Raw genomic sequence first — 60,948 nt, 5'->3', positions numbered from 1 at the left:
ACAGACGTGAACCACCCCTAGATCTACTTCTAGTACATTTCAGAGAATTGTTGAAGTTGGTAGCTCCAAGGACCATATATAACTTCTGCTTTATGACTTTATGCTTGAGAAAGGTGTGAAACCAATGTTGGAACTCACATACACTACTAAGATCTCAAAATCCCAAAATTTGCACATCTATTAAATTGTATTATTTCTGGTTTTTTGACATTGCAAAATACTCCCACCAAGATAAGCATATTTGCCACCGCTGCCAATTGTGTCATTGAGCTAGACACCAAGTAGCACGAACCCTAAACTAGGGTAGGAATTTCCTCATAGAGAAGGGCGTTGTTTCCAATTGCTTGAATGCAAAAAATAGAGTAGGGTGATGTGACATCCCCAGAAGGAGGGCAAGAGACGACATGGGTCCCCCCTGGAGACATCCCCGACCTCCTATGCACAGGTCTTAGCTCCAAAGGATGCAAATCTGCCACTCTCGATGTCTTTTCCTCTCTAAGACAATGTGTGCAGTTGTGGTACTTGCAAATCAATGATAGAGTGTGTGAGATATAAAATGTTTTGATCCCTTCCCTTTTATAGCTTCGTCTATAACTATGAGATTTTATTTTGTTTTCTTATTTATATTAGCAACAAATACATCAATTAAAAAACTTAGTTGATGATCGAGCGAGTAACCATGATATTTGTCAATAATTAGTTGTTTAACTATGCTTAATGAAAATTTACTAAAATGAAATTAGGGGCATACAAACTTACTACAATTACTTGATCCATAGTAAGTGATAAATTAGTAGATGAAACACCCTTTGCTATATAGGAGTTTATAAACTACCAGATGAGGGTGCCAAAGAGTTAGCTACTATATAGGAGTTCATAACTTACTAGATGAACTTACTAGATAAGGACGTTCAAGAACGGGTTTCTATATAGGAGTTTATGACTTACTAAATGAACTTACTAGATCAACACGTCCAAGAGCAAGTTACTATATAGGAGTTTGTGATTTGCAAGATGAATTAGAAAATTGCTAGCTTACTTGCTAGATTAAATGTGAAAACTCCTACTTGTAACTAGGAATTATTGAGCATGTACTCTAACTTGCTATCTAGAAATGCGTCCAAAGTTCCTTGTGTGTTCTTGTACACGTTCTTTCTTGCACATACATAGCTATTGGAAGCTCCCTCTTCGGCAGAACGAGCACACCTCTCCCTTCACATTCGTTCTTGTGCTAGAGATATTGAGCTGCAACAGTTGGCACATTCTCTCCACCATAGCCAGAACCGAGCCGTAGCAAAAACGTGGCCTTTCGAACCTGCGCTTGCAGAGGGCTTGATCCTGCTCCGATCAAGGTGCTCTCTAGTAGGAAACACAACCCCAAGGTTGTCAAGAATACTTTCAAAACGTCACACAAGGAGAAGGATTTAAGAAATTCCTTCCAGAAAGGCAAAACTCTTTGAAGATGCTTTTCGCTAGAGCTTCATCAGCCGTTCAGATTTTCTCCTGACGTTGGCCTTCATAAGCTGCATAGATTTGTTTTCTTGCTCTTCTCACACCCAACTGGAGAACCTGCCAGAGATCTTGCCGTAACTGCAACGTCACCCCTTGCTATCAGTTTTCCTTGCTACCCACCACCCTATGTTCTACGTGTTGTTTGACGTGGTCAACAAGGGAGACAACCGACCAAGAGGCCATACGCATGATCACCTCAGCGGCACGTCTTCTTCAGATTTTGTCCAGGTTTGCTGCTGTCAATGTGGCAGTTGATCTTCCTAAATCAAATTTTTGTAGTGAATTGACAATGACAGAGAAGATACCGTTCAGGGGCGCAATTCATTGTCATCATGGAGCAGAAGTGGAAGAAGGTCGAGGCGAGAGCAAGTGTTGTCTGTCTAATTGTGTGCACACTACAGAGGCTACGGTTCATAGTGACTTCATGTGGCGTAGGAGTTTTAGGCATACTTTTGTAGTGTGGAATGGTTTCTTTGTCATTGCATTAGCTTTTACACATTTTAGCTTGGGTTGTTTTGTCGAGCATGTAGTTAGTTTTATGCATTTTAGTCCCGTTCCTTATGGTTAAGTATGAAGCTCTTTTCAATAAGCTAGACCTCCCACAACAGAGACACGGGGTTCGAGATGAGGCTAAATGCGATGACCGCCGTGAGGAGGAGAGCGTAGTTAACTCTGAAGTAGCCCCAATTCTTGCGTATGCGGCTTGTTGCCTCAGAAAAGGATTCAGGGCGAGCAAAGGCGCTTCTGTCGACAAGCTCTATCCATGGGCGCCGTTGCGAGACAGCCTGCTTCGCGCCTTCTGATAAACGCGCTAAGAAGGCTCTTGCTGCTGGTGTGGACGCAAGAGCCATGGGAGCTCCCCCACCTACCTTGTCCGGGGTCGTCATATCTCTCTCTCTCTCTCTCTCTCTCTCTCTCTCTCTCTCTCTCTCTCTCTCTCTCTCTCTCTCTCTCTCTCTCTCTACGCAAAACGCTCTCGACCTTGATCTACAATACTGAGCGAGGATCGGCGAGCTGAGGAGAGAAAGGAAGATGGTCGCTACCTGCGTGTGAGGTGATCAAAGGGGAGAACAGAGGTTGGATCTTGTGCTTTGTCCCCAGCCATGCAAGTGACATACAACTCGAGAGCAATGCAACAAAGGCCTACCCGGGCTCATAGATTATGTTCGCCATAGCTACCTAAGTGCTACAGCCAAGAAAAACCAAACTGTAACGAGCCAAGAAACCCTTTACTTTCCCCCCGCCTCCACCAATGTGGCATACCCAAATGTAGAGACCAAATGAGCGTGCCTTGCTTGGAGCAAGCACCTCCTTATTTATGCTAGAGAGTTGGTTACTAGGTGGTCGGACACTTCTGCTGTTCTTTTCATGTAGCCTTTCCAGTGCTCAATATAAGGAGCTGCCTCACTCGTTGAGGGCAAGCTTAGTTTGGTCCAGTCTCTCTCTCAGGTGTCTTGTAGTGAGCACACCACAATATATACGATAATTATTGTGCACACAATATGCAGAGTTTTAAAGGTGTTGATGATGGTGTGTGTGTGTGTGTGTGTGTGTGTGTGTGTGTGTGTGTGTGTGTGTGTGTGTGTGAGAGAGAGAGAGAGAGAGAGAGAGAGAGAGTGTGAGGGCGTTCGCATGATTTTTGGTGTGGGGATTTTAATAATGCACCTGCAAACACAGACAATACATCTGGTCATTCATATATGTTGAGTGTTGCGCGTTCTTCTTGGGATGCTATGGTCAGTAGTACCAGTGCTTTGGATGTGTGGATCTTTACCCACCTTTCAGAGCGGGGTTATGCTTTTACTCATGATGCTCACTCTGGATATAGGGCTCGATCGGATCGTTGGTATGCGTTGGGCACTCTGCAATATGATATGTTTGCATGTGATATGAGGATTGATTGTTCATTTAGCTTATCTGATCATTTCTCTCTTTGGCTCTTGGTCCATTTTGAGGCATTGGCCGCAGATTCCCCGCTTCCCCGCAACCGGTTGTTGCATATTAATAATGCATATCTTTCACACAGAATTTCAAAGCTTGATTGAAGTGGTGATTCCCCCTCCTGACTCTCATATGTTTATTGATGTGGATGTGGCTTGGTATAGTTTTGTCATGCGGATCCAAGGAGTCATCAAGAATTCTGGCTCGTGGTATATGTATCAAATAAGAGCATGAAGATAAGGCGACTTGTGAAGCTTTGGAAAGTCTTGCAGATACTAGACCGCTTATTGATTCCGAACAAGAGGAGTTATGTGCGGTTAAAGCCTCATTGATGCATAAGAACAAGAGAAAAGTTAAAAAATGGAAGGTTAGATCGAGACAGTATGCTTTCATGGATAAAGGTTGTTCGTCAAAGGAGTCCTTTAAGCATTTGCATCACTTGCGGCAATCTGTGGCTATTAAAACAGTTAAGGACGATAGTGGGCATTGGACGGCCAATAACTATCAGTTGGCAAATTTTATGGTGGATCATTTTCAACAGATTTTTGCCGCCTCTAAGTCTCCCTCAAGTGAGGTTTTGCAAGCTAGACAGTTGTTGTTGTCACATCTGCTTCCCATATTGACAATAGGTGATGCACATACTCTTGAGGCCAACTTCACTAAATCCGAACTGCACAATAGTTTGTCACATCTTGGTCATTGGAAATCACCTGGATGAGATGGTCTTACGGTTGAATTTTTCCTTCGTTTTTGGGAGTCCCTTAAGCAGCCTCTACTTTTCATGATAAATCATGCATGGACTACACAATCTTTGCCGCAATCGTGGAAAGGACTGGTGAAATTGTTACCCAAGCAGTCACTGTGTAAATCCTTTTCACATTGGCATCACATTACATTTATGCCGGTAATTTACAAATTGTTGGTGAAAATGATAGCGACACATATTAAGGATCACTTATTCTCTGGCATACATCCGGCTCATTATGGATTCATTCCTTACCAACAAATTATGGATAATATTATGCTTTCATTGGAATTGAGTATGCAGAATATACAGGACAAGATGTACTTGTTATGCAAGTTCATATAGAGAAAGAGTTTGACATTGTTCATTGGGAACTCATTGCACACAATGGCGGCATTGGGCTTTGGATCCAGAATGCGTTGTGTGGTCTATTTTCTTTATGAGCATAGTCAATCTGTCGAAATAATTGATGGTGAGCTCACTCAATTATGGGATCTTGGTTGTTTGGTCATGCAAGGATGTCCTTTGAGTTCTATGTTGTATACTATTGCTACACATCCTCTATTATTGTATTTGGAATCCATAACAACATTTGGCCATTTGCATGGATTCAAATTGCCATGGATTGGAATTTCCATTCTCATTTTGTGGTGCAAGCGTATGTAGATGACTCCATGTTTTGGCTTCAAAATCAACCTGAGGATATTGGATGTATCATGGAAGCTCTGCACGTTTATGGAGTGGCTGCAGGTTTGCATGTGAACTTTCAAAAATCTATCGTTGCATGAAATGGATTGGCACTCTGTATGATGGCCAGGTGATCAGATCATGAAGCCTAATCAATTTGTGAGACACCTGGATACCCGCTGGCTTGGTCAGTGAACAATGCCAAGTTATTGGATTGGGTTGAGAATAAACTTAAATCTAAAATGCACTATTGGAAATTGTCTACTTGGTCGTTGCATGTAAGACTCAAAATAGTGCTGTCTATTTTGGTGGCATATATACAAATTTTCATCCCATTTTTGTATTGGCCACCACTTCGTCTTCAAGCCTTTATGTCTCGAATTTTAGAGCACTTTTGGTCTACTTGCTCTCAAAAAAAAGCTCTACGATTTCTCACGATGGATAAATTGTGTACTCCCAGGCATTGTGGTGGTCTCAATATTCTACATTTGTGTTCTCATGTTACAGCAAGGAAGGCCACTTTGCTAATGGTATGATAGAGCAAAAACAGCCCTGGACAAAAATGATGGCATTTATCTGTTCTAGTGCGGCTTTTACACCAGCTTTTGGCCATTCGCAGCCTTCATAGTGGGATGTGGTCTTTGGTAAATTTGAAGCCAAAGTACCTGGATGCCCCCTTGCTTCCAGTCTTTGTGGCTGATTGGAAAATAGTTACACCAAGACTTGTTGTGGCATGGTAGAGATGATGTGAGTGGCAATTCGCTTCGATTGGAGAGTCTACATTGGAGTTGGGTTTTTTATCAACTCTTGTTCACCTGTATCCTAGACAATCTTACTTTCTCTCCCAAAAAGGTATTGAAAGGATATTAGATGTGCTTGATGCAAATGGACAGATGCTTTTGTTCAGACAAACTGCTGTTAATTTTGGCCTTGGAATGCACTACATACACATGTCACTATGAAAATCTCTAAGTGTTTACCGCGCTGTTTTATCGCGTTTTGTAGAGCGAAGGTGCAAATTCAATGAGAGAAACAAGACAGAAGAGAGCAGGGTTTTTTTTCTGTGTTCAAAGTATTACCACAACTTTCTCCGTTGTTATTACAGCGGTTATTAGCGTTGTTATTACCGCGCTTATTACCGTCGTTATATCCGTTGCAAAATTAGCGCCTAAACTTTCAAATTATGACTTAACCCCTCTCCCTCCCCCCCCCCCCCCCCCCCCCCCCCCCCCCGAATTCAAATTTTGTTGTTTCCCTCCTCTCAATAAAAGTTAAATAATATTGTATATAATTTTCAAATATAAAAAGAAGAGAGAGAGAGAGAGAAAGAGAACGAGAAAGAGGGGGGAGAAGGAGGCGGGGAATATAAGATTACACTTGGTTACAATTAAAATAATCATTGTTAATTGATTAACATAATTGAGCATATTCTCAAATCTAAAGAGAGGAAGAGGAGGGAGAGAGAGGTGAATGGATTACACGACCAAAAAACTTTATAACTGCAAAATATTTATGAATCATCTTTCAAAATATCTCTACATGAAGCATCATCCAATTCTAAGCCCAGGGCTCCTAAATCAATAAAGAGAGAAACGGAATTGTCGTTTGTGGATGCATTGCTAGCTTTATCATCTTCGAGTTCGTCATCCTCCATCTCATCATCTTCATCATCATGACAATCATCCTCGCTAAGACTTGCTGCCGCCAGACTTTATTCATCGACCTCCCTTTCCTTTGTTTCCACATCATCCAAAGTCAGAGGTAGAAGAGGGTCGAGGATAGTCTCCACTTCATTAGTGGAAAAAATGGTTCTCCCCCGAGATGTTAAGGGAATTACAAACCAAAGTTTTGGTTGGTGGATTGTTGGGATATAGATGACCTGTAAATAGAAGCTCAAAGTGAGTAACATTGGTATAACTAACGCTACAAGCAAATAAGAGTAACAAAGTTACATGTCACTCACCTGCTCACAATTGCGCGGTGAAACTAAATTGTCATACCTGATGCACACTAGAGTCCACCATGTAGAGGCCATTCTTAAGTCGTCTAGACACATTTGCAAACCACTTGAACTCGAAGATGAAGGTATGAAAGGTTCTAAAATTAACCTTTAGTATCCTTTCAATAGTTCCACAGTACCTTGCTTCATCACCGTCTGTGTCAAAGTTGCCCATGATGGCACAATCCATGGTGGTTCTACACTCGTCAATGTGGCGCGTACGAAATTGACGACCCTTTGACCACATAGAGTTAAAGAAAAGGCACTACAAAATAGAAAAATATATTAATTTATCAAATACATACTATAGATAATTTCAAGAGATAGTGAGACAATACGATTTAGGTATATAAGTACTCTATCTTTGGTACGAAGCCTCGTGCTATACTCCCATTCTTTGTTGGTGATGTCTTCTCCATGCGCTTTTGCCTCAGTCATTCTCTCATGAATCCACTCTACACTAATGAGATCTGGGAAACATGCAAGGTGTCTAGGCACTGGGGGTGTCCTCCTTCCTCCATGTACTTGTTTCATGCTTCCCTCTCTTGCAAATGCCTTGCCTTTTCCATTGTCCACAAGTCCACCCACTTCATCATAATCTTTGCATTGAGAATGCAAAAGTTATCGACCACTCGGGATAGATTCATATCCACGTTAAGTTTCCCCTTTCCACTTGTCAAGTGTGAAGTCATCCTTGCATCTTCCTCGTATGACCACATGCGAGGCATTGAAGAATCAACTTGTGCCAAATATTCTGATATGTAAACAAATGCCTCCTGAACAATCCACCCTTCGGCTGTACATGCCTCTGGTTGAGACTGTAGCCCCACAAAATCTTTGAGAGTCTTTAAGAACCTCTCTAAGAAAAACATCCATCGTGTGTGTACTATTCCACATATAGCTATCTCCTCCACCACGTGAACCAAGAGGTGAATTTGACTAAGAAGGACCAATCGAGGAAATGCATCTTCAATGGCACACACAGTTTCTGTTGCAAGTGTTTGAGGAAAAGGGATAGCATATATTTTGATTTCCTCGATCGCACAAAAATCTACAAGAAAACACACAAGGATACACTAAGTGCTATTTGGAATTATTGTGTACATAAAAAAGGTGTAGTTGAGTGGAGTCTTGTGGTGTACCTTACTAGCTCTCCTTGTTTGAAAATAGCTTCCCTGAATTTCTTGTCCCGACATATACACATACTGACCAGTAGAATGAACTACAATGTAAATCAGGGAAAGGGAAAGTGAGTGATAGTCATACACACAAACTATAGATAGAATAGGGAGTATGAAGATTACCTGAAGCATCTTGTGCCAATCATGGGATTTCAACCCATACAATCAAACGCTTCCACCCTTCTTCTCTTTTGTGAAAGCTCTCTTTAGCAACCTCATGTATCTTGTTGGTGTGCGAATAGAGGCGAGGGTACCCTTCACCTTGTCTAATTCTTCTTTTGCTAGCATCCATGGTGCTTTAGGAAGCACAATCTTTTCATTTGGGGCACGCCTTGGAGTAGAAGAGGTGGGGAGACGTTTTAAAAGCCTCACATCCTCCCTCACACCCAAAGAGTCCTGGTTGCCAATAATGTGGCCCCATAGTGTTTGGGCTACATTCTTGAAAATGTGCATGGGATCCAACAGGTGTTGTATTTTTACGTCCTTCCCATATGGAAACCTTAAAAATATGGAATACGTTGACATACCTTTTGGTGGAGGACATGGAGCCGGATTGTTGTTGTGGTGTTCCTCCCAAATGGTTGTCCAATCTGCCATCGTGAGCGTTAGAGGAGTCTTCCCATTTGTTGCAGCCTTGTGCTTGTTATGCCCTTGGGGTAAGAAACGATGGTTGTTTGGATAGATTACCTTGCACAAGGAGTCGGGCCTCTCCGTCACCAACGACGGCCTGCAAGTAGGACATGCATTGTGCCCCGATGTGGACAACCCTGCATACATATCATATGGTTAGAGAGATGAGTGAGCTAAAGGGAGAGATGGAAAGAGGGAAAGAGAGATAGAGGACAGGGGGTTACCAGAAATCTCTCCAAGCCCAGGATAGTCCTACATAGTCCACATAAGGATTCCCCTCACTTGGGCCTCTCTCCCCCCCTTTCCAAGTGAGACATCGACAACAAGAATGCCTCTCCATAACTCCTCCAACTCCTCGATGAGGGGCTCGAGGTAAATGTCAATATTTGACACTTTGTACTTACCTGGCACAAGCAAGGAAAGAACTATATTGCCCTTCTTGGTTGTCTCCCATGGTGGAATATTGTAGTTGACGATCACCATAGGCCAAGTGCTCCATGAAGTAGACTTAGTGCCGAAGGGGTTGACACCATCACTTTCTAACCCAAGCCTCAAGTGTCGAGGCTCCAACCTGAACTCTGGCCATTGAGTTTTGATGTGCCTCCATGCAGGTGAATGATCAACAGGGACACGAATCATTCCGTCATTTGAGCGATGGTTTGCGTGCCACACAAGAAGCTCCACGATAGACCTGCTTTTAAACATTTGTTGGATGCGAGGAATTAATGAAAAATGTCTCAATAGCTTGCGGGGTAGGTGTGTCCCGCTCACTCCTGTCTTGTGTCGTGCATCCCTGCACACGGGACATGAGGTAGCATGTGCATGCTCATTGCGGTATACCATGCAATCCTTGACGCACGCATGGATGCGCTCATACTCCATTCCAAGTGCAGTGGCATACGATCTAGCTCGTCAACGATCTGGAGGCATGTGATGATCTTCTGGAAACATTTTGCCCATCAAAATACAACAAACATGCGTATTTCCTAGAAGACGACACCATAAAGAGAGAGGGAGAGAGTATATAAAAGCCACATTCCATACTAACATAAGTAGTGCATCGACACTTGCATTACTCCAATCAAATTTTGCTTGCAAGTTGAGTACTTCCAACGATGCTCGGAGCACCGAGTACCATGCACCGTTGTAAAGAAGTGCTTGGGCACTCGTCATCAATCTATCCTCCGTTTTGGTAGCCCGTTTAGTGCAGGGCTGGCAATCCTCCTTGCACACGTCGCGCTCATGAGCTAGTAACGTATCACACATGTCGCACATGTGCTCATCCTCGGGTCATCCTCTCCCTCAAAGTGCGACGAAGACGCCATAGGAGCTGCCGACGTAGAGCCAACGGGAGGATCACCATGTGGTGCACCCAAATCGCCCAGTCACTCTTGCCTGTGCCGTTTGGCCTTGCGCATCGGTGCACCACCACCGAACATAGACCAATGGGACACCTCCTCAAGCGACGGGTGAGTCGCGCTATCATCTCTCCGAGCGCTTTTTTGAGGATGCCAAAGCCCTTCGTTCTCCAAGTGCTCCAAAGCAATGCGCCCCAAGCAACGAATTGCCCTTTTGCACTTGGCTGAAGGACAAGGTAGTTTTTTCTTGAGCCAACGATCTCGCTCTGAGCCTCCAGGAGGACCACGATCATCCCAGTCGATGTCTTGCACACGCGAAAGGTTGTTTATTTAGTCATGTGTCCTAAAAATAAATAATTAAAAAAGTAGTTAATTCCATTAGAAAAACTACATATAGTTAAAGTCAAAGGTAATAAATGACAATGAGTGTTAAAATTATTTTTTAACTAAAAGAGATTTCAAAAAATTCAGTTAATACACATTTCAAAGTACTACAAAATAAAGTATCCATAAAAAATTAAAAATCTTCATCCAAAAACTCAAAAGGCTAAAAAATGAAATAATGTATAGCTAAGGGTAGAGGGGGTGGTTTGTACCCCCCCCCCCCGCCCCCCCCGCGGCAACCTCAGATTCGCATGTATGCATTTGAAATGACCAACCGCGGTAATAGATGCGGTAATATCCACGGTAATAAGTGGCGCTTAAAAAAGGAAAGAAGGTAGAGTATGCCGCGTTTCTGCAGCATACCCTGTGTTCTTGCTCTCCGCCATCGCTCCGAAGCTTCGCCCCTTCCCCTCCCCCATTCCCCATCTCCCTATCCTCTCTCTCCTTCAACAAGCCTCCCCCTCCCCCCTGCCCCCCACCTCTCCCTTCCCCCTCTCTCCTTCTCCAAGATTCTCAAGTTTCGTCGAAGAGGGTTTCGTCCAAGTTTTGGCAAGGGGGTATTCCGCCACGCCTTTGAAAGCTCAACCTAATCAAATCTCAACCGCGCTACAAAGAAAGAGGTAAACACAAAAGCACATCCCCCCTCTTCTCTTTTTGTTTTCTACCACACAGACACACACACATACACACGCATAAATCCAAAAAAAAAAAAGAGAACATAGAACACCCATAACATACCTCGTTCATTAGGAAATGGTTGCTTTAATGCTAAGCATGTTTGAAAATGGTTCCTTTGCTACACACGTTTGGAAATGATTGATTTGTTAGGCACGTTTTGGAAATGATTGTTTGGATAGTATTAGATAGAAATAGAGAGAGAGAGAGAGAGAGAGAGAGAGAGAGAGAGAGAAATAGATAAAGAGAGTGAGAGAGAAAGAGCAATAGAGAGAGATAATTAATGAGAGAAAGAGAGAGAGAGAGAGAGAGAGAGAGAGAGAGAGAGAGAGAGAGAGAGAGAGAGAGAGAATTAATGAGAGGGAAAGAGAGGGGTAGAGAGAGAGAGAGAGAAAGAGAGATGAATGTTAGATAGAGAGAGAGAAATAGATAAAGAGAGTGAGAGAGAAAGAGCAATAGAGGTAGATAAATAGAGAGAGATAATTAATGAGAGGGAGAGAAATGTTGAGAGAGAGAGAGAGAGAGAGAGAGAGATAAAGAGAGAATGAGAGAAAGAGGGAGAGAATTAATGAGAGGGAAAGAGAGGGGTAGAGAGAGAGAGAGAGAGAGATAGATAGATAGTTCTATTATCGCCCTGGGAGGTCAAATATGACCTATGGGACCAAATGAACATGTCACGTGGTGTGAGTGGAGTTCATAAGTGACTCTCGATGCTCAAAAATGGCTGAAATGAGCGTCGCAATAGAGAGTCCACATCGTGGTTGGGAGAGGAAGGTATGTAGGGAGAGATCATGGCTGAATATATGGGGAAAAGAGGACCTAATGTGGTCAAAAGCTGAGCACTCAAGTAGTATGTGGTACTCACTCTCTCGCACTTGACGAGGGCATAAGGTGTAAAGTCGATGACACTCCTCGCCAGTGCCCCAACGTCCTGTCTCGTAGCGTAGAGAATGGGAGCTAAGACGAATGGAGGCAATGGTGCGGATCGCACTCAACGGGATGGGCTCAAGGATGTAGGAATGGGTTCGGTTACCTCGTTCCAAGAAGAAGAGAGATTTGTAGTTTGGGGCAACATGTGTGGTGTAATGGCTGAAGCGAGAACCTCCGGATTTCTCCCAAGCCATGATACATTGGCGTTGTAAGAAGGCCTCATTAACTTGGGAGTCGATCGACGCATCCTTGACCAAGTGACATGCATCCCATCTTCCAAACCATTTCTTGATATCAAGCATCCACCCCGAACTTAGTATTTTGCTCTTGCATGTCTTTTGAACCATTTGACTTGCTTCATATGCGATTCTAGGAAGTCGATGCAAAGGGCTACGTTGTGTCTTACGCATGTACTCCACAACCCTTTGCATGCCCAAGACCTCAATGGAAAGCAATCCGGACTCAAGAAGTAAGAGCATGTAGGGTGTTTGTGTCTTGACTTGGAGAAAGTTGGTAAGAAAACGCTTTTGGACATTCTCAAACTCTTTCCAAGTAGACTTCCCGATGCTTCCACCCCACACCTCCACTCCATAAAGAAGCACCGGTGTCACCAATGTGTCAAAGAGGTACTTTTTGAGAGCCCAACACTTGATCTCTCCTGCATTGCACATGTTCTCAAATGCATAATAGGCCCTCTTTCCGGCTTCCAAGCGACGCATTGCACAATCCTTCCATTTATGATTTGATGGAACCTCAAGGCCAAGGTACTTGAAGTGATCTACCACTTCAAGTTTCTCATTGTTGTATACAATGCATGGATTTTCATCATTGAGGGTCTTTACAAGCATAACCTTGGTTTTGGATCCATTCACGATCAGCCCGCTATGTAGGCAAAAGCGTTCCAAGACACTCATAAGCTTTTGTGAATCTTCTAAGGTATGTGCCAAGAGCACTACATCATCGGCATAAAACAAAAGCATGATCACCGCATTTCCGATCTTAACCTCTTCTATGCCTTCTTGCTGCATAAAGTCAAGAACCATGCATTCCAATTCATCAATGAGTAGCCCAAAGAGGGTTGGAGAAAGTGGGCATCGTTGTTTGACACCAATAGTGCTTGCAAAAAATTCTGAAATTCCATCTCCCATACGTAATCGACATATCACTTTTTGGTAGATGCGAAAGACTGCATGCATAAATTCTCTCGGCACTTGAAGGCTTTGCATACGTCTCCAAAGATTTCCTTGCGGTACCATGTCAAAAGCTTTCTTGAAATCCACAAAGCAACAATACAACTTTTTTCCTTTCAATCGAGACGCTTCCATAAGAACTCGAAGAGTGACAAGGTGATCAATAGTGCTATGATGCTTTCGAAAACCTGCTTGGCCAAGTGCACGTTTGCCATTATTTTCAGCCCATTCACTTATCTTCATCTCCATGATACATCCAAATAACTTTGCCATCAAAGAACAAACCATTATAGTGCGATAGTTGTTCACATTGTTTACATCTCCTCCTTTGTGCAAAGGTTTGATCCAATTTGCACTCCAATCATGAGGCATGCCATACTGAAGTGCAAGGTTAAACATATCGCATATCCAATATCGTGTTTTCTTGCTTGTCCATTTAATCATTTCAGCCTTGACACCTTGAAGGTCACCTGCCTTGCGAGTAGCAAGTTTCTCAAGCGCGCGGCATACATCTTCAATGGTAAAGAAGGGAGACATAAACGGAAGGGAGCTACAACACTCCATCTTATCAACATTGGGTTGCTCATAGAGGTTCTTACAATGCATATACATATCCTCAAGAGTCAAGTCACCAAAGCTCTCAACGCACTTGCCTTTTAGATTTTGCCAAAACTTGCCACATGCATGTGCTTTCTCTTGTGCTAAAAGAAGTTGTTTTTCAACTTCCCACCTTCTCCTCTTCTTTTGAACAAGTGCTTTGTATGTGTGTGAACATTCCAAGTAAACTTCCTTGTCTTTGATTGCATCTAATCTTAGCAAGTGTTTTCGGGCTTGACTACATTCCATGTCAAACCATTTCTTCTTGGTGCTACCCTTCTTAGACCTTTTGCAAGACATGTGTTTCACCGAAAAGCATTCCTTCGCACAAGAGAAAATTACTTCTAATTTGAAAACTTTCCACTTGCATTCTAATGTTGGGCTCTCTTGATGCTCTATCATGCTTAACATTTGGTCCACCATATCAGCATATATAAGTGCTCGTTTGAGGTCTAGACGTAGGTACAAATGATTCACATCATGATTGGAGGCTACATGCTCGGGCTGTTTACCACACTTGAGGTCAATACACAACATCCTATGATCCGATTCCGGATTCCATTCACCAAGTGTAAAGATTTGTATGCATTCTAGAGTGGCTTCCGAGAACAACATATAGTCAATCACGCTAGCACCGTTGTGCTTTCTACATGTAAAGTCATTGGTGCCTTGCCATAGAGATACACCATTTGCAATGAGCATTCCGGTACTATTGCACATATGTAGAAGTGACTTTCCATAGTGATCCACTTCTTTTGCATCATTAGAACTTCGATTATACATGTATGAGTCATCCATTCTTCTTGAGACATGCGGCATGTCTACTTGTTGTGTGTCGTGTTGTAACATATTTGTGCGAGCATTCATGTCTCCAAAAACAATGACTTCACCTTGATCCTTGTAATGAGCAATGTCTTCCTCTAGTTCAACAAAGGGCTGATCTCTATCCATATTCAAGCAAGCATAAAAGTTGGAGTCATAGTGAGGAATGTAGCAACCGGCCACAAACATGACTTGACCATTTGGTGGGCTGATTTTCAGCCATAAGTAGCGTTTATACTTATCTTCTTTGACAATGGAAACATCTTTCAAACCCTTTTTGGTCATACATGCTACGCCTCCTTGGCCTCTTCGTTGCTTTGCATTTTTGGCCCACATCAAAGAATGCACATCGTATTTGTCAAATCCAAGAATTCGTTGCACATCATGTTCCCATGTTTCGACAAGAAGTATCACATCGGAGTCATTGGTAAGCTCATCAATGCCAATTCCCGCATTCCATGGATACTCGTTACAATTCCAAAAGCTTATTCGCAAGCGTGAGTTGGTCTCATAGATCATGTGTCCCTATTTGTTGGGTGGACTTGCATCCTGCTTAAGTGGCTTTTCTTCTTGAGGTGATACCTTAACCTTCTTGCTTCTTTCCTCATATGCTTTGCGACGTACATTTTGTTGCATAAGAGTGCGATCCTCATATACATTACAACATGTTCCTTTGAGGTAGATCCAACCATTGTCAAGGATGATCTTTCTCTTTACCTCATCAGCCATGGTACATACAATAGGTCTTTCTCTCGAGCGAGGGACTCCTTGTTTTCCAACTCGATGTGCACCATAAGCCATGATTCCTGACATGCCAAAGTGTGTAGCAAAAAACTCTTCAATAGCAACTGCAAGAGATTGGGGTGTTTCCATGCTTTCCTCCTTGATTCCACGAATGACGATGTTCTTTGAGCATTTTTGTCATTCGTGCAATTCTTGAGTGTCCACATTCTCTACATTCTTTGCTTGGACAACGGCTTGCATGATAGGAGATGTAGAAACCACATTATCCTTACATATATCAGCCCATGATTTGGATGCATTTCTCATCTCACATACATCATGTCGTATTGTATCTATTGTTTCCTCTTTCAATACATGATCACTCTCAACTTTGCTCAAGCGCTCTTTCAATACATTCATGTCAACAAGAGAGCGTTTACATTCTTGAACTTCATTCTCAAGATGCATCAAGCGTGTTGTCTGCATTTCAAAAACCTTCTTGAGGTGCTCATTCTCCACAACGAGAACTCTTAAAGTACCATTCTCCATTGCAAGTGCGCGCAACTCCTCACCTTGTTTGTTGACAGTTTCTTGTAACGAGATCAAGTAAGCCATGATCATTGCTTCCGTTGTTGTAGATGATGTGGTTGGATTAGCATCTAAATTCCTTGGAGATTTTGCATCATTCTCCATGGCGAGTGTGGCTTTTCTACCCTTGCGAGTTTTGTCTGACATTGCCTTCAAGTCGGCAACAAAAACGCAAAGTTTTGACATTTTTTTCAGTTCTGAGATGCTGTTACAGCAAAGCCTTCCATTACACAAAAAAATTATGTCTTTACATCAATGCGTAGAGGGCTTTGTGCTCTTCGATTGAGGCTATAGATCACTTAAATCGGAGTTCGGATGAGCAAGTTATGGTCAAAAGAGTGAATTGCTATCTACTAGGTCAAAAAACGGCTCAAAGAGAGAGAGAGAGAGAGAGAGAGAGAGAGAGAGAGAGAGAGAGAGAGAGAGAGAGAGAGAGAGAGAGGAAAGAGAGAGATAGGGATAGAGAGAGAGAGAGAGATAGGGATAGATAGATAGATAGAGATACACACACACACACACACACAGGGATAGAGGGGGAGAGAGAGAGGGGGGGGGGGGGGGGGAAGAGAGAGAGAGAGAGAGAGAGAGAGAGAGAGAGAGAGAGAGAGAGAGAGAGAGAGAGAGAGAGAGAGAGAGAGAGAGAAAGCGAGAAAGAGGGAGAGAGATAGCGGGAGAGAGAGAGAGAGAGAGTGTGTGTGTGTTGAGAGAGAAAGAGAGAGCACAGAAATAGAACCCCAAAGTATGTAGAATACACACATGAGATGATGTATATATAGAGAGGACTTGGGTGCCATATATAGAGAAGCCATATATTGAGTAGCTTCACATATAAGCTCAACACCCCTGCTCAAATAAGGGTCCCTAACTGTGGATGAAAAAACCCTTGGGGGGTCAAGGGAAAAACCCATAGCTCTATATACACCCACCATTATATTATCAAAATCATTAAATGTACAAATGTTCCTGAGGAGCTACATCACTCCTTTTATAATGAATATTTTATGAGGAGCTACATCACTCCTTTTACAATGAATGTTTTATGAGGAGTTACATTACTCCTATCCTATCAAATACAATAATGAATACAAAGGTTCAATAAAGAGGTGTAAAGGCTATTGATTAGCTCATAATCAGAAGTGTCTCCTTGAATCTGCTATGTAGCTTGTCATCAATATGGCATCACCAAACATGTCTTCATAAGTCTTTTATTGTCACCAAGTTTGTCTTCATGAAATCAATTATTTGATCAATCCTACATAGATCATAAACTCAAAAAACATAGTCATGAAAATTATTAGCATTGTTAGTGAAATAATTACGTTCACAATGCCATAAGAGATGGTTCACGACGCCACTCTTTTGACAATATATATACGCACGACAACATATGGTACATAAAGTATGAACGTAAAAGTACAAGATGCGTGATTACGTGATGCAAATGACATGTGTATATACTACATAAAACGACATTTATCAACGTAGTGATACCAATGAATATCATCAAAGTATTAACAAAACATCATCATTGCATCAATAAAAATGAATAAATCATCATAGTATCAACGAAAAGCATCATGATATCACCGAGAATAATCATTATATCAATGAAACAACATCATGGTATCACCGAGAATAACCATGGTATCAACGAAACAACATCATGACATCACCGAGAATAACCATGGTATCAACAAAAACACATCATGGTATCATCGAGAATAACCATGGTATCAAAGAAACAACATCATGATATCATTGAGAATAACCATGGTATCAATGAAACAACATCATGGTATCACCGAAAATAACCATGGCATCAACGAAATATCATCATGGTATCACCGAGAATAACCATGGTATCAACGAAACAACATCATGGTATCACCGAGAATAACCATGGTATCAAAGAAACAACATCATGGTATCACCGAGAATAACCATGGAATTAACGAAATATTATTATGACATCACTGATAATAACCATAGTATCAACGAAATATCATCATGATATCACCGAAAATCACCATGACCAAAGTACTAACAAAACATCATCATGATACCATCAAAATCACTATGGTATCAACGAGAGATTATCAATAAAACGACGTAAAACTATATCTATAGAAGAATAATTATATGAGAATCAATGAACGAGTATATCATATAGCAAAGGATCATGTACCAACAGTAGCTCGATAGAATTTGGACGATCATCAACGGCTCGATAGAATCGGAACGATATGTAACTAGTTTCTGCTACAAAGTTACGTCAGTAACAAGTATATGATCGATGAAGAGAAAATAGAATTGAGAAGTTTTCAATTATAAGAAAAATCAAAATCAAAAAGTAAAATTTTGCTTCTCAAACATACTCGCAGTCCGAGAATGATAATCCAAAATCGGTGCAGAATTTATAGAAACTTTCTTCTGCAAAGTTGTAGACCACATCAATTCCGATGGCTCAAATGAATAGTTTCTGCAAAATCATTTTCAATTAGGAGAAAAAAAAAAGCTGCTTTTCAAACATATTCGCAGTCCGAGAACGATAACCCAAAATCGGTGCAGAATTTGGAGAAACTTTCTTCTGCAAAGTTATCGTTTTGAATCAGGAGAAAATTCATAAAACAAAAAAAAAAGGAAAGTTGTTTTTCAGGCATGTACGCAGTCCGCCAACAATGACTCATAATCGGTGCAGAATTTGAAAAAACTTTCTTCTACAAAGTTGCTTTTTCAGGTATGTACTTTTCTCATAAGCAGTAGAAAAATCAAAAACAAAAAACAAAGTTGCTTTTCAGGTATGTACGCAGTTCGCGAACGATAAAATCGACGCAAAATTTGAAAATACTTTCTTCTGCAAAGTTGTAGACCGCATCGATTCCAATCACGTCGACAGGTCGTTTCTGCAAAATCGTTTTCAATCGGTAGAAAAATCAAAAACAAAAAGCGAAGTTGCTTTTCAGGCATGTACGCAGTCCGCGAACAATAACTCATAATCAATGCAGAATTTGAAAAAACTTTCTTCTGTAAAGTTTTAGACCACATCGATTCCGCTGCCTCCCACGGGTAGTTTCTGCAAAATGGTTTTGAATCAGTAGAAAAATCAAAAACAAAAAGTGAAATTGCTTTTCAGGCATGTACGCAGTCCGCGAGCAATAACTCAAAATCGATGCAGAATTTGAAAATACTTTCTTCTGCAAAGTTATAGATCGTATCAATTCCAGTTACTCCAATGGGTAGTTTTCGTAAATTCATTTTCAATCGGTAGACAAATCAAAAACAAAAAGCGAAGTTGCTTTTCAGGCATATACGCAGTTCGCGAACGATAACTCATAATCAATGCAGAATTTGAAAAAACTTTCTTCTGCAAAGTTGTAGACCACATCAATTTTGTTGCCTCACGCTAGTAGTTTCTACAAAATCATTTTGAATTAATAGAAAAATCAAAAACAAGAAGCGAAATTGCTTTTTAGACATGTACGCAGTCCGCGAGCAATAACTCAAAATCGATGCAGAATTTAAAAAAACTTTCTTTTGCAAAGTTGTAAACCACATCGATTTCGTTGCCTTTGGCAAGTAGTTTCTCCAAAATCATTTTGAATCAGTAGAAAAATTAAAAACAAAAAGCGAAATTGCTTTTCATGCATGTACGCAGTCCGCGAGCAATAACTCAAAATTGGTGCAGAATTTGAAAAAACTTTCTTCTGCAAAGTTGTAGACTACATCGATTCTGGACTCTCAGTGGAGTAGTTTCTACAAAATCGTTTTAAATCAGGAGAAAAATCGAAAACAAAAACGTACTTCTCTGATACCATGTTGAGAGAGAAAGGGAGAGCACAGAAATAGAGCCCCAAAGTATGTAGAATACACACATGAGATGATGTATATATAGAGGGGACATGGGTGCCATATATAGAGAAGCCATATATTGAGTAGCTTCACATATAAGCTCAACAGAGAGAGAGAGAGAGAGAGAGAGAGAGAGAGAGAGAGAGAGAGAGAGAGAGAGAGAGAGAGAGAGAAACAGAAAGAGAAAGAGAAAGAGGGAGAAAGAGAGAGAGAGAGAGAGAGAGAGAGAGAGATAGAGAAAAAGAGAAAGAGTGAGAGAGATAGGGAGATAGGAAAGAGAGAGAGATAGGGATAGATAGAAATAGGAGGAGAGAGAGAGAGAGAGAGAGAGAGAGAGATAGAAGTAGAGAGAGAGAGAGATATATATATATGTTCGAATTAGGGTTGCAGAGAAACACACACAGCTTAGAGAAGACGAAGGAAGATCAAGCCACACAATAGAGAGTGTGTTACTTAGTGTGCAATGGAAAGATAGATAGTCCTAGAGTGATGGGCATATATACAATGCTCGGGGGAAAAAACCTCCTAAAGAGGAAAAAATGCCCCGACGGTCCTAGTGTGTTCACCCACATCACTACCACATGTATATGGTAACAAATCCCCCCTAGAGTGATGCGGTGAACGAGAGCTGGCACATGAGTAAAGGAAAGTGCCATGCCCTAAGGACATGATCAGTCCACAAAGGGGAGTAAGCCCAAAGCTTTGCGGAAAGCTTCAAGCTTCTCACGAGACAATGCCTTTGTGAAAAGATCTGCAAAGTTGTCATGTGTTGACACATAAGCCAAGTTGATCTCTCCTGCTGAGAGCCTCTCTCTGATATAGTGGTAATGCACCTCAATGTGCTTTGTGGGAGCATGAAAAATTGTGTTCCTCGCAACTGCTAATGCGCTCTGACTGTCATTGTAGATAGTGTTGGCAGTGTCCTGTCCAACACCCAAATCAGCCATAAGGCGTGTGAGCCATACACACTCAACCGTAGCTGTGAAGACTGCCTTGTACTCATCCTCACAACTCGAAGTGGCCACAGTAGGTTGCTTCTTGCTCAACATGATATACATGAACTGCCAAGCATGAAACAAAAACAACTTGTGGACACTCTCGTGTCAAAACAACCAGCCCAATCTGAGTCTGAAAAAGCATGTAAGTCTGGTGGCAATGATTCCCCCTTGGGATAAAACAAGCCAAGATGTAAAATGCCACTAAGGTAGCGGAAAATCCTCTTGACAGCCTACCAATGCTTAGACCCTGGGCTATGCATAAATTTGTTGACCTGTGAGACTGCAAACTGAATATCCGGCCTCGTGTTGCATACATAAATGAGGCAGCCAATAGCAGTTTCATAAAGAGTGACATCAGCAGGATCACCAGCATCATGTAGACTCAATTTCAAACTTGTTTCCATGGGAGTGGTAATAGGTTTGCAATCCTCAAGTCCAAACTTACATAGCAATGTCTCTATGTAACTTTTCTGACACAAGGCAATACCACCATCACACTACTTAAACTGTATACCCAAGTAATGATGCAACAGCCCCAAATCTTTCATCTTGAAAGTAGCATTCAAATCAGCCTTAAATTCAGCAATATGTCTCTCATTTGGTGCAGTGATCAACAAATCATCCACATAAAGAACCACAATGAGAAGTACATCACCCTCACGCTTTACATACAATGTGCTTTCTATTGGACTCTTATGAAAGCCTTGTTTGACCAAATGAGTGTCAGCTTTCTCATACCAAGCACGAGGAGATTGCTTCAACCCATTCAAAGCCTTGTTACATTTGCACACTTTGTCCTCTTGTCCTTACATAAACTTCCTCAAATATGTCACCATTCAAGAAAGCAGTAACAATGTCTGATTGATGTACATCCCAACCAAAATGAGCTACCAATGCACATAGAAAACGCACAGTAGTCATACGACAAGTGGGAGAAAAATTCTCTTCATAATATATGCCTTTTTGCTGTGCATAACCCTTTGCAACAAGTCAAGACTTATGGCGATCGATCCACCATCCGGCTTGCGTTTCAACTTGTAAACCCACTTCGTACCAATGGCCTTTTTGCCAGGAGGCAAATCACATAAAGTCCATGTGTCATTTTCTATAAGTGCATCATATTCTGATTGCATGGCAGCCATCCAATTTTCTGAATTCTGTGCTTCATCAAAAGACACAGGCTCCTCAACATCATGTAAACTAGACACAACCAAAGCATAACAATCTGATGCATAAGATGCATGGCGAGAGCCTGAACGAGTATGACTAGACAAAGGTGCATCCAATTTACTGTCACACAAAGTGTGCACCAACCATTTTGGCATACCTCTAGCCTGCTCATTTTCAGCCCTTTCCTCATCAAGTACATCATGTACATCTGCATCAGTAATAGGCTGATCTGTAACATTTTCAGAAACCCCCATAGGCTGTACATTTGCCTCATTGGAACTTACATTCGTATTTCCACAACTGAAAAGAGGCAACAAAGTGTCATAAATATCCTGTGAGCTTACATTACTGTCTCTAATACATGACAGCAAGGGCTGAACAGAATCTTCCACAAACATTACATCCCGTGAAACCAGAATATCTTTTGTTTGTAGATGATACAACCTGTAACCTTTGCTTTCAGCACTATAACCAACAAAAATACATTTGACAGCCTTATCATCCAATTTTTTGCGCTGCACTTGTGGCACCAAAGCATATGCCAAACAGCCAAAAACACGCATGTGCTCAATAGAAGTCTTTCTATCATGCCATGCTTCATATGGAGTAATAGACTGCAAAGCTTTCGTAGGACACCTATTAAGTACATAAGTGGCACACATGATGGCCTCAAGCCAAAAAGAATGCGGCAAAGCTTGACTCTTGACCATACATCGTGCCATTTCCGTCAGTGACTTGTTTTTCCTCTCAGCAACACCATTTTGCTGAGGTGTATAAGGCACTGTACATTGGTGTTTTATCCCATGACTAGCCACAAATGCATTAAATTCATGAGACATATACTCCCCCCTCGATCGGAACGGAGGGTGCCCATAGTACATTTCGATACATTTTCAGCCATAGCTAGAAATTGTTTGAAGCACATAAAAAATTCAAACTTCGCTTTAAGCGGAAATACCCATACATGCCTGGAGTAATCATCAATGAAAGTCACGAAGTACAGGTAATTGCCTAAGGACGGAGTTTGCATGGGCCCACAAACATCACTATGCACAAGCTACAACCTGCATGTGGCCCGAACTGAACCATCCTTTGGAAACTTAGAACGCTGCATCTTACCCAAAATACAAGGCTTCACAAACATGTTTGACAGGTGCTTCAAGAGGCGGCAAAGAAGCAACCATATCAAATTTTTGCAAACGCAGCAAACTGGCAAAATTCAAATGACCGAAACGTGCATGCCAAATTTTTGCATCTGAAATAGTCCTTGAATCTGCAACAGCATTTGCAAAGTTTTTTCCACACTTGTCATACAAAGTGAGCTTATACAACCCATGACACAAAATGCCAGATGCAACAATTTCATCACCAAAACTGAGATCATGAACTGTACATCTCTTATCCACAACTTTGACTACAAGTCCAAGTCTAGCAAGTGCAGATATAGACAATAGATTCTTCTTGATCTGAGGTACATAAAGTGCATCAACAAGTGTGAAAGAACTTCCATTAGCAGCAGTAAGCACAATATTTCCAACTCCCTAAACTGGATAAGAGGCATGGTTGGCACAAGTGACAGAATTCCCATGAGGGACAGACTCAAGAGAGGTAAACAATTGATGTGAGGTAATGTGCTTTGTAGCACCACTGTCAAAATACCACACATGTGAATCTGCAGCAACTGACAAGCATGCATCATGGACAACAGGATTGTAAGTGCACTCTGTGCTAAAAGCCCATTCTGCATCAACATCAGTATCACAGTCTCCTTCCACAGAAGACTCAACAATGGCTACATTTGTAGTGGAACCAGCATTTGCAGTGGAACCACCCTCTTTCTTCTTAGCCTCTTTGGCCTTCAACTTAGGACACAACTTGATCAAGTGATCATTAGCTTTACAATAATGGCAACGCATCTTCTTTTTGCCCTTATCACCAGAATTTCCATACGAATTGTTGCTAGAAGAAGCATTAGGAACAGAATTTTTGCCATTCACAGCATAACCATAAGAAGTGGCTGCATTACTTTTACCACCCTTTCTTTCAGCAGCAATAAAAGCCTGTTCAACTGCATGCTGCCTAGTCCTATTTTTTCTAGAAAGTGACTCTTGCAACAGCAATGTACATAATGCATCAAACTTGACAACTTCAGGACTTCCTTTGGGTCATCAGTCTCCAAGTACTAGCAAAAGTCTGGTAGGAATCTGGTAAGGCATCAAGAACAGTCTGCACAACGGAACTGTCTGAAATGACTTCACCTGCAAAAATAAGTTGCTCATTGATATCATTGACACTAGCAAGGAAAGTGTCCATATCATCTTCCTCATGCATAATCTTTGACACCAGCTCTTTACGCAGCAAAGCAATTTTAGCCTCATTGCGACTTGCATCAAGACCAGCCAAAATATCCCAAGCCTGTTTTGCAGATTTTGCTGAACGGATGTGAGGAACAATGGTGCGCTTCACTGACAACGCAATCAATGCATGAGCCTGCGCATCCTTAACATCCCAACGAGCTTGTTCTATCATAGGTAAAACAACTCTAACAGCAGCAATCCTTGCAGCAAGACCTGCAACATCCTCAGCATCGCCTACATCTTCAGAACTAGGATGTACATCAATGCCCTGCACAATGTTCCAGACGCCCTTTGACACAAGAACATGTTGCATCATATAAGCCCACATAGGGTAGTTGTCCCAACGAGCTTGTTCTGTCATAGGTAAAACAACTCTAACAGCAGCAATCCTTGCAGCAAGACCTGCAACATCCTCAACATCGCCTACATCTTCAGAACTAGGATGTACATCAATGCCCTGCACAATGTTCCAGACGCCCTTTGACACAAGAACATGTTGCATCATATAAGCCCACATAGGGTAGTTGTCCCCATCCAACCGGTCCTCAGAAGCAGAAAACATCTTGAGCACATCTGTGTTGTTGTTGTCAGCCATGGTAAATGCTGTACCTGATGTGAAAACTGCCCGAAAATAGGAGAAACGGAGCGGGAACAACACGTGCTATATAGCACAAACCGTAGAAGACTATAAGGCGACTGTTATGCAAAAAACGACACTGACAGAAATTCTACACAAAATGATGAAATTGCTTGTGCAGACCTGCCTGTAGTGGAAACGGAGGCCGAAATGAGCCCAAATCGAAAATCTAAGCAGACCAAGCTCTACGAGCTTATCCAAAGTATTTGTCGACCTGCGAACGCTCGCCAAAGCTCACTGAAATCGGACAAAGTGAGCAGGCGTGTACTGGAGCAGCTGGCGACTAAGCACGGGAGGACGCAACCTCTCTGATACCAATTTTTGGAATTAGGGTTGCAGAGAAACACACACAGCTTGGAGAAGACGAAGGAATCTCAAGGCACACAATAGAGAGTGTGTTACTTAGTGTGAAATGGAAAGATAGATAGCCCTAGAGTGATGGGCGTATATACAATGCTCGGGGGGGAAAACCTCCTAAAGAGGGAAAAAAAGCCCCAGCGGTCCTAGTGTGTTCACACACATCACTACCACATGTATATGGTAACAAGATAAAGAGAGAATGAGAGAAAGAGAGAGAGATAGAGATAGGGATAGAAATAGAGAGAATGAGGGATAGAGAGAGAGAGAGAGAGAGAGAGAGAGAGAGAGAGAGAGAGAGAGAGAGAGAGAGAGAGAGAGAGAGAGAGGGCCCAAAGAGAGAAAGAGAGGAATAGAGAGAGATAGGGATAGAGAAAGAGAGAAAGAGAGAGAGAGAAAGATAGAGAGAGAGAGAGGGAGGGAGAGAGAGAGAGAGAGAGAGAGAGAGAGAGAGAGAGTAAATAGAGAGAGTGAAAGAGAGGAATAGAGAGATAGGGAAAGAGGTAAAGAGAGAGAGATAAGGAGAGAGAGAGAAAGAGGGGAAAGAGGGAGGGAGAGAGAGAGAGAGAGAGAGAGAGAGAGAGAGAGAAAGAGGGAAAGGAGTAGAGAGAGAGAGAGAGAGAGAGAGGGAGAGAGAGATAGAAAGAGAGAGAGAGAGAGAGAGAGAGAGAAAGAAGTTAAGGAGATGAAAACGGGGCTCCAAAGGGATACCTAAGCAACCAGCACCAAGATTACCTTCAAGGCGAGGACGCTTTGTTGAACGAAGGGCAGCCTATCCCCAAGCTTGGAGGGTGTAGGTAGAAGACAAGGGGTTCCACTTGTAAAACATGTTGGTCTGTGTTTTGCAATAACGCAATGAAGCGACTGCCTCAGTTTGTGAGGCCAATCCAAGACATGGTGGATGTCCCTAGGGTTGCTCTTGTGGACGTACGCGAAGCCCAAAAAAGTGGTGTCCAAGTCCAAATCCACCATGACCTTAGCAGAGACCTCCATGCCTCGGCAAAAGATGTCGTCCATGTTTGGCTTCTCATCTCTGAGAGTGCTTGCTTTACATGGAGGCGCAAACATGACTTTGGGATAATGCTTCTGCTTTGTAGTTCAATTGCACGACCAAGAAGGGGAGAATGAGAGGGATAGAGAGAGAGAGAGAGAGAGAGAGAGAGAGAGAGAGAGAGAGAGAGAGAGAGAGAGAGAGAGACTCAGTGAGAGAAATAGAATTACTTAGTTCATTACATTAAAATTTTAATGTTACGATCAATTGATCACTTAGACGTTAAATCTAGGTGCAGCCAACACAAAACGATGGCTACATTTACAACCTTAACATTTATATGTGTGTACATATATATTTATTTATGCATGTATATAGGCACTAAGTACGGGACCATAGCACCCGAAGGTTAGACGCTTCCTCTTGGGTATAGTCCTTTTTTAATCGTGGCATTGCGGTCATTGATCCACTCATGCATGGATTACCACAATGTACCTTTGGTTCTACCATAGTTGACTGCGATGATATCTAAAGAGGTGCAGTTGACCTTTGGCACTACTAGCCTCTACTAGCCTCTACTTAGGTCTACTAGTATGTATATGTATCTACATGTTTGTGTGCTAATATATATATCCTCTGGGAGAGAATTGTAATGTTACGATCAATTGATCACTTAGATGTTGAATCTAGGTGCAGCCAACACAAAATGATGGCTACATTTACAACCATAACATATATATGTGTGTACATATATATTTATTTATGCATGTATGTAGGCACTAAGTACGGGAGCATAGCATCCGAAGGTTAGACGCTTCCTCTTGGGTATAGTCCTTTTCTAATCGTGGTGTTGCGGTCATTGATCCACTCATGCATGGATTACCGCAACATACCTTTGGTTTTACCACGGTTGAGACTGCGATGATATCTAAAGAGGTGCAGTTGACCTTTGGCACTACTAGCCTCTACTTAGGTCTACTAGTATGAATACGTATCTACGTGTTTGTGTGCTAATATACTTGTGTATGTATTTATAGATGAGTGATAGGGTAGAAAGTTTAATCTTATATTGGTCTTTGTAATGTAGATGTTAGACGAGAGACCAACTGGTGAGGAGCAGCTAGCTGGCTCTTCTTTTGGTGGTTCACATCTCAGGTGGGCTCCCACCCAGGGTAGACATCGCCTCCAATGGACCCGAGTCTTGAGTTGGTGAGAACAAGAAAAGAAATAAATAATATTTCTACATAGTTAACCCTAAACCATGAGTGTCATAGGTTTTTTTTTTTATTTGCAGGCATGGCCATCCTACACCTACCCTTCTCAAATTCCTCCACTGGTCGTAGATCCTGACTTACAGCGGGCTATCTCTTTACGAGAACAGTACCTCCGTTCAACGGAGGATTTATTTGGCCGCTACACTCCACAGCAGCTTGCAACCTACAGCATTTCTCTGCAGACTACGCCATGGGGGGGTCAAGGAGGGACTCCTTACCTACAGAGCCTCGCACCAACGGCACCTCCCTCTACTCTCCCTTCCTATCTTCCTAATCCTACTCCATCGAAGGGTCCTACTCCCCTTGCATCACAGGGTCCTACTCCCCTTGCATCATAGGGTCCTACTCCCATGGCATCACAAGGTCCTACGCCACTCTATTCCAATCCGGCTTCGCCATAACATCGTCGACGGACTTCCTCTCGCAGCGCGCGTCGACGGTTGTCTCAGGGTAGTGAGCACCGTGAGAGACGAAGCGGCGGTGGATCTTGTCACTATGAAAATCTCCAAGTGTTTACCGCGCTGTTGTATCGATTTTGTAGAGAGAAGGTGTAAATTCAATGAGAGAAACAAGAGAAAGGAGGGCGGGGGGTTTCTTTTTGTGTGTAAAGTATTACGGCGACTGTATCCGCTGTTATTACAGTTATTATTACCGCGGTTATTACCACGTCCATTATTGTCGTTATATCCGCTACCCAAATTTAGCACCTAAACTTTCAAATTCTAGATTAACTCCCCCCCCCCCCCCCCCCCCCCCCCCCCCCCCAATTCAAATTTTGGTGTTTCCCTCCTCTCAATAAAAATTAAAGGGTATTGTATATAATTTTCAATTATAAAAGTGAAGAGAAAGAAGAGAGAGAGAGAGAGAGAGAGAGAGAGAGAGAGAGAGAGAGAGAGAGAGAGAGAGAGAGAGAGAGAGAGAGAGAGAGAGAAAGAGGGTGGAGAAGGAGGCGGGGGATATAAGGCCTGGTCCAGACGCTATTGCGGAAATGCTTTCCACAGGGGCGTTTAAGTTGGGTGGCAAAAACCTATTTGTTGCAGTAGATATCACCTTCGTCCGAGCCTGCCATTTTTCTTCCCCCCCCCCTCAGAAGAGCTACTGGCCTCTCTCCACCTCTCTCTATTTTTTCCTCTTCTTCCTCCAACACCGTTTAGACGAGGCGGCGGTAGACCTGCAGAAAGTATTTCTTCCTCCAGCCTCGTGTGAACCCAGCCTAAGATTACCCTTGTTTACAACTAAAATAATCATTGTCAATTGATTAACATAATTGAGCATATTCTCAAATCTAAAAAGAGAAAGAGGAGGGAGAGAGAGGTGAATGGATTACACGATCAAAAAGCTCCATAACTACAAAATGTTTATGAATCATCTTCCAGAAGATCTCTACATGAAGCATCATCAAATTCTAAGCCCATAAATCAATAAAGAGAGAAACGGAATTGTCATTTGTGGATGCATTGCTAGCTTTATCATCTTCAAGTTCGTCATCCTCCATCTCATCATCTTCATCATCATGACAATCATTCTCGCTAAGACTTGCTGCCCACCAGACTTGATTCATCGACCTCCCTCTCCTCCGTTTCCACCTCATCCAAAGTCGGAGGTGGAAGAGGGTCGAAGATAGTCTCCAATTCATTAGTGGAAAAAATGCTTCTCCCCCGAGGTGTTACGGGAATTACGAACCAAATTAAAGTTTTGGTTGGTGTATTGCTGGGATATAGATGACCTATAAAATAGAAGCTCAAAGTGAGTAACATTGGTATAACTAACGATACAACAACTAAATAAGAATAAAAAAGGTACATGGCACTCACCTGCTCACAATTGCGTGGTAAAACTAAATTGTCATACCCCCCTGTGTGATGCACACTAGCGTCCACCATGTAGAGGCCATTCTCATGTCGTCTAGACACATTTGCAAACCACTTGCACTCGAAGATGAAGCTATGAAAGGTTCTAAATATAACCTTTAGTATCCTTTCAATAGTTCCGTAGTACTTGGCTTCATCACCGTTTGTGTCAAAGTTGCCCATGATGGCACAATCCAAGGTGGTTCTACGCTCGTCAATGTGGCGCGTACAAAAGTGACGACCCTTTGACCACATAGAGTTAAAGGAAAGGCACTACAAAATAGAAAAATATATTAATTTATCAAATACACATTAAAGATAATTTCAACAAATAGCGAGACAATATGGTTTAGGTATATGAGTACTCTACCTTTGGTACGCAGCCTCGTGCATACTCCCATTCTTTGTTGTGATGTCTTCTCCACGCGCTTTTGCCTCGGTCATTCTCTCATGAATCCACTCTCCACTAATGAGATCTGGGAAACATGCAAGGTGTCTAGGCACTGGGGGTGCCCTCCTTCCTCCATGTGCTTGTTTCCATGCTTCCCTCTCTAGCAAACGCCTAGACTTTGCCACTGTCCACAAGTCCACCCACTTGCTCATAATCATTGCATTGAGAATGCAAAAGTAATCCACCACTCGGGATAGATTCATATCCATGTTAAGTAGTTTCCCCTTTCCACTTGTCAAGTGTGAAGTCATGCTTGAATCTTCCTTGTCGGACCACATGCGAGGCATTGAAGGATCAACTTGTGCCAAATGCTCTGATATGTAAACAAATGCCTCTTGAACAATCCACCCTTTGGCCTTACATGCCTCTGGTTGAGACCGTAGCCGCACAAAATCTTTGAGAGTCTTTAGAAACCTCTCTAAGAAGAACATCCATCGTGCGTACACTACTCCACATATAGCTATCTCCTCCACCATGTGAACCAAGAGGTGAATTGGACTAAGAAGGACCGATCGAGGAAATGCATCCTCAATGGCTCACACAGTTTCTGTTGCAAGTGTTTGAGCAGCAGGGATAGCATCTATTTTGATTTCCTTGGAGCTCACAAATCTGCAAGAAAACACACAAGGATACACTAAGTGCTAGTTGAAATTATTGTGTACATAAAAATGGTGTAGTCGAGTGGAGTCTTGCGGTGTACCTTACTAGCTTTCCTAGTTTGAAAATAGCGTCCTTGACTTTCTTGTCCTGACATATACACATACTCACTGGCATAATGAACCACAATGTAAATCAGGAAAAGGAAAAGTGAGGGATAGTCATACACACAAACTATAGATAGAATAGGGAGTATGAAGAATACCTGAAGCATCTTGTGCCAATCATGGGACTTCAACCCATACAATTGAATGCTTCCACCCTTCTTCGCTTTTGTGAAATCTCCCTTTAGCAACCTCATGTATCTTTTTGGTGTGCGAATAGAGGCAATGGTACCCTTCGCCTTGTCGAATTATTCTTTTGCTAGCATCCAAGGTTCTTTAGGAAGCACAATCTTTCCACTTGGGGCACGCCGTGGAGTGGTAGAGGCAGGGAGGCGTTTTAAAAGCCTTAAATCCTCCCTCACACCCAAAGAGTCCTAGTTGCCAATAATGTGGTCCCATAGTGTTTGGGCTACATTCTTGAATATGTACATGGGATCCAAGAGGTGTTGTATTTTTAAGTCCTTCCAATATGGAAGCCTTAAAAATATGGAATACCTCAACATACCTTTTGGTGGAGGACACGGAGATGGATTGTTGTTGTGGTGTTCCTCCCAAATGGTTGCCTAATCTACCATTGTGAGCTTTAGAGGAGCCTTCCCATTTGTTGGAGCCTTGTGCTTGCTATGACCTTGGGGTAAGAGCCGATGGTTTTTTGGATAGATTATCTTGCGCAAGGAATATGACCTCTCCGTCACCAACGATGGCCCGCAAGTAGGACATGCATTGTGGCCCGATGTGGAACCCTGCATACATATCATATGGTTAGAGAGATGAGTGAACTAAAGTGAGCTAAATGGAGCTAAAGAGAGTTAAAGGGAGAGAGAGAAGAGAGAGAGAGAGAGAGAGAGATAGAGGATAGGGCGTTACCAGAAATCTCTCCAAGCCCAGGATAGTCGTGCATAGTCCACATAAGGATTCCCCTCACTTGAGTCTCTCTCCCCCCCTTTGCAAGTGAGACATCGACAACAGGAATGCCTCTCCATAACTCCTCCAACTACTCGATGAGAGCTTGAGGTAAATGTCAATATTTGACACTTTGTACTTCCCTGGCACAAGCAAGGAAAGAAGTATATTTCCCTTCTTGGTTGCCTCCCATGGTGGAATATTGTAGTTGACGATCACCACAGGTCAAGTGCTCCATGAAGTAGACTTAGTGCCGAAGAGGTTGACACCATCACTTGCTAACCCAAGCCTCAAGTGTCAAGGCTCCAACCCAAAATCTGGCCATTGAGTTTTGATGTGCCTCCATGCAAGTGAATCGGCAGGGACATGCATCATTTCATCATTTGAGCGATGGTTTTCCTGCCACGCGAGAAGCTCCACGGTAGACCTGCTTTTAAACATATATTGGACGCGAGGAATTAGTATAAAATGTCTTAATACCTTGCGGGGTAGGTGTGTCCCACTCACACCTATTTTGTATTGTGCCTCCCCGCACATGGGACATGAGCTAGCATGGGCATGCTCATTGTGGTATAGCACATTATCATTGATGCACGCATGGATGCGTTCATACTCCATTCCAAGTGCAGTGACATATGATCTAGCTCGTCGACAATCTGGAGGCATGTGGTGATCAACTAGAAACATTTTGCCCATCAAAATACAACAAACATGCCTATTAGTATATTTCCTAGAAGACAACACCATAAAGAGAGAGGGAGAGAGTATATAAAAGCCACATTCTATACTTACAGAAGAAGTGCATCGACACTTGCATTACTCCAACCAAATTTTTCTTGCAAGTTGAGCATTTTCAACGATGCTCGGAGCACCGAGTACCGTGCACCGTCGTAAAGAGGTGTTCAGGCACTTATCATCAATCTATCCTCCGTTTCGGCAGCCCGTTTAGTGCATGGTTGACAATCTTCTTCGCACACGTCACGCTCATGAGCTAGTAACTCATCACACATGTCGAGCATGTACTCATCCTCTACCTCAAAGTGTGAAGAAGACGCCGTAAGAGCTGCCGACATAGAGCCAACGGCGGTAGGATCACCATGTGGTGCACTTGAATCGCCCAGTCGCTCTTGCCTCTGCCGTTCGGCCTTGCGCGCCGGTGCACCACCACCGAAGACAGACCAATGGGGCACCTTCTCAAGCAACGGGTGAGTCGTGCTTTCATCTCTCCGAGCGCTTTTCCGAGGATTCCAAAGCCCTTAGTTCTCCACGTGCTCCAAAGCAATGCGCCTCAAGTGAGGAATCGCCCTTTTGCACTTGGCGCAAGGACAAGGTAGTTTTTCCTTGAGCCAACGATCTCGCTCTGGGCCTCCAAGAGGACTATGATCATCCCAGTCGATGTCCTACACACGCGAAAGGTTGTTTATTTAGTCATGTGTCATAAACACTTAAAAAAACACTTAATTCCGTTAGAAAAATTACATAGTTAAAGTCAAATGGAATAAATGACAATGAGTGTTAAAATTATTTTTTAACTAAAAAAGATTTTAAAATTTCAATTATTAAACATTTAAAAGCACTACAAAATAAAGGATCCATAAAAAATCAAAAATCTTCATCAAAAAACTCAAAAGGCTAACAAATGAAATAATGTATAGCTAAGGATAGGGGGGGTGGTTTGTACCCCCCCCCCCCTCCCCCTCTGCAACCTCGGATTCACATGTATCAGTTTGAAATGACTGGTCGTGGTAATAGTCGCGGTAATAGCCACGATAATAGTCGCGGTAATAACTTGCGCCTAAAAAAAGGAAAGAAGACAGAGTATGCCACATTTTTGCAGCATACCCTGCCTTCCCTATTGAGGCGGTCCGGGGCGGGCAACAAGAGAGGCAACCTCTAAACACCTCTCAAGGCTCCCATGCTGCTCAATTGGGGCTGGGACAACCACAAGTAAGAAACAACAACACAAACCCACAGCCAAACAAATGAAGGGGCACCACCTAGTTATGGTATGCAAACTAGGACACAAGAGAGATTTTGGCACAACCAAGAGGATGCGCCACAAAACACACACAAGCAACCTCACACCAAGACTTACATAAAATGGGCCAGAGAGAGCTAGAGCAAAGGGAAGAGAGAGAGGAATGGATCTTGCGTAATATCTTATTTGTGACTTGCAAATGGAGATGGTTTGTTATGTTGCTATCCTAGAGCTTGTACAAAACTCACTCAATGCTTAGTGAATGCTAAAATTTCCAACACACACACACTGTCTTACGGTGTGGGAGACCTCTCACCAAAATACCCTCTTACAATGGACACAAAATTGGCAATGAAAACACACTAAAACACTTTCTAAAACAAGATAAACGATAAAACTCAAAGTACACAAGTCACCTTGAATTCACTAAACCGTATCGCACAAGTGGAAGGACGAAGATTTGAATGTCGAATCACGCCTTTGATGCACCAAACCTCAATTTAGTGATGATGAAGGAACATATACAATAGTGGTTTTGAGATATTGAACTCACGCTCTCTCACTTGCAATGTGTAGCTTGAAAGCTTCTCTCACACCAAGAGTGAAGCTCACAAAGTGGTTCATTAGAAGAAATATGAACCTTGCATGGGCCTTGTAAGGAATCCTAATTTTTAGGGATTAAGGCTAATGTTGTGTAGGGTTAAGGGGACAAGGGCATTCAAGAAGCTAGTTTTGAGTAGACTTTTCTAGCCTTTTTTTAGACACGTGTAGGATGTGGACCTAAGAGGTCACTTTCTCTCTCTAGCTTTTGGAAAGTGAAGGGAGTAAAGGGGTGTGGCCACATCAGCAAAAACGTGGGTCACTAAGAGCCAAAATTTGACTTTTTTTCAAAAAAGTTATTTTTGACTTAAAATTTCCTCCCAACATATATACACATCAAAAAATCATTTTTTGACATTTTTTAAAACCTACAAACACTAAAAGTCCACTTTTTCAAAAAAAAATCCCCAAAAAAAAAAAACCTTTGTTCTCTCCTCCTCCTTCCTCCTCTCTCCCTCTCCTCTCCCTCCCTACCCCCTTCTCTCCTCCTCCTCCCCTCTCTCTCCCTCTCCCCCCTCTGCCCCCTTCTCTCCTCCCATGTTCCTCTCCTCTCCCTCCCTACCCCCTTCTCTCCTCCTCCTCCCCTCTCTCTCCCTCTCCCCCTCTGCCCCTTCTCTCCTCCCATGTTCCTCCCTCTCCCTCCCCCCTCTTTCTTTTCATTCTTTGCTTCCTCACGCAACAACTGCCATGGTGCTCACGGACATCACAAATCGTATCCCTCCACCACCATGTACTCCGCACAACAAAAGTGTACATATTGCTTGTCCGCGGTGTTTACACCGAAGGCCGCACGTGAGGGTGAGCAGAGGTCATCCCAAGATCGTCATACTGTCGGTGAGACGAATGTGTATGGTTCTTCAATATCTTGGGAGGGGAGAAGTAGGCTTGTTAGGCTATTGCAATTGGTTGTGTATGGGTGCAGGTGCTTCTTTGCATTCGTGGATGCACGAATGTCAAGCTCTTCAGCTCAAAACAGTGACATTACAAGAAACAGTGGGTGCAGGTTAGAGAGGTCAAGTGTCACCACTTTTCCTCTAAAATAGCCTTCTTTGTTACATCTGGCAGGTAGGTGCTTCAAATCCATCCTTATTAGAGGTGGGTAATCTCATCCTAATGCAAGAATGGCTCAAGGAACTAGCATAACATGAAGCGTTTACGGTGGCACAAAGCTCTCCTCAAGCAATGTGGCTCCCACTACACCAAAAATCACTATGCTAACATGGAGAGATCCCTAGTAGGACAATACAACAACTTTTCATCAGCAGCACACCCTTTCCTAACATGAGGGCACCCCCACCAGAGATATTTTTATATGATAGGTCACCCCTTGAGCATACCATGTCATGGAATGGATGTAAGAACTATGACTGCACTACCCCTTGGAAGTTGTTCACGAATGTATGTTTATCAAAGTTAATGAGAAGAAGTTTGGACTTTTTTGTTTGTTGATGTGTAAGAGCACTCTTGGTCTACCATATTTTAGATTGTTTGATAAGTTAAATAAGATTTGTAGTCATTTAAAGTATCATTTTTTTTTTGTAAGATTGTACATGAGAAGACATGATAAAGTACAAGAGATCTTGACGGAATAAACCTCGATGAGATTCCCACCATGCACTTGTGACACCATACCTCTCCTTGAACCCTTTGACTTCTATCGTTGTGGGGAGTCCAATGGGGGGCTATTTTGAAATTTTTAGCATAACTTTTTTTTGAAGGAAATTTTGGTTATTCTAAAGTTTATACACAGTCTAGGAGTTCATTCTGATTGTTTTTCGTCAGTTTCAAATTTTGACCGAGTACACTCCTTGGAAGCCACTTTTGAAGGTGTTAGGGCGAGATTTTGGGAAAGTTTTGTATGTAGGAAATACAGTCCTTAACACAATTAAAAAAATGGTTCTTTGAGTATTTTCAGATTCCATGCTTTTAATGCTCGTTGGAGCCCATAGATTAAGAAAAAAGTAAAAAATGTATGTTTTACATCATTTTTAAATAAATTGTCAACTTGTACATTGATTTTTGGAGAATGCGAGCAAGATATGATTTTTTCTCATCACATGATGGTCGAAGAACGCGATGAGATGAACAAATTTATGTGAGACAAGCCCAGACAGATTCAGAGCCGATTGAAATCTAGAAGCTGTTGAAAACAACCGAAAAGTTCAACACTTATAAAAAAAAAAAAAAAACCTAACACTTGAATCATGGCCATGCATCAAAAATATGCTCACACGGTGAAGGAGGTGCTTCAAAGCTATGGAAATCAGTATAAAATGCAAGCAATAGCGTTGGAGGCTATTCAAGAAGTTGTAGAGGCTCACATCATTTCAGATGACTTTGCAATGACAAAATGATTAAGAGTTGTGTCTACTGTCTCCATAGTGATTTGGCTTTTCGGTTTATCCATGTGTTTTAAGTTGAGTGGTTTTGGCCATGAAGAGTTAAATTTAAATCAAATATTAACATTTTTGCCATCTTAAGGGGCAAACAAAGCTAGAAAATGCAAAAAAAAAGGGTGGCCACAAGGGCGCGTAGATGGCCCATCTAGCAGTTTTGGATGGCTCATCTGTGCGCCCTTGTGGCCACCCTTTTTTTGCATTTTCTAGCTTTGTTTGCCCCTTAGGATAGCAAAAATGTTAATAGCTGATGAAACCAGATGTTTATGTAGCATGAGACTAGATTTTTATATTAACCAATGTGATTTGGCCTTTTGGTGCAGGGAACTAGTATGTTGAGTTGAAGGAAGGCATAATGTGCTTGAAAAGTTAAATTTTACATTCATCTCACCTTTTCCAAGGTCCTGGAGTGCAACAATAGCCTAATTATGCAAAAAAAAGGGTGGCCACAAGGGCGCGCAGATGGCCCATCCAACAGTTTTGGATGACTCATCTGCGCGCCCTTGTGGCCACCCTTTTTTTTTGCATTTTCTAGCTTTGTTTGCCCCTTAGGATAGCAAAAATGTTAATAGATGATGAAACCAGATGTTTATGTAGCATGAGACTAGATTTTTATATTAACCAATGTGATTTGGCCTTTTGGTGCAGGGAACTAGTAAGTTGAGTTGAAGGAAGGCATAATGTGCTTGAAAAGTTAAATTTTACATTCATCTCACCTTTTCCAAGGTCCTGGAGTGCAACAATAGCCTAATTATGCAAAAAAAAGGGTGGCCACAAGGGCGCGCAGATGGCCCATCCAACAGTTTTGGATGGCTCACCTGCGCGCCCTTGTGGCCACCCTTTTTTTTTCATTATATGGCCTTGTCTGCCCCTTATAATAGCAAGAATGTTAATATTTGATGAAACTAGATGTTTATGCAGCATGAAACTAGATTTTTATACTGTCCAATGTGATTTTCCCTTTTGGTGCAGGGAACTAGTAAGTTGAGTTGAAGGAAGGCATAATGTGCTTGAAAAGTTCAATTTTAGGTTCATCTCATCTTTTCCAGGGTTCTGGAGTGCAGCAATAGCCTAATTATACAAAAAAAGGGTGGCCACAAGGGCCCACATATGGCCCATCCAGCAGTTTTGGATGGCTCACTATGCGCGCTTGTGGCCACCCCTTTTTTTGCATTATATGGCCTTGTCTGCACCCCAGGATACCAATTTTTTTTTAGATTAAGTGAAAGCAAATCTTTATGCAACATGATAGTACAAATTCCACTTCTTTTCACTCAGATGTAATTAGAGCTCCCCCCCCCTTTCTTTGTGTTCAAAGGTCCGGAGCATTCACTATGTAAAATTTTCCTATATCATGTGCGTTCACTAGAATGGATTAAAAGTACCCCTTATAGGCCTTATCTACACATGTTTCTGCAAATTTACAAGAATATAAAATCCCTTCTGTTGAACACATGTGCTATGTTACATATACTTTAGTGAACTCCCCATGTCAATGGCCTCACAAATCCTGCGCACTAAACATTAAACACTAGAAATCGACCAAACAAGGAGCCAATTTTTACTTCCTTGTGTCCACCTAGTGTTCTTGTGAAACATTGCTAATGATATATATTCAACATCCCCAAATGAGGACATCTTGACAAAGTTTATGATCCACTTTAATAAGAATAACCATTAATGATTAAACTGAAATCAAAATATTGCTTGAATTTCTTCAAGGTGGAGTGATTAAGACTTGCGACTTGAATCATCGTACAGGCAAATCAAAATATCCATAAAAGTAAACAATATTTCTCAGATCTGTATGAAACTTCAGTAATCTAAATTAAATACTCTCACTCAATGCGACACCATTTAACAAAAAAACATATTTATATTTCATTTATAGAGGAATCCAACCTCATGAAAAATAATTACAAATGGAGACAATGTTGTTGCTGTTAGGCTTATCTTACAAGTATTTGTCTTCCTCATCTAGAGATTCATATACACTTGAGTATTTGTGTGTCTATGACACTAGGGAAGATAGTAGTACTATATGGATGGCTTCTATGAGAGCTCCTAGAGAGTCCCTATTGGTTCAAGATTCTAAAAAACACCTACTATTCTTATCAAAATCTTTTAACATGGTAGTGAAAGGTTCCTCAAGGAACAAAAATAGAGTGATTTCCATCTCTGCACATGGTTGCTTGCTCATGTCCTCTTAAAACAAGTTGAATCTGTAAGTAAACAAAAGATTATGTGAGCACAAAGTTATAAAGTACAAAATGATATCATTCCAATTATCTAATGACAATTATACGAAGAATAAATTACAAGAAAAATCTTTGACGACTCTCCATAGATAACACAGCTTACTTACATTGTGAGACTCAAATCACATGCTACACAACTATAGATGGCGCACCAAAGTCATCAACAAAATAGCACCACCCAGTGTTATGAGGTGTGAAGCCTAAACACTGAAATCTATAAAGAGGTTAATTATCTCCAGCATGATAAACTTAAAGATGGAGATGATGTTAAGCTCTGAATGTAAGCTACAAGGGTAGTTTTCTTACCATTCTATCTTTATGTTGGAGATGAACCCTTGCAATGCCCACGCGATATTCACACCTCCTATTGTTGTGGTATGCAACTCATGTGAGCTCATACTTTTGCCACCTTCGAGAGTAGAGGTTTCCATGTAGTGTGAGTGAATGAAAGTAGAAGGAGTAGAATCTTGTTTCATGTTGTAATGGAGATGAGAGAAGGGAGAGGAGCTAGCTTGGTGTGAAACTATGTGGTGGGTAAGGGGAAGAGATGGAGGAGGAGCTTGCTTGGTGCTACAATGGAGGTGGGAGAAAGCTAGCAAAGAGATAATGGTGGACTATAGGGGGTGCATGTGGTTGTTGCAGCAATGGAGAGCTTGGAAAAAGGTTTGTAGAGAGAGAAAAACACTTTTTAGCTATAGAATAGGTTTGGAAAGACTTTGGAGGGTGAAAATGATGTTTTGATTTGTTTTTTTTTTTAATCAATTTTTTGGATTTTTTAGTGCACGTTTTTCACTTTTGAAGGTCAAAAATACTTTTTTGACCATGAAATAGGTTTGGGGACCTTTAAAGGAGGGAAAACTTGAAATTTGAAATTTTTTGTGTATTTTTAAATCCGGGCCAAAAAGTGGGGGAAAAGAGGTCAAAGTGGTCCCCCCCCCCCCTCTTTCCCCTAGCCACCTCCCTTACCTTCTCACTAGGTAAGAGACAATTAAGAGGTGTAAGGCTACCTTGTCCCCCTACTTTTTTGAGGGTATAGAGTGTGTCCACCACCCTCTTCCTATTGGCTGACCTCTAATTAACCTTAATCCCAAAGGGCCCCTAAAGGGTTCATATTTTTCCTAATGTATTACACCTAAGTCTCTCCTCACGCATAGAGTGTTGGGGTGCTATGTGAGATATTGGAGGTTGTTTTACAAGAAGGAGAGGGGCCTATTTATAGGTTGGAGACCCCTCATTAAGATTATTGGAAATCTTAATTTACAAGCTAAAAAATTAGGATTATGATTCTTTTTTTAATATCAAAACATTGCGGGCCTTCTTTGTCTGCTTGTATAATGGATGTGGGCTCAAAAAAGAGCATTATTGATGGTAGATAAGGTGAAAGTAAAGTTTTAAGTAAGGAGAGAGAGAGAGAGAGAGAGAGAGAGAGAGAGAGAGAGAGAGAGTTACTATGCACATGTCTTGAGGTGAGGTGTCTTTTATGGTTAGGTCAATGCTATTTTGTGTTAGTATGTTAGTGATTCGTGTTAGTGACGAAGGAAATTTGGAATGGCGGCCTCTAAACCAGAACAAACTCCATTGCGCCACAAGGGAAATGAGATGAAGGGCACCACCTAGTCTTGGAAGCGTGGACTAGGACCGCTACGGAAAGAGAGAGAGAGAGAGAGAGAGAGAGAGAGAGAGAGAGAGAGAGAGAGCTATCACTATGAATGAAGCATTAATCTCAATGTGTGTACAAGAAATGGATAACTTCAAGCACTCCCAACACAAATAGCATGTAGATTACTAAACAACAACTCAAGATTTAGCCAAAATCACATCAAGCACTCTCACACACACATAAAAGATCTCTCTTAATTAACATAAGTGAGAGGGGGGGGGGGGTTACTAGCATTAAAAAAAAAAATTCACCCTACAATGTGCAAAGAATAGTGTGAATGAATGAGCTTTATGGGCTCACGATGAGTGATACAAATACTCAATGAGGCTAAGGGAGGCCTTGAAATTACAAAGGGGAGGGGCTCTTTATATAGGCAAGAGAGTGATTAGGAGTGAGGTTAAGATCCAAGTGCAATTTGTACAACTGAAGCTTGATTAGGGACATTCCACCAATAAAGAAGCTCCTTCCAAGTGATTTGTTGACCAATTTGCAACTAATTGGCTCCATCATCACTTGTGTTGTCTTCACTCCTTCCTCCATAGCTTGAGTCCAAGAGCTTCCTTATTTTAAAATGTAAAGAATCTACATAAAATCAATGCATATCTAGTAATAATAGAAAGGGGTTGAATGACAACTTATGAATTACAACAAGATTAAGCATGATTTGAGAGGTGATTAAAAGAGGAATTTGTGATGGTTTTATGAGCTTGAGAGAGAGGAGGAAGGAGGGGAGGGGGAGGAGACTAATGGCTGATTTTTAGAGAAGGACTCAATGTGGAAAAGGAAGGGTGTGTGTGTAAAGGTAGAGGGGGTGGTCTCCACCAAAGCTGGAAAAATTGGCTCCTGCCATTTTGGCAATATCTCCTAGACCGTAAATGCAAAAATTGTTTAAAAAATATGGTCAGAATCTCCAACTCATCAGCTACAACTTTGATTAAGACAACTTTTCTTGGATCGGAGTGGACGTATTTTTAAAAAATCCAGAAAAATCATGTGTCTGTTTTCTTCCTTCACCAAGTCTTCCACCTGGGTCCCATCTGTTTGAATCATTATATGGCTCCAAAGCCATGATGATATGAATCCCTCATGACCCTTGAATCATGGTGAATGGCTCCACAACCACATCATATCTTTTCTTTTCACATTTACATATTTTCCCTTCCCTTTACCACTAGGTTCTACCTTTCACCTCCCGTGAACTAGTCAAGAAAAAATTCCCATCCAGTCATTTTTTTAATTTTTCCAAGAGGTTGTTCTCACTCTTTCTTTTATTGTAAACCTCTAGAAGCAGGGAAAACCAACAAAATATAGTAAACAAAAAATTTGTGATAGGCTCGGATCATAGCCCCCCCAAACCTGGCTAGAGGTATTTATGCCTCTAGCCTACTTTCCTTGATCTTGGGCTGACCTTATTCTAATGTGATAACGCTTTACATGCCATCCATTTTTCCTGGTATTGTGCACTTTACCATCAATGTCTTGAAGTCTGTAATAGACATTTTTGAACTTTTTGGTGACCAAGAACGGGCCTTCCCATCGAAAAAGAAACTTTCCATCCTTACGAGTGTCGAAGCGATTGTAAGATCGAAGCACCAGAGATACCCTTTTGATGTCTTTAGATGCTAGATTTTTGTTGAAATTTCCTATGCGCTTCTATGCTTCTTGAGAATAGTGGTTGATGGCTTCTTCACAATCCAATTGCAGCCTCTCTAGATCTATGATCCTTTGATGTACTTTCTCCTTTTGAGAGCCTACCTGGCTACCCAATATTCGAAGACTTGTTAACTTCACTTCAATGGGAAAAAGCGCCTCCTTTCCATAAACCAAATGAAACGGTGTGTACCCTAATGCGGTTTTGAAGGAGGTTCTATAGGCCCATAGAGCTCCATTCAAGTGTTTGTCCCAATCTTGGCACCTGGCATGTACCTGTTTGGTGCGAATCTTGAAAATGATTCCATTTACCTTTTCCACCAAGCCATTGCACTGAGGGTAGTAAGGAGTAGAGTGTTGATGCTGAATATTTAGCTTCTGGATGAGTTCTCCTACCAAGTCTGCTCTAAACCCTAGTCCTCTATCAGATAGTATTTCAAGAGGGGTGCCAAACCGGCAACAGATGTGGTCAAAGATGAACTGACTCACATCCTTAGTAGTAATTCTATTGATTGGCATAGCCTCGGCCCATCTAGTCATGTAGTCTACTCCCATAATGATGTACTCTTTACCTGACTGAGTGCGTGGTAAAGGCCCTATGGCATAAATTCCCCACTTCTCAAAGGGCCCATATACCTTTATTGGGTTCTGAGGTTTAGCTATGAGCCGTCGTGGTCCTACTTTCTGACATTCATCACACGTTTGACACCAGTATTTGACATCACGATGAAGACTTGGCCAAGTAAACCCGCTTTTAGAATCTTTCTACTAGTGATGTCGTGTGCAAAGTGTCCTCCGCACACATCATCGTGACAAGCTTTTAAAATCTCTTCAATTTCACTCTTCAAAGGCACTCTCCTAAGCACACCATCCTTACCAAGGCAATACAAATTATCATTTACTATGGGATACCTGGTAGCCTTCCTAGCTAACCATCGCCTTTCCCTTGCATTCAAGTGTTTAGGAGCCTCTCCTTGCTCCAGAAGGTGCATAATATCTTCTAAGTCCTCCTTGCCTTGCTGAAGTGGAATTTGGATGGACATTGCTCCCACTATTGACTCATTTAACTTCGATGATGCTAGGTGGTCTGCATCCTTGTTCTGGTCTCTTGGCACATGATGTACTTGTGCCTCCCTAAATCTCCTCATAAGAGCTTTGGCTTCTCTCATTTTAGTAGAGAGACTAGAATTTTTGCAAGCCCATGTACCTTGCATTTGCCTTACCAAAAGCATGGAGTCACCAAAAGCATTTAATCTCTCAATTGAATTATCCAGGCACCAACAAATGCCATGAAGTAGAGCTTGATATTCTGCTTCATTGTTGGAGTGGACATCTTCTAGAGTGATCCCTTCACCATGGATCCTCTCTCCCAATGGAGATAAGACCACGATGCCTGCAGCTGCCTTATCCTTGGTTCTCTTGTATGCTCCATCAAAGTAGAGGCTATAAGCATTGACCAGAGCCTCTAGAGCTGGCGGTGGTGGAAGTTCCTTTCTCTTCAAATGGAAAACTTTTTCATAGCACTTGTTTGTTAAAATGTCGGCTAAGCATGCTCGAGTTGTTCTTTCAACCTGTATTGTATAATCAAACTCTTGAAGTCACACCACCCACTTTGCTATTTTGTTAGAGATTTCCATATGTTGTAGTGCATAGGGAAACATATCCTCCACAGTGATAATTACAAACCTCTTTGGCAGCAAGTATGGCCGAATATTGGTAACTGCAAACATGAGGGGTAACACTAGATGTTCCATCAGGGTGTAGGCCTTCTCTGTGTTTTCCATGAGGTGGCTAGCAAAATACACAGGGCTCATAAAGGATGTTTTTGGATCTTTTTGTAGGAGGGCAGCACCAATGGCTTCTTCTCCCACACTAGGGTTTACAAAGAATGTTTCTTCCCAACAAGGTTGGAGGATTACAGGGAGTGACCCTAACATTTTTTTTATCTCTCTAAAATGCCCATGGCTTTCTTCACTCCAAACAAGCGTTTCTTGACGAGTCAGCTGTTGTAGAGGAAATATCACTTGGGAGAGTAAGTGTATGAATCTACTCAAATATCTTAGATTTTGCAAGAAAGAGATTAATTGTTTGATGGAAGTTGGGGGAGGTATATTTAGCAATGTTTCTATCTTTTCACGATCTACCTCGATTCCATCAATGGACACTACATGCCCCAATAGTGTAACCTTGTTTTCTCCGATGTGACATTTGTCCTTGTTTAGTTGTCCACCCAGCTTAGCTGAACGAGTAAATCCTTCATCAATCTTGCCGAGATGCATACTTTTGGAGCTGTAAATACAAAAGTCATCTATGAAAACCCTTATGGACTTACCAAAGTAAGTTTGGAAGACCATATTCATGAATCGTTGAAAGGTGGCTGGAGCGTTGGTGAGACCAAAAGGCATGACTCGAAATGCAAAACAGCCCCATGGTGTGATGAAAGTAGTATTTTTCTGGTCCTGCTCTGCAATGCGTTTTTGAAAGTAGCCGGAGTATCCATCACACACTGTGTATCGCTCATGGCCTGCTACTTCATTTAGAATTTCATCTTGAAATGGGAGAGGGAAGTGGTCCCTTTTTGTTGCAACATTTAGTGGCTTGTAATCCACGCACACTCGCCATTTACCATTCTTCTTTGGCCTCACCACTACTGGGGAGACCCACTCTGAATCTTCTACTAGGTATATGAATCCTGCTTCTACGAGTCTCTTCACCTCGGACAATAGTGCATTTTGTTGCACAACTCCTAATCTTCTTAGTTTTTGTACTACTGGCTTGCTCCCTTCTTTTAGATGAATATGATGCTTCACTATAGTGACACCTATAATGTGAGTGTAATCAAAAATAAACAATGATGCATGCTTCTTGAGAACATTTACATAACCCTCCCTTTCTTCTTCCTTTATATCCTTGGATAACATCTTCTCTAGGCTGGCATCCCACACATTCTCCATTTGGATCATTGGGTTGTCTTTTGATGAGGTAGTTTCCTTTAGGGTGACGCCCATTACTTCGAGAGTGCTATCGCTCTCTTCACTTGAACTCTCTTCCTTGTCCATGGATGAGGAGCATCCACTTGAGCTCCACTCATTAGCTGACGTCTCTAGTTCAAGGTTCTCTTATCGCCCATTCTTCAAGTTATAAACCACCTTCCGACTATGGCCACCCACACGAGGCCTCGACTCCAAGTCTCCTGTTGCCCAATCTTGCCTAGCTCCTATACCCATGAGCCAAGGTCGTCCTAAAATAAGGGGGTATCCTTCTCCCTTCACTGGCATCACATAAGCATCAACCTCTGTAGTGATTCCAAAAACAGAAACTCTCAAATCTTTCACTACACCCACACAAGTGACAAAGACATTATTGGCCATTTCTGCTCTAAAGTTTGATGATTCCATTACCTCTAAACCCAATTGATGCATTAGCTTTTCTGTCATGACACAAACCTCTGCTCCACTGTCAATGTAAGTTTTTGGAATCCGTTGTCCCTTGATTTGAGCCTCCACCAAAGGCACTATATCCTTGAGACCATAGGCTTTGATTACACTTACTAGCTTACTTCGCTTTGCCCTCGTACTCACCATTTTTTACCACTGTCGTCACAGCTTTGGGGAGATATGAAGTAGTTGTGGCCAAGTAATCTTTGGTCCTTGAGAACTCACATCAGCTGCCAAGTCATAAGGTTGTGTCCGAGATCCCATAGGGAAATTAGAGATGTCAATTTGAGACCTAGTACGGGTCTTTCTCTTCTTGGCTTCATCTTTAGTTGTCCGAGATGTACTTGCTTCATTGCTTGCATCTTTGCTTGTTTCTTTACTTACTTCATCTTGGACACACACACGCTTGATAGGCATTGTAGCCACTTCATCTATCTTCATCTTCCAATTAACTATTTCTTCCTGGTTGCTTCTGCCCTTGACGACCTCCTCCATCCTTATGATGCTCACATTTGGTTGAGTAGCAGGGGCTTGAGCCTGAGCACGAGGTGGCTGCAAAATTTGAGGCTGCGGTTGCTCTTGTGCTTGATCTCTAGCACGGGGAGGACTTACTTGTTGTCGAGGACCTCTGACAGGGTAGTCATATCTTATGGGATGAGGACAATTATACATGCCGTGGCCATTTTCCCCACAATTGTAACACAACATTTCCCTTGCTTGATGTCGCATTGGTGGCCGATTCCCACCATTCCCCTCAATAGGCCTTCTTGCACCTTGCACAAGATTTACTATCAAACCCTCTAGCTGGTTTGTGAGATTTTTTATTTGTTGGAGCATATCTTCTTGTTGACCTCTATTGAGGCCTGGTGCATTAGGCACATTTGGAGGTACGTGAGAAGCTTCCATAGTTGTGATATTGCCTCCCAAAGCTAGTTGGCCAGCTTGGGCTTGATAGAGAATCTTTCGATTCTTTTCCCTAGCAATTCTTAAGGCATCTTCAAAAGTATTTGGAAATTTTCTCTTTACCTTCTCCCTTATCAAGGGGTACAAACCTGAGATAAATCGATCCTTTTGGAGGCAATTTGGAGCTCGCTCACCAGGTTGTAGTGAGTCTGACCATTGCCCCCAAAGTTTCAGAAAACCTTCCTCATAGGTTGCATAACCATGAGGGTCAACTTGATGAAGGGCCAGAAGCCGTTGCCATAGTTCTTCTGCCGAATTTACTTGTTGAAATCTTCGTAGGAAAGTCGCCTTCAATCCCTCCCAGTCAGCTCTTTGGGTTGGATCTAGAGCCTGGAACCACACCCTAGCTTCTTCTTTGAGCACCAAAGGAAAAGCTCTCAATTTCAATGCTTCGTCATCCCTCCCAGAGACAAGAAAATCCATCTCCAAGTTATCCAAAAAGTCCTCAGCATTTTCCCCACTACGCCCAAAAAAATTAGGGAAATCCATGATAAAATGGGTTGCCTTCCTCTCAATACAGCACAAAGATGAAAACGTCTAGGCCCAAATCATATCTTATTAAGGGTAGAATAAATGGATTGATAGATGCATTAATCTCAGCTAGACGACGAGGGCCTAGTAAGTTCCTTATGATGTTTTGGAACCTAAGCTTTGTGCTAGCTATTATATGCACCATTTGTCTAGCAAGAGGTTGGAAAGGTCCATATAAATCCCTATGATTCATGGAGTATGCTTAAAGCAAGATGAAGATGTGAACATCAAAAGATATATTATACTCCAAAATAGGAAATATTATAGGGTCAGGGGACAACAATATCTCTCTCAACATCTCAGCTCCAAAATAGAAGACCAATCTTTGTTGGAAAAAAATCTTTCTATCAATGCGCACATTCACCCTAATATTTTGAACTGATTGAAAGTTGCAGAAAATGGGATTATTCATTGGTGCATTAAATACAAACTTCCATGAAGCACTTCATTGAAGTTCAGCTCTCTTGGATCCCACCATTTGAGAGATGCGAAGAATTTGCTCACCAGTGATTAGCCTAGCTTTGGTGTGACTATCTTCAGCTTTGTAGAGTTCATAGGGTTCAATGGCTACCTTCTCAACCACCTTGAGCCTTCTTGCTAGTAGTAGTTGGAGTGCATCACCATCTGTAGCCTCTTGCCAATACCGCACACCATTGATGTGTAGCTCCCCCTCCAAAAACTTGTTAATACCCGAGTTTGAGAGTGCTTTCACCACCTGAAGTCGAGGCTTCAAAGGGAGTGTCTTCACACTAGCCATGAAGCACTCAACACAATGCTTTGACCTAGGGACTTGATGACTACAAGATTTTCCTTGAAGCAAAGAAGGGTGTATGTAGTTAACTCTCTTTACCCGCATACGTGCCGTTTGTCGATCAAGACGCTTCTTTTCTCGACCTTCTTGGGGAGACCATAGTGGAAGTCTCGGAGAATTTGATGGATCTTCCTTCATAGGATTGACAGAGCACTGCTTGAGAACTCCTCCGTGGGGGCACCAATATATGACGAACGAAATTTGGAATGGCGGCCTCTACACCAAAACAAACTCCATTGCGCCACAAGGGACATGAGATGAGGGCACCACCTAGTCTTGGAAGCGTGGACTAGGACCGTTACGGAGGGAGAGAGAGAGAGAGAGAGAGAGAGAGAGAGAGAGAGAGAGAGAGAGCTATCACTATGAATGAAGCATTAATCTCAATGTGTGTACAAGAAATGGATAACTTCAAGCACTCCCAACACAAATAGCATGTAGATTACTAAACAACAACTCAAGATTTAGCCAAAATCACATCAAGCACTCTCACACACACATAAAAGATCTCTCTTAATTAACATAAGTGAGAGGGGGGGGGCGGGTTACTAGCATTAAAAAAAAAATTCACTCTACAATGTGCAAAGAATAGTGTGAATGAATGAGCTTTATGGGCTCACGATGAGTGATACAAATACTCAATGAGGCTAAGGGAGGCCTTGAAATTACAAAGGGGAGGGGCTCTTTATATAGGCAAGAGAGTGATTAGGAGTGAGGTTAAGATCCAAGTGCAATTTGTACAACTGAAGCTTGATTAGGGACATTCCACCAATAAAGAAGCTCCTTCCAAGTGATTTGTTGACCAATTTGCAACTAATTGGCTCCATCATCACTTGTGTTGTCTTCACTCCTTCCTCCATAGCTTGAGTCCAAGAGCTTCCTTATTTTAAAATGTAAAGAATCTACATAAAATCAATGCATATCTAGTAATAATAGAAAGGGGTTGAATGACAACTTATGAATTACAACAAGATTAAGCATGATTTGAGAGGTGATTAGAAGAGAAATTTGTGATGGTTTTACGAGTTTGAGAGAGAGGAGGAAGGAGAGGAGGGGGAGGAGACTAATGGCTGATTTTTAGAGAAGGACTCAATGTGGAAAAGGAAGGGTGTGTGTGTAAAGGTAGAGAGGGTGGTCTCCACCAAAGTTGGAAAAATTGGCGTCCGCCATTTTGGCAATATCTCCTAGACCGTAAATGCAAAAATTGTTTAAAAAATATGGTCAGAATCTCCAACTCATCAGCTACAACTTTGATTAAGACAACTTTTCTTGGATCGGAGTGGACGTATTTTTAAAAAATCCAAAAAAATCATGTGTCTATTTTCTTCCTTCACCAAGTCTTCCACCTGGGTCCCATCTGTTTGAATCATTATATGGCTCCAAAGCCATGATGATATGAACCCCTCATGACCCTTGAATCATGGTGAATGGCTCCACAACCACATCATATCTTTTCTTTTCACATTTACATATTTTCCCTTCCCTTTACCACTAGGTTCTACCTTTCACCTCCCGTGAACTAGTCAAGAAAAAATTCCCATCCAGTCATTTTTTTAATTTTTCCAAGAGGTTGTTCTCACTCTTTCTTTTATTGTAAACCTCTAGAAGCAGGGAAAACCAACAAAATATAGTAAACAAAAAATTTGTGATAGGCTCGGATCATAGCCCCCCCAAACCTGGCTAGAGGTATTTATGCCTCTAGCCTACTTTCCTTGATCTTGGGCTGACCTTATTCTAATGTGATAAGGCTTTAGACGCCATCCATTTTTCTTGGTCTTGTGCACTTTACCATCAATGTCTTGAAGTCTGTAATAGACATTTTTGAACTTTTTGGTGACCAAGAACGGGCCTTCCCATCGAAAAAGAAACTTTCCATCCTTACGAGTGTCGAAGCGATTGTCATATAGAAGCACCAGAGATCCCATTTTCATGTCTTTAGATGCTAGCTTTTTGTTGAACTTTCCTCTGCGCTTCTATGCTTCTTGAGAATAGTGGTTGATGGCTTCTTCACAATCCAATTGCAGCCTCTCTAGATCAATGATCCTTTGATGTACTTTCTCCTTTTGAGAGCCTACCTGGCTACCCAATATTCGAAGACTTGTTAACTTCACATAAATGGGCAAAAGCGCCTCCTTTCCATAAACCAAATGAAAGGGTGTGTACCCTAATGTGGTTTTGAAGGAGGTTCTATAGGCCCATAGAGCTCCATTCAGGTGTTTGTCCCAATCTTGGCACCTGCAATGTACCTGTTTGGTGCGAATCTTGAAAATGATTCCATTTACCTTTTCCACCAAGCCATTGCACTGAGGGTAGTAAGGAGTAGAGTGCTGATGCTGAATATTTAGCTTTTGCATGAGTTCTCCTACCAAGTCTGCTCTAAACCCTGGTCCTCTATCAGATAGTATTTCAAGAGGGGTGCCAAACGGCAACAGATGTGGTCAAAGATGAACTGACTCACATCCTTAGCAGTAGATCTATTGGTTGGCATAGCCTCGGCCCATCTAGTCCTGTAGTCTACTCCCATAATGATGTACTCTTTACCTGACTAAGTGCGTGGTAAAGGCCCTATGGCATCAATTCCCCACTTCTCAAAGGGCCCATATACCTTTATTGGGTTCTGAGGTTCAGCTATGAGCCATCGTGGTCCTGCTTTCTTCTAAGTCCTCCTTGCCTTGCTGAAGTGGAATTTGGATGGACATTGCTCCCACTATTGACTCATTTAACTTCGATGATGCTAGGTGGTCTGCATCCTTGTTCTGGTCTCTTGGCACATGATGTACTTGTGCCTCCCTAAATCTCCTCATAAGAGCTTTGTCTTCTCTCATTTTAGTAGAGAGACTGGCATTTTTGCAAGCCCATGTACCTTGCATTTGCCTTACCAAAACCATGGAGTCACCAAAAGCATTTAATCTCTCAATTGAATTATCCAAGCACCAACAAAGGCCATGAATTAGAGCTTGATATTCTGCTTCATTGTTTGAGTGGACATCTTCTAGAGTGATCCCTTCACCATGGATCCTCTCTCCCAATGGAGATAAGACCACGATGCCTGCAGCTGCCTTATCCTTGGTTCTCTTGTATGCTCCATCAAAGTAGAGGCTATAAGCATTGACCAAAGCCTCTAGAGCTGGCGGTGGTGGAAGTTCCTTTCTCTTCAAATGGAAAACTTTTTCATAGCACTTGTTTGTTAAAATGTCGGCTAAGCATGCTCGAGTTGTTCTTTCAACCTGTATTGTATAATCAAACTCTTGAAGTCGCACCACCCACTTTGCTATTTTGTCAGAGACTTCCATATGTTGTAGTGCATAGGGAAACATATCCTCCACAGTGATAATTACAAACCTCTTTGGCAGCAAGTATGGACGAAATTTGGTTACTGCAAACATGAGGGCTAACACTAGCTGTTCCATCAGGGTGTAGGCCTTCTCTGTGTTTTCCATGAGGTGGCTAGCAAAATACACAAGCCTCATAAAGGATTTTTTTGGATCTTTTTGTAGGAGGGCAACACCAATGGCTTCTTCTCCCACACTAGGGTTTACAAAGAATGTTTCTTCGCAAAGGTAAGACACTTCCTCTTGGGTATAGTCCTTTTTTTAATCGTGGTGTTGCGGTCATTGATCCACTCATGCATGGATTACCGCAACGTGCCTTTGGTTTTACCACAGTTGAGACTGTGATGATATCTAAAGACGTGCAGTTTACCTTTGGCACTACTAGCCTCTATTTAGGTCTACTAGTATGTATATGCATTTATGTGTTTGTGTGGTAATATACTTGTGTACGTATATTTAGATTAGTGAGTAAGGTGGAAAGCTTAATCTTATATTGCTCTTTGTAATGTAGATGTCTAACGACAGACCGACTGGTGAGGAGCAGCCAGCTGGCTCTTCTTTTGGTTGGTTCACATCTGATGTGGGCTCCCACCGGGATGGCATCGCCTTTAGTGGAACCGAGTCTTGAGTCGGTGAGAACAAGCAAAGAAATAAATAATGTTCTATGTAGTTAACCATAAATCATGAGTGTCATAGGTTTTTTTTTTGTTATTTGCAGGCATGGCCATCCTACACCTACCCTTCTCATATTCCTGCACCGGTCGTATATCCTGACTTACACTCGGCTATCTCTTTACGAGAGTAGTACCTCCGTTCGACGGAGGATTTGTTTGGCGGCTACACTCCATAGCAGCTTGCAACCTACGGCATTTCTCTGTAGACTACACCATGGGGGAGTCAGGGAGGGACTCCTTACCTACAGAGCCTCGCACCGACGGCACCTCCCTCTACTCTCCCTTCCATTCGTCCTACTCCTATTCCATCGTAGGGTCCTACTCCCCTTGCATCGCAGTGTCCTACTCCAATGGCATCACAGGGTCCTACGCCACGCCATTCCACTCCGGCTTTGCCAGAACATCGTCGACGGACTTCCTCGGGCAACGCGCGTCAACGCTCGTCTCAGGGCAACGAGCGCCGTGAGAGACAAAGCGGTGGAAGATCTTGTGGTTTTGCATGTTTTGGTAGTGGCGGGGGAACGAAGTCCCCACTTTCAGAGTGTGCTGCCCCTGATGCAGAGGACAAGGATACTGACGCACCCGTGCGTGACACGCATGGGCGCTACTACAGGGTTAAATATGACAAGGACGTGATTTCGTCATAGCACAGGGCAGGGCATTTCGATGCCATCTACAAATCCTTATACATTCAAGGTATAAAAACTATTTTATAAAGTTTAGAGACCAACTACCCGATCATGCACGGTACATTGAGGATGCTCTGTTAGCTAGATTTCCAAACGCCCCCGATCAACGTTTTTCACAACAATGGTTGGAAGGCTACATAAAGACATTTCTAAAAAACAAGCAGTTCAGTGTGCAGCACACAGCAGCCAGCCAGGTCAGAGATCTAGACAGGAGTTACCGTGGTGGCAACATGGCAGACGCGGAGTGGGAGTGGGAGTGGGCAATTCAAGAGGAGAGTGATCAAGCTGCGACGGGCTCATCATATAGACAACAACGCGAGGCCTGCGCAAGATAAACTCCCACGCACTATGGCTCAGGATGCAAGGGATCTTGGAAGGATATATATATAAGATTATTTGAATTATAACGTCGATCGTTGATTATAAAGATTGTAGTTGATAATTTGGTATTGTTATTGTTAACTTAGGAAAATGTCACTCTCTCTCAACCAACCAGAGAGATGGTCAAGTATCGGGAGCAACATACAGAATTTGATACTTGGCGATGGTTGTTTGAAAACAACCACATCTCTCACGAGAAATTCGACGCAGCGGTTGAACCACTACAAGCGGTAAGTTTAAACAAGTAATTTTGTGTCAATTGTTTTGAGGTGTGGATAATTGTTTAATTTGGTTTGTGTTTATGTAGAGTCAAAGTGATCCAATATACGTGCCTCTGGACGACGACGAGGATTAGATAAAAAAGTATTTTGTCAAAACTTTCGTAAACTCCCAATGTGGCACAATGTATATACAACTATTTACTTTTTGTTCTAACTTTTTTAAATAGTTGATCTTCTACATTTTTAATTGTCAAGGTAAAGTAAATTCAATTTCAGTTCTTTGATATTTTTTATACTTTTCCAAAAACCAATTGATGTCTTATTGTTTTTATGCAGGTCAAAAATAAAGGTCCTCACTTGGGCCACCCAAATTTGGGTGGCCCAAATGACCACCTTTATTTTTGAACTGGTGTTTAGCGATAATAAACGCAGTAATAGCAGCGGCAAAGATCGCGGTAACAGCAGCGGATATGTTGCCACGACTATTACCGCGCTTATTGCTGACAAACCACTACCGCGTTCGTAGCCGCGGTTATTGCCGCCCACACAATTTTTTCTCTCTCCTTTCTCCTTTGTTTTTCCGCGGCAATGTTGGCGGTTTTCGACAACTCCTCTTATAGTGTGTGGTTTTGCATGTTTTGGTAGTGGCGGGGGAATAGAGTCCCCACTTTCAGAGCATGTTGTCCTTGACACAGAGGACGAGGATACTGGCGCACCCGTGCCAGACACGCATGGGTGCTACTACTGGGTTAAATATGACGGGGAGGTGGACTTTGACACAGCATAGGGCAGTGCATTTTGATACCACTACAAACTCTTATACATTCAACGTATAAGAACTGTTTTATAAAGTTTAGAGACCAACTTTCCAATCATGCACGGTACATTGAGAACGCTCTGTTAGCTAGATTTCCAAAAGCCCCCAATCAACATTTTCCACAACAATGGTTGGAGGGCTACATAAAGACATTTCTAAAAACAAGCAGTCCTATGTGTGGCAGGCAGCAGCCAACCAAGTCAGAGATCGAGACAGGAGTTACCGCGGTGGCAACATGGTAGACGCAGAATGGGAGTGGGCAATTCAAGAGAAGAGCGATCAAGCTTCGACGAGCTCATCATATAGAGAACAATGCGAGGCTCTTCTAATACAAACTCCCACGCACTATGGCTCAGGAGGCAAAGGAGCTTGGAAGGATAAATATGTAAGTTATTTGAATTATAACATTGATCGGTGATTATAAAGATTGTATTTGATGATTTGGTATTGTTATTGCTAACTTACGAAAATGTCGCTCTCTCTTGACTAACCAGAGAGATGGTCAAGTATCCGGAGCGACATACAAAATTTGATACTTGGCGATGGTTGTTCAAAAACAACCACACCTCTCGCGAGCAATTTGACGCGGCGGTTGGACCACTACAAGCGGTAAGTTTAAACAAGTAATTTTGTATCAATTGTTTTGAGTTATGGATAATTATTTAGTTGGTTTGGGTTTATGTAGAGTCAAAGTGATCCAACATACATGCCTCTCGATGAGGATGAGATAGAGGAGGATTACATAGAAAATTGTTTTGTCAAAACTTTCGTAAAGTCCCAATGTGGCACAATGTATATACAACTATTTACTTTTTATTGTAACTTTTTTAAATAGTTGATCTTCTACATTTTTAATTGTCAAGGTAAAGTAAATTCAATTGCAGTTCTTTGGTATTTTTTATACTCTTCCAAAAAACAATTGATGTTTCATTGTTTTATGCAGGTCAAAAATAAAGGTGCTCATTTGGGCCACCCAAATTTGGGCCTTGGGTGGCCCAAATGAGCATCTTCATTTATTTAATTGGCATGTAGCGTCAATAAGCGCGGTAATAACAGTGGCAATTTCGCAGTAATTGCAACAGGTATATTGCCGCGACTATTACCGCGCTTATTGCTGAGAAACCACTACCGCGTTCATAGCCGCAGTTATTTCCACCCCCGCAAATTTTTTTCTCTCCTTTTTTTTTCTTTTTTCACGGCAACGTTAGCAGTTATAGACAACTCCTCTTATATTGTGTGGAGCACCATTAAGGGTCTAGTTGATTCTCTATCCTCCTATTCCGTTCTTGGTTGCAAAGGATCGAATACTTGATTGGCATTATCTTGGTTTTTTTTTTCACTCTATATCTGCTGATAGCCGTCTTTACGGCTCTCCGTAATTGCCATAGTGAGTTACCCCACCCTACCAAAATCACCTAAACACTGTGGCTATTCTTATCTTTTCATTGCACATAGGCGTGTGTGAGTTAGGGGGCTTTTTCCATATCTTCTTAAAACCCTCGGCTAGCTAGTCATTGGGCTAGTTAAGCCAAAAAAAAAAAAAAAAATCAAAAAAATTAAATATATTATGGTCCATTTGTGTGTATATACTTCATTGTACATAGGGCCTCAATATACGGAATTTTCATAATTATTTTGGTATTTACTTAAATATTTCTACCTAGGTGTGCGTTATTTTCCTATATATGCTATGTACATTTACTCATCATTACCATAATTTTTCTTACCTATGTATTCTATAAAAAATCATTTCATGCAAGCTGCTCTTATTTTTGGGCGACAATCCACTCCAAGAAAAAACCTCAAAAATACCCTTCACCATCAGTCATTGTCTTTCACTAAATTCCTATTTCCTAGAGGTATTTTTTCTTATCTCTTGTAAATAAATATACTTCAATAAAAACAAATGAGGGTCCCCTCATTTGATTCCTTATATTTTTATATATCTCTTTTTTCCATTTTATATTTATATATAGCTGACACTATTCTAGATTCCATGAATAGTTTATATACAAGCCTGTTTTTTCCCATCATATCCATGTATTATATTTATGCATAATCCACAACCATTCATATTTTAATACCCCTAAGAATCAATTAGTTCATGCTCTCATGCAACGAGGGGCTCACCTTTGGAGCCATATGCAAATTCAACAAAAGGGGGGCCACTAAAGACTTTGTTGTGAAGAAAAATTGGTTATTTTGTGGGATTCTTTATATCCATCTCCACTCCGAATTTAAAGTGGTGGTCAATAGAGAAAATGTGTAACAAGAGCTGAATAATCACCTCAAAAAGTTTGGTGATTTTTGAAGCAACCACCGGTGAGCTAGGATTTTTTTAAGTAGACCCCAGTTTGCCCACTTTTCTCACAAGTAGCCCATAGTCTTCTCTCACCTCTTTCCACACTTCTACACACAACACACATGCATTCCTCTCAATCCCTCATTCAAACCTGCATCTTTCATGGTTTCTCTCACCTTCTTCACCATTAACCTCCCCTCTTACTTCCATAGCTCCCATATGAGCTCTACATGTACATACATCATCTCTATGCTTCTCTCTATTACTTCCAAAGTACAATTCCATCTTACCCCTTCTCTATATACATAAATCTAGTATGTAAACCATGCTTAACCTCTACAAATTGAGATATCTCATCAAAGAAATTGCCATTTTCATCACGATAATCAACCTCGGCGGCGGTGGCGTAAAGAAGAGAAGATGAAGAAGAGGATCAATAATCATTTTGGGAACCTACACAAGTAAGTCCTTCCTCAAGCTTCACCATCACAAGGATTTCCTCACTTCATTCAACCATCTTACTTCAACCATCCACCTCATTTTACCCATTGTAAATACATCATTAACTTTCTAGTGATTACTAACACTAACCACTAACATACTAACAAAATAGCCATTGACCTAACCATAAAAGGCACCTCACCTCAAGATATGTGCATCGTAACTCTCTCTCTCTCTCTCTCTCTCTCTCTCTCTCTCTCTCTCTCTCTCTCCTTCATTAAAACTCTACTTTGGCCTTATCTACCATCAATAATGCTCTCTTTTGAGCCCACATCCATGACTCAAGCAGACAAAGAAGGCCCGCAATGTTTTGATATTCAGAAAAAATCATAACCTTGATTTGTTAGCTTGTAAATTAGGATTTTCAATAATCTTAATGAGGGGTCTCCAACCTATAAATAGGCCCCTCTCCTTCTTGTAAAACAACCTCCAATATCTCACATAGCACCCAAACACTCTATGCGTGAGGAGAGACTTAGGCGTAGCAACCACTTTGTGAGCTTCACTTTTGGTGTGAGAGAAGATTTCAAGCTACACATTGCAAGTGAGAGAGTGTGAGTTCCAAAAATCTCAAAACCACTATACTCCTTCATCATCAATAAATTGAGGTTTGGTGCATCAAAGGTGTTCGACGTTCAAATCTTCGTCCTTCCATTTGTGCAATACGGTTTGGTGAATTCAAGGTGGCTTGTGTATTTTGAGTTTCTATTGGTTGATCTTGATTTTAGAAAGTGTTTTAGTGTGTTTTTCATTGCCAATTTTGTGTTCATTGTAAGAGGGTATTGTGGTGAGAGGTCTCCCATACCCTAAGACAGTGTGTGTGTTTTGGCAATGTTTAGCAATCTCTAAGCATTGTTTTTGGCAATGTTTAGCAATCACTAAGCATTGAGTGAGTTTTATACAAGCTCTACGATAGCATCATAACGAACCATCTCCATTTGCAAGTCACAAATAAGGTATTATGCAAGATCCATTCCTCTCTCTCTTCCCTTTGCTCTAGCTCTCTCTAGTCCATTTTGTGTGTGTCTTGGTGTGAGGTTGCTTGTGTGTGTGTTTTGTGGTGTACCTTCTTGGTTGTGAAAAAATCTCTTGCGTCCTAGTTTGCATACCATAACTAGGTGGTGCCCCTATCTTGTTTGGGTTTTGTTGTGGGTTTGTTGTTTTGTTGTGGTTGTGGTTGCCCCAGGCCCAATTGAGCAGCATGGGAGCCTTGAGGGGTGTTTAGAGGTCGCCTCTCTTGTGCCCGCCCCAGATCGCCTCAATTTTGGTGCCCCCACTAAGGAGGGCTTGTGTATTTTTGTGTAGGATCAACCTTTAGCATAGTCAAGTAGTTTGAAAGAATCACGAGAATTTGTATGATCCTTTCATTCCCATTGCAAGGCAAAAGTTATGAAGGAGTACAAGCGGAAGTGCGACGCGAGAGAGAGTGCGAGAAGAAGAGCACGACGATATGGTCAACTCGCTCTACTGTAATGTGTAGAGCATAGTCAGTTCTTATTAGGTTTTTACAAAAGAACATGTGTACATACCTGGCGGCCCGCCCACTTACCTGGGCGACCACATTGGGCTTTATACCCCAACAACCTCCCACTTAAAGTCCAATGTGGTACTTTAAGTGTGAGAGAAGCTACTATACAAGCTAATATACAAGAGATGTAGAGAAGTGATGTACTACCCTACACCTAACTGCTTGCGAAAATGCGCAAAGCTCTCTGAGGGAAGTCCTTTTGTAAGTAGATCAGCAGGATTTTTTGTGGTGTGAACTTTGACAAGCTGAAGTTGATTATCCTCGAGAATTTCCCTGATGAAATGATACTTCACATCCACATGCTTTGTCTTTGAGTGATAAACTGGATTGCGAGCCAATTGTATAGCACTTTGACTATCACAATATAACACAGGCATATCTTCTTTGATTCCCAAATCTGTTACTAGTCGATTAAGCCAAATTGATTCTTTGCATGCCTCTGATGCTGCAACATATTCAGCCTCTGTAGTAGACTGAGTAACACAATCTTGTAATCTAGAACGCCATGATACTGCTCCACCAGCCAATGTAAAGACATACCCTGACGTAGACCTTCAGTTGTCTAAGTCCCCTGCATAATCTGAGTCTGTAAAACCCTTTACACTTAGCTCCTGACTCCCATAGCATATACGCATACTCTTTGTAGCTTTCAGGTATCTCAATATTCCTTTCACTGCCTCCCAATGTTTCTTGCCTGGGTTTGACATGTATCGACTTACTACTCCCACTGCAAATGCAATGTCTGGGCAAGTAGCAATCATTGCATACATCAAACTACCCACTGCAGATGCATATGGAATCTTATCCATTTCAGCCTGTTCTTCCTCAGACACATGACAATCTTGTTTGCTAAGTTTCACATATGGTGGCAATGGAACACTCAGTGCCTTTCCCTTCTCCATATTGAAACGTTGCAAAACCTTGTCAATATACTCTGTTTGAGATAACCAAATCAACTTCTTTGATCTGTCTCTCTCAATGCCCATACCAAGTATATGACTTGCCTCACCCATGTCTTTCATGTCAAACGATTTTGCCATCTTTGACTTCAAAGCTGAAATTTCTTCCAAGTGCTTGCCAGAAATCAACATGTCATCCACATACAAAATAAGGATCAGCCAACTACCATCCTTAGCTTTCTTTGTATATAGACAGTGATCGAACTCACTACGTTTGTAGCCTTGAGAAAGCATAAACTTGTGGAATTTATGGTACCATGCCCTCGGTGATTGTTTTAAGCCATAATGACTCTTTAACAACTGGCATACCCAATCTTCCTTGCCTTTCTCAACAAACCCTTCTGGCTGCTGCATGTAAATTTCCACATCTAAATCACCATGCAAGAACGCTGTCTTGACATCCATTTGGTGCAACACCAAATCTAATATGGAAACCAATGCAAGAAAGCATCTCAATGTAGTCATTTTGACCACCGGAGAGAAGACTTCATCAAAGTCAATGCCTTGTTCTTGCTTAAAGCCCTTGGCAACAAGCCTTGCTTTGTATTTTGGCTGACTATCATGAGCGGTGATCTTATACCTGTAAACCCATTTACAAGGTAGAGCCTTTTTGCCCTGTGGTAATTTAACTAGCTTCCATGTCTTGTTTTTATGCAGAGCTGTCATCTTTGACTGCATGGCCAATTGCCAATTCCCGGAGTCCTTCATTTGCACTGCTTCCTTGTAACATGAAGGCTCATTGAAATCAGTCAACATGACATAGTTCATAGATGGAACAAACCTATCAGGAGGTCGTGTGACACGTCCAGATCGACGCACAATAGGTGGCTCAGGCTCAGCCACAACCTGTGGTTCCACTCTATCCTATCCTTGCTCCTCTTGAGCCCTGACATTTTGTCTTGCACGTGCAGGTCCATCTTCTTGGAAGACAACTCTTCTAATCTCCTCAACCCTCTCTGGTTTAGAATGATATTTGGATTCATTAAAGTGAACATCATTGCTGCGGACAACCTTTCTGGATTCGGGATCCCAAAGTCTGTACCCCATCTCACCAGAATTACCATAGCTTAGAAAGATGCACTTTCTACTCTTTGGCTCAAGTTTGTTCCTAAATTCCTTTGGAACATGAGTATATGCCTCACAGCCAAAGACTCTGAGATGCTTGTATGAGGGCATTTTGCCTGACCATACCATCTCTGGCACTGAATCCTTCTGCAAAACCTTGCTAGGAGATCTATTTACAAGATGAACAGCTGTTGATACAGCTTCAGCCCAAAACCCATTTGGCAGCTGTGCATTAGACAACATAGTTCTAACCTTCTCTTGTATGGTCCTATTCATCCTCTCAGCAACACCATTTTGAGGAGGATTGTAAGGAGCAGTAAGTTCACGTTTTATACCTTTTGACTCACAAAAGTCCTGAAAGGCCTTTGAAACATACTCTCCACCATTGTCAGTGCGTAAGCATTTAAGCTTCTTGCCACTCTGATTCTCCACAAGTGTCACAAACGTTTTGAAAACACTAAACGCTTCATCCTTGTGCTTGAGAAAGTAAACCCATACTTTCCTCGAGTAATCATCTATAAATGTCATAAAGTAAGAAGCTCCCCCTAGAGATAGGTTAGGCATAGGTCCACACAAATCACTATGAACAAGTGCCAACTGTGTATCTCTTCTACTGCTTCTATGCTTATGTGGCTGCT

At 41.8% G+C, this 60,948-nt stretch overlaps 1 pseudogene; it reads right to left on the bottom strand.

Moving 5' to 3' along the window:
* Window positions 1–1,231: 1,231 nt before the first annotated feature.
* On the bottom strand, window positions 1,232–8,842 carry LOC147459310 (uncharacterized; annotated as a pseudogene).
* Window positions 8,843–60,948: the final 52,106 nt, after the last annotated feature.

This window comes from Adiantum capillus-veneris, chromosome 4 (genome assembly GCF_014529385.1).
Source record: "Adiantum capillus-veneris isolate H3 chromosome 4, ASM1452938v2, whole genome shotgun sequence".
Taxonomy (NCBI): Eukaryota; Viridiplantae; Streptophyta; class Polypodiopsida; order Polypodiales; family Pteridaceae; genus Adiantum; species Adiantum capillus-veneris.
Note: the sequence above shows the minus strand (reverse complement) of the source record. Positions and strands in the feature narration are given on the sequence as shown.